The 67570-nt window shown below is 33.6% G+C and overlaps 5 protein-coding genes and 2 pseudogenes across 5 annotated transcripts in view; 3 read left to right on the top strand and 4 right to left on the bottom strand.

Moving 5' to 3' along the window:
• Nucleotides 1–20321: 20321 nt before the first annotated feature.
• Nucleotides 20322–21087, bottom strand: LOC114076394 (annotated as a pseudogene).
• Nucleotides 21088–21512: 425 nt separating this feature from the next.
• Nucleotides 21513–22972, bottom strand: LOC114076391. The gene is made up of 3 exons (XM_027915329.1): nucleotides 22657–22972; nucleotides 22181–22488; nucleotides 21513–22085 (listed from the first exon to the last, which is right to left on the bottom strand). The coding sequence occupies exons 1-3, from the start codon at nucleotides 22970–22972 to the stop codon at nucleotides 21513–21515; spliced, it is 1197 nt and encodes a 398-aa protein (XP_027771130.1).
• Nucleotides 22973–25942: 2970 nt separating this feature from the next.
• On the top strand, nucleotides 25943–34979 carry LOC107012625. Its single transcript, XM_015212508.2, has 5 exons — nucleotides 25943–27129; nucleotides 28567–29031; nucleotides 29119–30198; nucleotides 32784–32880; nucleotides 33428–34979. The coding sequence occupies exons 1-5, from the start codon at nucleotides 26074–26076 to the stop codon at nucleotides 34399–34401; spliced, it is 3672 nt and encodes a 1223-aa protein (XP_015067994.1). The 5' UTR covers nucleotides 25943–26073; the 3' UTR covers nucleotides 34402–34979.
• A 1149-nt stretch (nucleotides 34980–36128) lies between these two features.
• Nucleotides 36129–40025, top strand: LOC107012300 (mitochondrial outer membrane protein porin 2-like). Its single transcript, XM_015212100.2, has 6 exons — nucleotides 36129–36338; nucleotides 36430–36497; nucleotides 38709–38819; nucleotides 38897–38983; nucleotides 39092–39300; nucleotides 39388–40025. The coding sequence occupies exons 1-6, from the start codon at nucleotides 36296–36298 to the stop codon at nucleotides 39692–39694; spliced, it is 825 nt and encodes a 274-aa protein (XP_015067586.1). The 5' UTR covers nucleotides 36129–36295; the 3' UTR covers nucleotides 39695–40025.
• A 3625-nt stretch (nucleotides 40026–43650) lies between these two features.
• Nucleotides 43651–44362, bottom strand: LOC107015465 (60S ribosomal protein L26-1-like). Its single transcript, XM_015215740.2, has one exon. The coding sequence runs from the start codon at nucleotides 44285–44287 to the stop codon at nucleotides 43847–43849; it is 441 nt and encodes a 146-aa protein (XP_015071226.1). The 5' UTR covers nucleotides 44288–44362; the 3' UTR covers nucleotides 43651–43846.
• Nucleotides 44363–47991: 3629 nt separating this feature from the next.
• On the bottom strand, nucleotides 47992–51373 carry LOC107013151 (annotated as a pseudogene).
• Nucleotides 51374–59978: 8605 nt separating this feature from the next.
• Nucleotides 59979–67570, top strand: part of LOC107015512 (ADP-ribosylation factor-like protein 8b) — an 8102-nt gene continuing 510 nt past the window's right edge. The window contains exons 1-5 of the mRNA XM_015215823.2: nucleotides 59979–60232; nucleotides 66563–66644; nucleotides 66751–66783; nucleotides 66883–67004; nucleotides 67381–67542. Coding sequence (XP_015071309.1) covers nucleotides 60195–60232; nucleotides 66563–66644; nucleotides 66751–66783; nucleotides 66883–67004; nucleotides 67381–67542 — 437 coding nt within the window. The 5' untranslated portion in view covers nucleotides 59979–60194. The remainder of the gene's footprint in view (nucleotides 60233–66562; nucleotides 66645–66750; nucleotides 66784–66882; nucleotides 67005–67380; nucleotides 67543–67570) is intronic.

Here is a 67570-nt window from a genome sequence, read left to right as displayed (position 1 = left end):
GTTTCTCAATTAGGACCAATGTTTGAACTGTGCAGATTCTCCTCTAGTTCATAATTTTTCTCCGTGTGACTTGTGAGAATGCAAAATATTTGAGTTGCGTCTCAATGTTTGTACATTAACATTGAGAAATGCTAATTGAATACAACTCGACTAAATCGATAATGCAAATGAATCAACAGATTCTAATCGATCAAGCATTAGTTAAATAATAAGCCGAGAATATGTAGCAGACAGAAGATAATGAATCAGAAAAGTGAAAAATATTATCTAATTTCTCATAAACTTATCAACGGGATAAAATTGTAGAGAAAGAAAGGGGCAGGAAAATCACCAAAAGTGATTTTGCGCATAGACCCTTTCTGTATTCTCATTGAATTCTTCCTAATATCATATACGCCTATGAAATTGAGACAAAATAGTGAACTAGTACATTCATGTGTAAATTCAGTTGAACGCCAAAAGCTCACAAGGTTTTTACTTCATTCTCTTTCTTTCTTTGTTGCACCCATTTTGTTAACTTTTTCCAATTCCACATTAAAACACACAGAAAAACTAAAAGACAAAAAATAAAATAATTAAACCCAAAAATTGGAAGGGAAACCCAAAATTTATGATCGGAATGAAAAATTACCTCCAATTTTGATAGCCAAATGTAAAATTTCATCACTAAATTGATGCACCTGCTCGAAATTCGAATCACTGTGCTCTAATTTTTCATCAATTTGCTCTTCTCCTTTTCAAAGTCTCTTCTTCTCCTTCTCCACCAAGAGTGAGAATGGGAAAAAAAAAGAAGAAAAAAAAAAGAAAATGACAAAGAATTAAAATAAAATATCGTAGAATGCAGAAGGACACGTGTAGTAAACGTGTTTGTTTATTAGGGAATAAGAGCTCAATGGATTAGCACAATTTTCAATTCTCTTGGTACAAATTTCTAGAGCTGTGTTAGTCCTTTACAACTCCCTCTTCTAAATAAGGAAATATATATATATATATATATATATATATAATATTAATTTTTATAATTTTAAATTTGTATTGGTATATTACTATTTAGAGGGAGATTAAATTCATGCCATTATTAAATCGTTTGTTACTTCATATTAAGACAAGGATATTTATCTATATTAGATAGGAAAAAGGAATAAATTCAAGAAATGTTTTGACAAATTAAAATAGTGTAAACGTATTTGTTCGAGATGTTTTTTTTTTATTCTTAATATAATTAAAAATATAATCTTTAAAATTTGATAAATAATATATATGCAACAATTTTTTACTCGCTATTTTACCTATCTTTTAATAGATTTTTTTTGCAATAACAATTTAATGTTGTAGGATTGTTTTTTTATATATATCCTTATTTGTTTAATGTGTTATTCGAAATTAATTTGAAAATAATTTATGCCAATATTATTCGACTGTAAAGATTATATTGTATTAAAATATTATTTTCCTTAAAATTAAATGAAAAAAAATCAATTTCATGTATAAATTATCAAATTTGTGATGACAATATATGTCTACACTCTTTTACATCATAGTATGTCTACACTCTAATCTATAATCAGAAAAAATTGACAAGATCAATAAAAACACACAAATGCCCAACTCAACCCCTCGTACTATCAACCCTCCCCTTACCAGTCCATCTCCACCTACCCCCTTAACTCATGGTTTGTTCCTGAGTCGGGGTTGGAGTCACGATCGAGTCCTATATTAAGGTTGAATCAAGAACTAAAATTGAAGCTCAAGTCGAGATCGTGGTCGTGGTTAGAGTTCCATAGGAATCATATCTTGAGTCAGAATTAGGTTAGGGTTAGGGTTGAGGCTAGATCTCATATTGAGGTAGGGTTCCGAATTGAAATCAAGATTGAAATCGAGGTTAGATCCCAGATTGAGGTCGAGGTCAGGATTGATCAAGTCAAGTCTTAGGTCGATTAACATGGATTAGAACGATTCATCCAATTCATAATTTATCCATATTCATAAGGCGCATTGCATTTCATTTATCATCCATTTTCAATCTGCACAAATTTGATTCAATCCATTCATTTGTCGCGCCACTTGTGATATTTGATATGTTATCATATTTATTTTAAGGAAGATTGTTTGCTCGGTTAGGTATTAAAAGGAGTAAATGTTATCATATTTATCTAATTACAATATAAGTGATCTAACTCATTAAAATATGAATTAATTTTTAATCATGAACTAAAATTTCAACTCTAAATATCATAGACTATTAAAAAAACACCAAAATTTTAAAAGAGCAAGAAATAATACAACCTCAAAATCTAACGCTCTTTTAGCATAAGCATAAAAAATAATCAAAATATTTTCAAATCAGCAATTTCTTGACCTGAAAAAAAAAACCAACAAGAAAATCCTATATTCTAGAAGAAGAAAAAGAAAATTGAGAACCCTTAAAATCTAACAGATGATTTTCTAACAATTATCCTAAAATCACGCTAGCCATAAATATTCAAATGTGGTTGAAATTATACGTAGACATATATTATATATAACCCTCTTCTTAACCACATTTAATTCACCAAAGCAAAAAAAAGCAAACACAAATTTCAAATAGATAGTTATTATTTTATTTTTCTTTTTTTAAAAAAAATATATGGAGATGAAGAAGATTGTTTGTGTCACCCTCATTGTTGCTGCCTCAATTAGTTCAGTGATGGCTCAAATATTGCCCCCAACCTCTGCCCCGATCTCCGCCCCAGCCTCTGCCCCATTTAGTGTTGCCGCTGTGTCATTGCCCCACGTGGCCACTTTGGCTGGGACTACTTTATTATCCTTCTTCGTATATTACATGCATTAAATTATATCGTCAAAAGACGATTTAATTGATATTGTTATAATGAGATTTGATTGTAATTGAAATTAAAAAAAAGATAAAAGAAAAGAGGAGGAAGAATTGAAGGAGATTACAGGTCTTGGTGGGGGAGAGGGAAAGATTTTTTAGATACATCTTTGTGTAGTATATATCATCACCAACAAAATAAAATCATTATTTTGTTGTTTATAATTGTTGTTTCCTCCAGTTGACTGCATTTCATTATTGATCAAGGTGGATTGTCGCCTTCAAATCCACAAAAACAATATACATAATCTTACTCGATCGAATATAACAGTAATAGTGTATTAAAAAAGTGAACAAAGACCAAACCTGATAAGTTAAAGGACTAAAATCAACAAGTTTATAGTTAATGGATTAAAACCGGTAAGTGTATAGTTAAGAAACCAAAACTGATAAATTTTTGAAGACAGAATAAATATCTCATAAATGATACATTTAGGTCAGAATAAAGAAGATAATGAACAAATGACCACTATAGGACTTGTTGGGGTAAGGCTTGGTAATTGTTAGAAAACTTGCATTAGTTAGGTCTACTATTTGCCACAAGTCCTCTTGATTTGGGCTAAAGACTTTTATATCACTGAAGGGATATTGTGAGATTTAGAGAAACCTAAATTCACCTTAAAAGACAAGTAATTTTTTTTCAATATTGGACTACATGGACCAGAATATAAGGGAATATGTATATAGAGGATTCTTACAACCCACTAGTATGAGATTAAGTATAATTGACTGATTTGATTGATATAATATACCAAATCCATGATAGTTCGTACACCGAGCAGTTAAAAATGGTAGTTACTTAAGCTAAATGCTACATTATGAGCCCTTCTAAAATTTCCTGTCATAAAACATGAGTAGCTTTAACAGTAGGTTTCCTAGTGACCCAGTTTAATCAGAAGCAAGGTTGTCATCTTCCAAAGTTAATTATATGCCATGTTGGATGATACACATTGTAAAGTAATTATTTTATGGGAAAAGGGTCTGATATACCCCTCAACTTTGTCATTTAGAGCTGATATACCCCTCGTTATAAAAGTGGCTCACATATGCCCTTACCGTTATAAAAACGGCTCACATATACCCCTGCCGTTACAAAATGGTTCACATATACCTTTCATTTAACGGAAGTTATAAAATTAGTTTTAAATTTATATTTATTACTTCTAATTTTTTAAAAAAAATTATTTAGGGGTATATATGATTCTTCTATCAAAGTTCAAGGTATATTTTAATTTTTTTCATACATAAATTATTTTTTGACTTCTTTTATTATAATTATTTGAATTTCTTATTCTTATTTTATTTTTTTCTTTCATTCCTTAGTTTAAAGAAAAAAAAATTAAACTATTTTTTTTGTGTGTATTGTAATTTAATTTCGTATTCGAAGAAAAAATTTGGTCATCTACAATAAGTTTTACAAGAATATTAGTGAAACATAAGTAAATTTGATCATCAAAATAATAATAATAAATTAGTCATTGAAACAAAAAAAGTCAAAAAAATATGTTTGACGAGAATTAAATTTACTCATATGGGATTATACTTTTTAGAAAAAAATAATAAAAATTTAGATTAAAATTATATATTTTTTTTCATTTCCGTTAAAGGAAAAGGGTATATGTGAGTCATTTGTTTACAAGTAGAGGTATATATAAGACACTTTCATAACAAGGGTATATCAGCTCTAAATGACAAAGTTGAGGGGTATATCAAACCCATTTCCCTTATTTTATCCTGATTAAGTTGGTATCAGATTATTACTCTTCTTACACAATCCTTCCTATTAGAATCCATCAAGTACCAAAATAATTTCCCTCCTCCGCCTTCTTTTATGCCGCACGTACACTTCAATACTTTTTCGGATAAACTATGCCACAAGTACTCTTTGGCCTTAATTCTTTGTGAGAATACGATTGAGCTCTTTAATTTACTGATCTCAAGGACATCAAAGATGGCTAACTTAATGATCAACTGAGCATTTCTTTACCTGGCTGTAGCTTGCAGATACACTCCTCTTCACACGGAGCATCTCGCGGAAGGTATCCTCATCACCATGCTGCACCTCAAACTCATGCCACTTGTTCCAGAAATCAGGGTCAGATCTAGGGTCTGCGAATTATGATGATGAGTGCTTGTATAGAGCACGAGGACGATCAATCTCTCCTAGGCGCTTCTGAAGTTCAGCATACTTTAAGCACATAACTTTCACGTCCTTGTCTGGAAGCCCAGACTCGATTGCTTGTTCATATATCTCCCGTGTTCTTGGAACACCAAATATCTCAGCTGCACGAGCTATATAGATCTTGTACGTGCTCAATTTCTCATTTGCTGGAACAGCTTTTGTAGCTTGATCATAAACCCTCATAGCCCGCTTCGCAAGACCATAGTCTTCCTCTAATTTAGCATATTGAAGATACTGTGGCTTCACAGCATCACCAGGGGTCTGGTGAGAATGGAAACAGTATAAGATGAGTATCCAAACATAGTTTGACAAACAGAATTTACAGTGCGTGCTTTAAGAGGGAACTATGCAGACAAGAAGCAGTTAGACATTAAATGAGAGCCTCTGCTAACAGCATTAAGCAAAATTTCTCCTAAAATTTGGAAGTGCAACAAAGGTGAAGCTGCGTATATATTCATTGTGCATTAAAAATAAATATAAAATGCATACAGGTAGACATGACAAGACCTCAAACTAAACCCTAAGGGAAAAAATCAAGATGCGCAGCACAATGCATAAAATGATTCAATGAGTTGTTTAACCACTTTTGCATTGTTATCCAGGTAGAATACTATCATATAAAAAGTAGAGGATGATGAAAGACCAAAAGGATGAGTTGGAAAGTAACTGAAGAATAAGATACACAGTGGCTGAAGGAAGATAGATTTCCGGACACTTCTTAAGCAGAAACAGGTGTCTCCCATAACATCAAGGCAACCAACGGTTTCTACTATCAGTTTAAACATGTTCCTGTCGTAGATCCGCCAATTCTTTCTTTACTAACAATATTAAGTTACGCCCGAGGGGATGCTGATTGACTGACACTAAATTGCACCCAAAAAAGGGGATGTTCCTGTTGTACAAAGGGTACACAAGTCCAAGAAATTCTAATGAATGTCAGATCTGTACAGAAGGTCAATTAAGTGGCTGGTGCCCTTACATACGTTCAACATGCACAAGGATATGATATTGCTAATGAGAAGCAAATGTGCCAATATCAGAGAGATGACAAAATTTCCACATATTCATTAAGGTAGTAGGAGAAAAACAAGGAAAAACTCATGAGATTTTCAAACATCAGTTGAGAACCTAACATCCAATTAAAACAGTGAATCATTGAATTCCAAAAATCATCATCGATGAACTTACCATATTGGAGCAAAAAAGAACGATTTACAATTCAGAATTATATCATAGAAAACTAATGTTATATTTGTTGACTGAACAAATAAAACATATTGTCATATACATACCTGTTCAACAGCATGCTCAAATAACTTTCTAGCTGGTTCCAACTTTGACTTCCCATATCTCTTCACAAATTTGGGAAGATAGGTAACACATATATCCTTAACATGTGGGTACTTGAAGATCTTCAACCTTGAATGCATCCTCAAATACTTGTGATCCTAGACAAAATGAATACCAGATATTATAGGTTAAATCCAATTGCACCATAGAGAAAAGATATTCAAAATTCTTTTCTCGAATTTTTGCATTTTGACCTAAAATGTATGCATTTTTTTTACCTATACTTTATCCTCTTGCTTTTTAAATCATTTACATCCCGATCTTTCAATGTCTATGTGAAATCATAGAAATCTCATTTTCTGATGGATAAAAATAGTAATTACATAATCAGAAGAACAGGCAGAGTAAAAGGAGAGACTATTCACACATGGAAAATCAATAGAAGGGCTAACCCAGCAGCAATAGTGAAGCCATCCAGTAGATCGTTACTAACTATACAAAAGGCTCCTTCTTAATGGAAAATCAATAACAGTAAAGATTTCTGAGTCATAAGAGTAAGAGTTGAAGGATTTCATGTAGTAAGCATAGCATCACACAACATCAGGCCACTGATGGGATTTCTGTAAAAGTCTAAAAGGTACTATTAAGAAATAAACCAAGTAGCTAGTAGTTCTTTAATAAATTCATATACTTTGTTGTTTAGTTTCCTAGTGAGGAGAAATGACAAATGGGATACTCCACATTCTAGTGGGGAAGAGGATCTTGAATAGTTGTTTGATTGCAGAAGCTCTATGTTACCTACACAATGAAACTTCTCAGCCAATTATTCACAGCTTCTATCAAGAATCCTTCTTAGTGACAATTTATTATCCCAAGAATATTCTCAAATCAACAAGTATGCAGATTGGAGATCTTTTTCAATCTGGAGATTACTAAGCTTACTAATGTTGCCTTCCATCTTCCCTTATTCCTTTTCCTTGTCAATTTTTTCCTTACAATCCCACTTATTTTGCCCCTAACAGAATTAGATCTTCTAAAGTTCTGCAAAATAACTTAATACTAGAGGGTAAATCGTGGAAAATAACTGGCGAAGATACAACCAGGAAACGATTCATACATTAGATATGCAAAATGCAAAAAACTCCCCATTCTTTTAAGAGCACGTAAAAAAGTAGGATGATATGTAAGTAATGATAAGAATGAAATCCATACATCTAAGCTAGATAATAACAGTAGACAGCCTCGAAATCATGAGGGCCTACCAAGTCCTGATGAAAGCTCCACGCCCGAATAGCTGCAACGTCGTACCGTAAGATCTAAAGTCCACATGTGCCTGCACCTAAAAGTAGATATTTGTATGGAATTAGTACACACTTGTACTAAGTATGGGTATATGCAAGCACACACTAAGGACATGCATGAGAAAGAATAGCTCTTTCCAAACAACATGATTATGGAAAGTCAAGTCAGTGGACTTGCCAAATTGAGATTAGGAAAGTTAGTGAACTTTCCAAATTTGGATTAGAAAAGCCAATGGACCTACCAAATTTGGATTTGGAAAGTCATGCCATGAGTGTAACATGCATCATACTTATCATTTTGCAAACAGCATATAACATATTTCACATATCATATCACATATAGAACATAACATCTTTCATATCATTCATTCATATGCCATGAGACCTTAGAATCATGGACTTAACATTAAGACCTTCCAGAAATTAGGGCTCAACATATGGGACCTCAACTAGGGATTTTGCTTTAGCAAACACAGAGTCTGCTTCGTTCATTCATACGTACTCCATTTCATTTCATTCATGGGCCAGTGTAAACACCAGATATACGTAGGATGTAGTTTAAGACTTTCAACGGGTTCGTTGTGCAATGACCAAGAATAACCTAATGTCATTACTTGAATCTAACTCACCGTTTGATTATCCTATCCTAACACCTTTGGTATCATTCATTTCATTCTGTGCATCATTTGAGGCTGACCTCCTTCATTCATTGGGAACTTTAACTTTAACCGACATAAATCATGTGAGCATTATGAAATCCAGTGTCTCCCCCACACCGAAAAGAGGTGGAATCACCGGCCAAAGTGACTCAATAACATGCTAGCGTATATGGGAATTTAACCCCGCCAGATTCCTATATTGGCAGTATAGGTTCAAAGACTAGGAGATGTATGGAGAACCATACCCGGCAAGCCGGACAGTCTCATCTCATGAGAGTTATGTGAACCTTCGCCCTTCCCGAAAGAAGGCATCACCGCTCATCGCTAGCCTATCGGTGCTCAGTATAAAGTTCCATTACATTCAAACTCATACATCATGGAAGCTGGCTTCTAGTATGAGGACATCATAGCTCAATAGATGATTTCTCATCTCATCATTAGTATTAAGTGTGTTAATCTCAATACTTTCATTAGGTTCACTTATTTTTAACCGTATGCTAGACTTATGGGTCTATACATACAATCCATGAGGCTTCATTCATAGTTTATTAAGTGACTCATATCTTCCTAATATTATGTAGTAAAAGACTTATATATCTTGTGTTTATGCCAAGATATTGATTTTGATCTTTAGAGTCAGCATTCATTAAATATTTGTTTACGTATGACTTATGTGTCAATACGGAATTGGGCAAGGGAACCCGATTTCGAATCCCTTGAACAATACTTAATCTTATTTTAAACTTGATAATTGCATTTTTTAAATTTGGGAGACCCTAGTTCGATTCCCATCAATCCCATAATATTTCTTTCTTGTTCTCCTCCCCTTTTTCGTTTTAAGGCAAGGAGGTTGTGGGTTCAATCCCCCACAAGCTCATTATTTTTCTTTTAATTTATCTCTTAACTTTCTAACCTATCCAAGAGATTGTGGGTTCAGTCCCCACTCTCCACATTTATTTTCTCCTTTATTTTTCTCCAAACTCTCTCATCCATTCAAGAGGTTGTGGGTTCGAATCCCCACAGCCTCACCTTAATTTAATTTACATTTTATCCTTACCTTCTCATTCTGCCAAGAGGTGGTGGGTTCGAATCCCGCTCCTCTCATTATTTTTATTATTTTTTAAAATTTCTCTTTACTCTCTTGTTTGGCCGAGAGGTTATGGGTTCGAATCCCACACCTCTCATTTATTTATCTTTTTCAGCTTTCTTGTGGTTCAATCCCCACTAACCACACATGTTTTAAATATATTTTTAAACCTCTCAACCTCAAGTATTCTGGCCAAAAATTCCATCACCAAGTGCTGGAAATTTTATTAAATTTTCTAGCCTTTATTTAACAACATTCATACGTTCGTTTTAAGGTACTTTTACAATTCGTTTAACACATTCTTAGGTGTAGATTCATTGGTTTTTTAGCTTAGAATTTTCCACTTAAGATCAACCACCTTACACTTCATTTAACACCACAATTTACACACCTTATGCACAATAATTTCAATCATCAAACAAGCCATTTTAAGACTTCAAATGGAGAACAACAACAAACATTTTACACATTGCACCACATCATTTTCGGTTGACATCATTAAACATGCTTACTATTCCCAAACATAAAATCATAAGGAACATCATATTTCGCACTTAGCTACCAGCAACCATACCAACAATATATTTGCTCTGCGAAAGAAGACTTTGCAACTTACACTCCTGCTGAGTACGATGAAGATTTGTTCATAGGAAACACAGCAACAACAAGGATTGCAGGAACTGGGAAAGTAATGTTGAAAATGACATATGGCAAGGTGTTGACTTTGAACGTGTTCTGCATGTCCCTACTATTAGGAAGAATTTAGTTTCTGCTGCACTACTCGTTAAGAACGGGTTTATGTGTGTCAAGTTAGTGATAAAGTTGTAATAAGTAAGAATGAGATGTTCATAGGAAAGGGATACCTCAATGAGGGTTTTTTCAAACTGAATGTAATGGTTGATGACAGTATTAATAAGAAGTTCTGCTTCTGTTTACTTATTAGAGTCAAATGATTTATGGCATGCCCGTTTCGGACATGTAAATTACAAAGCCTTGCGAAAATTGATTATTTTAGAGTATTGCCTGATTTTAAATGCGATAAATCAAAATGTGAAATTTGTGTGGAAATTAAGTTTGATAAACATCCTTATAAGTCTGTTGAAAGAAATTCCAAAATTTTAGACTTAATTCACACAGATATATGCGATAAGAAGTCTACACCATCTCGTGGTGAAAAAAAGTATTTTATTGACGAGTGCACTCTATTTTGTTATGTATATTTGCTTAATAGTAAGGATGAAGCAATTGATTCATTTAAGCAATACAAAAATGAAGTGGAGAACCACTGAATCTAAAGATAAAAATTATTTGGAGTGATAGGGGTGGAGAATATGAATCTCCTTTTGCAGAGATATGTTTGGAATATGGTATTATTCATCAAACTACTACAGCCTATACACCACAGTCAAATGGTTTGTTGGAACGGAAGAACAGAACATTAAAGGAAATGATGAATGTCTTGATGATCAATTATGATTCACCGCGAAACCTTTGTGGGGAAGCCATCCTTACGGCTAATAATATACTCAATATGGTATCCCATTGAAAAACATAATCAATTCCATATTAGTTGTGGAAAGAAAGGAAACCCAACTTGAAATATTTCAAAGTGTGGGGTGTTTAGCCAAGGTAAAGGTTCCTTTACCGAAGAGGCTTAAAATTGGACCAAAAATAGTAGACTGTGCATTTATTGGATATGATCTGAACAGTAAGGCCTGTCGATTTTTGGTTCACAAATCTGATAATCCTGAGATTCATGTTAATACGATAATTGAGTCAGCTAACGCAGAGTTTTTTGAAAATATTTATCCGTATAAAATTGAATGTGAGTCGACAAGTGAAAGACCTAAACGACCACGAGAAGAATCAACGGAAAATACACTAACTAGTGAGGATCCTAGGCGTAGTACTCCCCAACGGAAACCTGCTTCTTTCGGACCAGGTTTTGTTTCACTATTGCTTGAAAAAGAGCCTCAAACATTTAAAGCAGCTATGTCTTCGTCTGAGTCAATTTATTGGAAAAAAGCACTCAATAGTGAGATTGTATCAATTTTAAGTAATCAAACTTGGAAATTGGTTGATCTTCCTCCAGGAAATAAACCTTTAGAATCAAAGTGGATCTTTAAAAGGAAAATGAAACCTGATAGGACTATTGACAAATATAAGGTTAAACTGGTAGTCAAAGGGTACAGACAAAAGGAAGGTCTGGACTACTTTGACACATACTCTCTAGTTACAAGGATAACATCAGTTAGGATGTTAATAGGACTAGCAGCAATGCATGATCTTAAAATCCATCAAATGGATGTAAAGACAACCTTCTTAAATCGAGAGTTGGAGGAAGAAATTTACATGGAACAACCTGAAGGGTTTGTAATTTCTGGTAAAGAAAAGAAAGTGTGCAAACTTGTAAAGTCACTTTATTGACTCAAGCAAGCACCCAAACAATGGTATGCTAAATTTGACCAAACAATGTTGGCAAATGGATTCAAGATTAACGAATGTAATAAATGTGTTACATTAAAAACATTATGAATCATGACGTCATTGTTTGTTTGTATGTTGATGACATGTTAATAATGAGTAAATACATTGACGATATAAATGCTACTAAGCGCATGTTGTCCAGCAAGTTCGATATGAAGGACTTAGGAGTTGCTGATTTGATCTCGGGGGTCAGGATTATCAAAACACCCTAGGGACAATCATTTTCTCAATCTCATTATATTGAAAGAGTATTGGATAAGTTCAAGTACTTGAATTTCAATGTTGTCAAAACTCCAATTGATTTAAGCTATACATTTCAAAAGAATGAAGGTCGAAGTGACTCTCAATTGGAATATACCAGAGTATTGAGAAGTTTGATGTATATTATGAATTGTATGCGACCAGATATAACATGTGCTATTAGCAAACTGAATCGATTCACTAGTAATCCGAATCAAACCAATTGGATCGCAATGAAACGTGTGTTAGGGTATCTGAAATATACACAACACTATGCTTTGCATTATAATAAATATCCTTATGTGATTGAAGGATATAGTGATGCAAATTGGATCACCGGGTCAAATGAAATAAAATCCACGAGCGGTTATGTGTTCATACTTGGTGGAGGAGCAGTCTCTTGGAAATCGTCCAAACAGACATGTATTGCTCGCTCCACAATGGAATCTGAATTCATTGCTTTGAATAAGACTGGTGAAGAAGCTGAATGACTTCGGAATTTCTTAGAGGATATTCCATTCTGGCCCAAACCTGGTGGACCTATTTGCATACATTGCGATATTCAAGCAGCTATATGTAGGGCAGGGAGTGTCCTGTACAATGAGAAGTCTCGTCATATACGACGGAGACATAACACCGTAAAACAACTGCTCTCTAGTGGAATTATCACAATTGACTATGTAAAGTCAAGCGATAATGTGTCATATCCACTAACAAAAGGCCTGGTGAGAGAGGCAGTTGAAAGATCATCTAAGGGAATGAGTTTATGGCTTAGGACAAGTCAGCATGACGGTAACTCTATCTAGCAGACTGGAGATCCCAAAAGCTAGATTCAAGGAGAAAAATAAAGTTGTGGCTGACGGTTCGACATTGTCAATTAACTCAATCCATTCTTATGATGAAGACAATGTTCAGGAACAAGGATAAGACTTTAAGGCTTGTTAATGAGGTAATAAAGCTTAAATTTTTTAATGATTTGCTAAGTTTGGTAGATTTGACCAAATAGTGTATCCATGAGATGACACGGTTAGAAATCACCTATGTGAGTGTGAAGTGGAAGCTGCTTCAAAGAGAATTTTATGTCAAAAGCCTATTCTCTATACACACATGAAATCAGGAGGTGTTCATAGCTGAAACGAACACAACCGTAAGAACCTTATACAGTAAAGGGTTAATTGTGTGACATATGGTTGTCTAGGTATACACCAAAGCTCGACGGTTCAAAGATATTGCATCTACTGATTGACCGAGTATATCCGACATATGTTCACTACGGAAAGTCCAAGGGGAAACCTACTTATCCAGATGCAATTAATCCTTGCTTGTAAAGTACACACTTGTCCGTGCATTCCTATGTTATAAACATTCCACATCAATGTGGGGGATTGTTGGGTATGTAGCAAGAATTGATGCGAAATAGAGGGAAAGAGAGGAACTTGAAAAGTTCTCTTATGCTTTAATGAAAAGGCATTTGTCCCTCATCGGTGGTGAAAAGAAACATAGGAGAGATTAAATATAGAAACACTCCTATTAATTGTTAAAAAGGTTGGAAAGTGGGACACCCCTCACGCCGTCGTCGTCGCTCGCTCCGTTGTCGCTCGATTCGCGCTTTGGCGTTGGAAAATGATCGAGAGATTATTTTTTGGACAAAGTTTGTTTTAATTATTTAATTAATTATTTATTTAACTAATTAATTAAATTAAATGGCCAAAATATTTTCAATTAATTGGTTGATAACAGAAACGTTTTTATCTTTTTAGTTGATTAACCCGACCCGACATGGATCTGCGCGCAACCTGTTTGATTTAAAAAACTTTCCCATTTTATTTAAATTTTCCGCCATTTGGAAATGATTGTTCTGAAAGGTTGCAACTTTCAGGAACAGTCAATACTATTTGAAAGGTTACAAACTTTCATTAATGATCGTGTGGATTCAGAAAGGGTTGCAACCTTTCGGAACTTGTTCCTCTTGCTTATAAATGTCATTAACTCTTCAGAATTTTTTCTTATGAATTTTTCTGATCTCTTCTTCTTCTTCTGCATAAAAAAATTACTTCGTGTACTTTACTGTTGTTGAATGGTTCATTGACACCAGAGTTTTCGGTATCCATATGCTGGTGATTGAGATCATTTTACCCTGGGAGGACATATTCCAAATAAAACCTCGGATACTAGAGGGGAATAATTTTCTTAAGGGGACACTGTGAGTTCAGTGGACTTGATCTTTTTCCTTTTCAAATTTTTTCCAGATTCTGGTACGTTACAGATTTTAGTTTTTCTTAATTAATTTTTGTTCATCTTCTTACTGATTCAGTAAATTTTGATTACTTCGTGTTTCTGCAAAATTTATTGGAATCAGTAATTCTGATTCTTTTTAACACAGATTGACAACAGTTTCGACAGAACAAATTTCCTCGCGAGACATTTTTAAATTCAGGGTTGGCCATCTTCAAAGAATTCACAAGCTTTGGTATAGAATTCTAGTAATCTACCACCACAACTAAATCTACATTTACAGAAGACCAAATTCTGGAAGCCAAGAGCATAGAACAATGAAGAGGTCCAAGATAAAATCTTCAGACAGGTCAAACAGAAGAGTGAGCAAGCTAAGTACTTGTATGGTCATGTTAAAAATGCATGGTCAGATCTCAACAGGTTGAAGGGAAACTTTGCAGATTAATAGGACACATCAAAAGGAAATTGGGACTAAGAAGAACAACAAATCTATAATTATACTTATAGACAAATCATTCAGTAACCAAAAAAACAGATCAAACCCATAAAGGTGTTCATATTTTGCAAATTTAAACAAACACATCAAGAAAAAAAATCGATGAGAAAATACTAACCCTAGAAGCGAACAGGAGAAAGTCTAGGAGGAGCCGAAGAAGAAACTGGAGAAAAGAAAAGAAATTTATTAATGTTATATACCTTCTTATTGCATGATCACGATACTTCCCGAAAATCGAAATTCTTCATCACTGTTTTTGTTCAATAACATATCAAAGTGAATAATTAACTCATTTCATACTAGAAAGCATGAAATTGTTTAATAAGTTGAATTTCTATTTCTCAATGATAGAAAGTTTTTATGTGTTCATGCATGTTGGTTTTCGATTTTGTTTAGTGGACTAATTTTTATTTAGGCCAAATACATAAACAGATTTTTAAACTTGTTGATTTTTTTCCACAAGTAGCTCATTCTACTTTTCTATTGCATCATTGAACCACTCATAATTTGTTTTTTTTAAACACGGTTGGTTGATGTGGAACCAGATTTTGTGAGGATATTGATAGAGATGATATATATGTTATTCCATAACTCGTTAGTTCAAATGATAATGAAAATGTTCGAGAATAATTGTGTTTTACTTCAAGTTATTTGAACACATTAGAAAACAAATGAGACTAACACACAGTTTGTCTTCATTTCTTCAATCAAAATCATTACAATACGAACACAATTGAATGCATTTACAATAGAAAAGTCTATCAAAATCGGCCAACAATGTTTAAAAGGAACAAATTATGTGTGGTTCAATGATTTAATAGAAAAATGGCATAGTTGAGGTACCTGAGGAGAAAAATCCAATAAGTTTAGGGATCTGTTTATGAGTTCGATCTTTTTTTTTATAATTTGAAAGGGACTAATCAAGTTATGTGATGTTTATCCGCTTTTAACCGACTAAAAGTCGAAATGGATCGACTAGATAAAAATATTTAGTCGATTCAACCTATAATCATTTCAGTAACAATGTTTTGTGTTAAAATTGTCGCAATTTTTTAGTAGATTTGAGTTGTTAATATAATTTTTAGCTTATAAGTTAAATTAATATAATGTCAAGTTTTTAGAGAAGATGTATATTAAATCAAATTTATTGAATTGATTCTTGATTTAAATCTAAAAAATTCATGTTTAGAAATAATCTTTAAACATGTTGGTGGATTTGTTTTCTTAGATTAGTTTCCATTAAATTGAAAGACAATAATTCTCTCAAATATGGTATTAGCAATATTTATAATTTAACTTGAAAAAAATATGTGAAAAAGATTCAGAAAAAAGAAAGTTAAATAATGAACACAGTATTATATTTAAGATTCATGAATACATATAACAAAAAAACATCATAAAAATAGGATTTTCAGAATATTTTCATATTTGTGTCTAAATGTCATTTTTTATTAAACATGTTCAATTATTTATTGAACTGAAAAAATATACTTTTTCATTCATTACAAATCGTGTGGCTTGAAAGACTGCAATGAAAATGATTTCAATAATCATAGTTTTTTCGGTGAATATATAAATTCAGTGAATATGTGTGATATTTACATCATAATAATATGAGTTTCAAAACATTTTCACAATTATGACAAAGATTATTTCAATAATCATGAAACTTTTGACGATATGTTATACAATTTAGTAACACACTGATTTTTCTTCAGGTAACTTCATATTTTAATTTATATTTTAAAAAAAGATGCATACTAAAATTATTGGTATTTCAATTCATGAAATATATGACTATTTTGATAAACTAATTCAATAAAATTAACATATGGACTCTTCAAATTTGTTGAGTTGTTTATTCTCATAAACTGTCGTTTTAATTTTTTATAGACTTATTTTTTTTAAAAATCATTTTGTATCCAATTGAAAGAGAATGACATTTTATAATATCATAGACCAATATTTACAATTCTAACTTTAAAAAAATATATTAGTAAGATTTTTGAAAATATAAGTTATAACTTACTTTATTTGAAATTCTTGAAAATGTAAAATAATTATATCATAGAAGTATAAGCCTCAAAATATCTTTACAATTAGAGCTAACAATATTATTTTTTAATAAGTATTCTAACACGTCTTTTTAATTAGAAAAGAAAAATTAAAAAAACTATCCACTTTAAATTGTGTGCCTTTACACAATATGGTGAATATGTTTCCAACAATCACATCTTTTTTAGACAAATTATATAATTATGAAATATTCTTTCAATTTTATTCATCATTATAGTTTAATAATTTTTTGACTGGTGATTTCATATTTTTACCTATACTAATAACCAAATTACATGACAAAATTATTAGTGCTTTAATTTATGATTTATTTGCTATTTCTAATAAATTAATTCAACATGATAAATATACGAATTCTTCATATTTATTGTACTTAAAAATGATGTCCTATTAAATAAGCATTGCTTATCTTTTAAAGAAAAGATTTGAACGTAAATTTTCACAATTTGACCAAAAATATCTTATAAAAACAATTTACTATTTTTTCTATATATACAAAAATAATTACTACTATTCACTATGTCATAAATCGATCTTTAAAAAATTGAAAAATAATCAATTTCATAAATATTTTTTAACAAAATTCATCTTCAAAAATTGATACCAGCCACCACAAGCTGATTTCTCAAAATAATTTTCTATATAAGCTATCAATGATCTGTTATATTTTAAGATTCATTAATGCGTAAGAACAATTTAAATTATTTTTAATTTTAAAAATATATTAACATGCTTACTAACAAATGACAGTCAAACACAAAAGTAGTATAAAATGTGAAAATATTTTAACCTTACTTTTATGACGTAAATATTATACATATTCGTGATCATTTATTATAGTAATATAAAGATATTTAATTTTTTATTCATATGCGATATCAACATGATAGTCATTTTGGCAAATAACGTTTAAATTTAATAAGTTTCTTTGAGACTTACTACAATACAATACATTATCGATTATCAATAATGTCTCTCCGAATAGTAATAACGATGCTTTTTTAGAGCCCTGAATCAATTTTGTACTACCGGATATTGTATTAATATACGTTTTTTTCATAATTAAATGAGAGAAATATTTCTTTTCTCTTAGAATCGTACGAGTTGTGGCACTGTCCAAATGACACATATTTTCATTACCCATCTTGGATCCAACTGAAGACTGAATTTTTTATTTATCTTAGTAAAAATAAAATACATAATAAGAAGTACAAAATTTAACAGAAAAAATTTAAGTACAAAGAACTTTAAGCAAGACATTTAAATCACATAACAACATTATACATTTTTCAGTTCAATTATCAATCTTCAATTGCGGCCCCCAAAGAAGTCTTCATCTTCTAGATGAGTAATATTATCGAGCCCATCAAAAGCATCATCTTTCAATGCTAAATTTTACTCAACATTTCCATTATACTTTTTAGAAGACCCCGCCTTAACATTATCTTTGAGAGTCAAATGTGACTCCACTCGGATATTAGAAGAGGAAGCGCCGTCTTTACTTTTTTTTTCCTTTGAAGGAATTTTGATAAGCCTGACAAAATCAGGTGCCCGATATTTATTTTTAATGACCTTTAAGGTCACAACGATAACAGTAGTCGCCCTTTCTTTAGAAAGAAGATTTTTAGAATCCATATTATTTTGCCTTTTGTTATGACTATCACCTCAATGATTACCATTCTTCTACCTCGTGTGCTTTCGGTGAAAATGCACTTTCAGTGGGACGAGTTTCATGATTTCACATTGAAAGGTCATTATGATGCTCAACCACTAGAAGACATGCGGTCAATTCAGAGTATTGTTGCGATAGTATCATATTGGAGGCATGAAAAGTAGTTAGTGTCTTTTCCAACATGTTCTCATCTTTTATAGTTTCCCCATATAATTTCAATTGGAAAGTGTTCAATTACGATTTTATAATCTTGAAACCGTAAGTACATCCACTCATGACAAGTCCTGCAATACTGTTACCTTAAAGTCTTCTTACCTCCATTTCAAGGCTATCCACAATTCAAGTTGGTCTTTTATTGTCAAGTATTCAACCTTTTGGTTTTCATCAAGATAATGATGAAGGAAAATCATAGCCCCGCTGATGCTTTATTTCCTTCGATTATACTATCAACAAGATCCAAGCAGTAAGGTGAATTTCATCATCAAATATCCATGATAAATAGTTCTTTTCAGAAATATCAAGTGCCATAAATTCAAATTTTGACAAATTTGACCTGATGAAAACTATCATAAAATAATTGAATTAATATTATGATGTTTATTTCTTTATAATAAATGGTAAATTAATGTTCAAATAATAAAGTATAACATGATTATAAAGTATATTATATGTTAAATTCATGCATATTGAATGTCTCAAAAACATGTAAACTCATGAAGTATTGAAACAGTAGCTATAATATGTAGGCCAAAAATCATATGTAGGTCCCTAAAGTTGTTCGCGCTTTTCCCCCAGGTACCTCAACTAACCCAGATTCCTATTGAATCCTTTAACCCCCTATAATTTGATTCTTTTAAATATTCTTGGCTGATGTGGAGCCAAACGTGATGTCACGTCCTTTAAGCACGTGCAGACACTTTAAAAGCGCTGATGTGGATCTTGAACCACCCACCAACGATCTTCTTCCCCCTTTTAACCCTAATTTCTCCCATTCTTCCCTTATTTCTCCTCTTTTGTTTCTCTTCATCATTATTTCTCCTCTTTAGCTCATTATATTATATCTCTTTTTCATTGATTTCTTCTTAATCATCAAGTTCCAATGTCGAATTTATCTTCTTCAGCGATTTCTTCTTCTTCAACTGCGAAGGTACTATGTCAATGTGGAAACGTTGTGGAAATGAAGACCTCATGGACGCAATCCAATCTTGGACGTAGGTTCCTTTGTTGCAAAACTTCAAAGGTAAATCAAATTCATTTTTTTGTCCAATATAGTAAAGAATCACCTTATTTATAATTCAAATTTTTTCTTTAATTTTGTAGGCACGAGGTGAATGTGAATATTTTTGATGGTATGATGATGAAATGCCTGCTCAAGCTAGGAGGGTGATATGGGGCTTGTTGAAAAGAGTCAAAACATACGAATTGGAGAGGAATTGATCAAGAAAAGTATAAATGATATGCATTATCGTAGGGGTGATATTGGCTACTTGGATTTGTGTAACAAAATGATCTTAGTTGGTTCATTTGTCTTCTATTAGATTCCTTCATAAAAGTATGTATAGTAGATTGTGCAATTTTGATCGGTTTTTCTATTGTAAATGCCTTGTGTTTTTATTGTAATGATTTAATTGAAGGAATGAAGATATGTGCCTCAAAAGCAATAAAAATTGATCATTCATGCCATTAATTTGCTCTAGTGAGCTCTAAATTTCAAAGCAGTCAATACAAATTTCTGCTGCTAATTACACAACCAAAAAGTGACTTTTCTACATAAATTAGGCATTCTTTGGTGCACTAGATGTTCCACGCTTGTTTTTCCTTGACTGGGTGATTCGTTGCAACTGTGAACCAGTGACAGCATCTCCACCATTCCACTCGAGTCCTCGAGGCTTATAACCAATATCAATATTTGTTGGAGATATATCCTTATAAACTCTCGGATTGATAGCTTTTTCTCCTGAAGTACCAGGTTGCATAGAAATATCTTAAAATGAGACTTTATATAGTAGAGTAAGAAGTGAACAAAATTGTGTATACACTTACATTAAAGGTTTGACTACCACTTGCATTTGTATAGATGCCAAATCCTATAGTCTTGGTCCTCTTTTGTCTTCCTGTTGATATTGAAGCTTCCACAACCCTTGGTTGATCAGGTTGCTGACTTGATACACCTCCAATGTCTCTACCAGTGCCTCTTTCAATTTCTCTGCCAGTGCCAGTACCTCTCCTAGTGCCTCTCTCAGTGCCTCTGCTTTTAGCAGGTTGTTGCTCTCTTCTAACAGCTGAAGAATCAAAACACATAGAACTGCCTTGATGATTGAATACTAGTGGCTGACTTGAGCTTGATGGTCTATAAAAAGTGGTGGCTGGCTTGAGCTTGATGGTTGGCTAAACAATGGTGGCTGGCTTGAGCTTGATGATTGGCTAGACATTGGTGGTTGGCTTGAGCTTGGTTGCCTGTTTGGGTAGCCTCTAGGTTGTCCCATTCTAGCCTATTAATACAGTAACAATAATTGATTATTGTAAATAATTGAAGCTTATTGTAGATGTATTAGAAGAGAATAATAACTTACCAATGTTGGACAAGATTTTTTGTTGTGGCCTACTTGATGACACAGGGAATAGGTCATTTTTACTCCTCTTTTGATCAACTTTCCATACTCTTTCCTAGGCTCATTCTTTGCCTTTCTTCTACACTTTGGTGGCCTACCAGGCATGACTTTTGGTTCAGGAGGTTCAATCACTACACCACTTGTGTGAGGCCACATTTTCATGTTTGGTATTGGCTGTAGAAAATGGTTATCAGCCTTCAAAAAAGTCTCTTTCCTATACCAATGTACCACTTCATGTTCAGGTTCTATGCCTTTGTGCTGATATGCAAGCACAACATGTTGACATGGTATGCCCCTCAATTGTCATGTTCTACATGTACATGTCTTCTTCCTTATATAAACAATATGTTTGTACTGACCATCTAAGATTTCATACCCAATATCACCATTGAATCTAACTTCACAAAATCTAGCAAGATCTATGTTCTCTTCAAGTACTAGTCTAGCCATAGGAGATATATTTGAGATCCAAGTTTCAGCAAATTGCCTCATTGCAATATTTCTGTTCATTATCTTGTGCCTAATCTCCTCCAACATAGTTATGATAGCCTTATGTCTAGCAACTAGTATCCAAGAATTAAAAGTTTCACATATATTGTTTTCAACAATGTCACACTTAGAATGCTCTTTAAAATATGCTTTGCACCAAGTAGTTTTTTCATAATGCAACAAGTCCTCACAAATTTTATTACCTAATTTGTTGAGTTTATCCATCTCATCTTCAAACTTCACTTCAAAACTTGATTTAGCACTTCTCCAGAACTGTTTCCTTCTTTCTTCACCACTCCATAATTGATGCCAGTTGGACCAGATATGTCTAATATACCTTCTCTTCTCACTATCTGGTAGCAACGCACATAAAGTTGGTACAAGGCCCTATGTAAACAGTTGTAGCACAAACATTAAAAAGTATTAGCAACACAAGAAAATAAAAAATAAAAGAACATGATACAATACAAAAACCATCTAACCTTCTGCATATCTGACATAACAGTCAGTCCATGTCCTGTGCCTAAGTTCAGATCTTTTATCAAGTACTTGAGAAAAAAACTCCAACTATGTTTTGTCTCTGTGTCAACAGCAGCCCATGTGATTGGAAACATCTGTTGATTTCCATTTCTACCAACAGCAACCAACAATTCTCCCTTGCAAGAACCCTTAAGAAAACATCCATCAAAACCAATAATTTTTCTGCATCCTTCCAACCAACCCCTCTTCAATGTATCAAAGCAAACATAGAAGTAAACAAACAAAGTTTTTCCTGGCTGAGACTCTCTATCTGTCCTCACCAACAGGAAGTACCAGGATTAGTATGTTTAATCATGTCTGCATAATCACACAATCTTGAAAATTTCATCTTCCAATCACCTAAGAACTCCTTGATAATCCTCTTTTTTGCCCTATGACAAACAGTTCTTCCAACATACAACCCAAATTTTTTTCTCACCAATTCCTGAATTTCCCATAATCTTATATATGGTTGACAGGTAAATTTCATCCTTGAACTTTTCTGCAACAAACTTAGATGTACACAATTTGTTCTTGGCTGACTGAGGACATACATGCACAAGATAATAATTTTTGACAACAAAATCACCAGAATCTTTATCTATACTAGCAAACAGCAACCATTTACATTTCTTGTCCTCACATTTAACTCTAACTCTTTTTTTGTCATTAGGCTTCAATTTTAACCTAGTTTTATATTCACAAGAATAGTCTGCAACAGCTTTTCTAAATTGTTCAGCACTTTCAAATACCATACCAAGCTCAAAAATTGTTACAACACAATCAGGATCAAAATTTTACCTTTTTACTTTTTCTTCTTTTTGGTAAATCAACACCCTTCACAAATTCTGGATCCAATTCATCCCTACTGTCTTCACTGTCCAATTCTGAGCTATCTATATATTTCTCATCACCCCCTAGTCTTCCAATGTATCTAGCAGCCTTATTCCTTCCTATGTTTTCAAAGCCTCTATCAATACCAGTTTCCAAGCTTTATTTCCTCAGTTTGAGTAAATTTTTTCTTTTTCACTTTGTTTCTCCTTTATTTCTAAGAGATCTTAATTCTTCATCAACCTAAGAGTCATCCTCATCAGGAATAGCATCCTCTTGAGAGTCATCACTTCTTTCTTTATTTGATTCAGTCCATTCCACGTCTAGATCTGATATATCCCATGGCTCAACTTCCACATTAACATTTTCAGATTCAGCCTCATGATTCAACCCTTCACTTGCAGTCACATTTATATCTTCTGAGTCTTCTTCAATGACATACCCACAAAGCAAACCCGTTATAACCACTTCTACATCATCCACCACATGCTTCACATAAAGGTCTAAAAAGTCACCATCTTTTAGGTCTTTGATGAGATTTACTAAAGTGAAATCAGTGTCCACATCAATAAAACCATTTTTTGTGAATCTTTAACACAAAACCCACCAACAGTAATATACCCCAATTGTTTAGTGTAAAAAAGTAACTCGACTATTGAGAAGTGGTCCTTGTCGATATTAACATATTCCACCTCGGCTTCCCCTTTATAAGTAATTCCAGTTTTGTCCTGAATAAACTTACCACCATGATGAAAACGAGTTATAATAATGGCGTCCATAAGATTCCCTGAAACAAGGCCCCAAAATTTTTTCTGACACGTTATGAACAATAAAAACCAAAAAATCCTAACTTTATCCAGATATTCACAACAACAACCACATTGATACTAAAACTCAGTATATATCAATAAAAAACACAGGCTAAACACATATATTAAAAACACACAACCACTACAACAATAAAAATTACATAGAAATTAGGGAATGAACTTACCTCACACTCGTCAACTCGAAAATCGCAAATGAACTCCAAAATCGCCTGTAATCTTCGATGATTCCTTCAACAAAACACTCGAAATCACTTTAAAATCTAAAAATTTCAGCTGTAAAAGTCATTGAAAGGGATAGATTCTTAGGGTTTTCTCGTTTAGAAACGGGTTATAAGTGTTTTGGGGGGAAATTGGTTTTTAGGTTTGATGATTTAATATGTAGCACTGACGTGTAATTGGGTTGGAGTGTATTGGTCAAAATTTCCACGTGGGGAAGGTTAATCTCACGCGCTCAATTACCAAAAATAATTTATTGAAATTTGGCTCCACATCAGCCAAGAATAGTTAAAATGATCAAATTATAGGGGGTTAAAGGATTCAATAGGAATTTGGGTTAGTTGAGGTACCTGGGAGAAAAGCGCGAACAACTTTAGGGACCTGCGTATGTATTTGGCCTAATATGTAATTTTATTTGTTCTACAATATTTATTATTTGTTTCAGTTGATATTAACATCATTTTTTGTAAGAGTTTCAAGTCATATTTAATACAATAATGTTTTTCTATATGACAGCAATATTTATCATAAATTTATGACAAGAAAATTATTCTAACTAGCATGTTTTCACATGTTTTAGTATTTAATTTAGAGTTATAAAGTAGTAGCATATAAACAACATAAAAATATAAACCTGAAACATGTTGATTATTATGCCTAGTAAAGTATCATACTAAAACCAAAAGCATGTTATGTATGCAGTAATTAAATCATTGATCAAAGACTTATGTACGTCCTATTAGATATGTTATAAATATATAAATGTATATCTGACTTAGAAAGAAAATTGATCAACTTTTAAGAAAATAAACAATTTCGAATTAAGTAGGTCTTAATTGGTTAAAGATTCGTGCAGATAATGTGTTGTAAAATGAGACCAAACACAATAATACTAAACAAGGAGGTAAGACAAATGGTAATGAAAAATATTAAGTAGAAATATTCTTTGATATCATCAAGATGTGTATTTCACAAGGGTAAAGGACACATTTTTATAGGATTTAAAAAACACATGTTTACATTCATTTGTTGTACGTTAGTTTAACATTAAGACTACATTAAATAGGCTTATTACGTTAGGTTGTTGATGGAAAGAATTGAAACATCCGAAATTAAATGATTTTGTAACAATTATTTATTTTTAGTTGAATATACATGCATTATTTGAGAAATAATTTAGAATAAATAATTAGAGTGAAATATAATTACAAAAAAATAAATTATCCTTTTCTTGATGTGGTAAAATAAACAACTAAAAATGAAAATAACTAGGTTAACGTTTGATCCCAAGTTGTCAAATATTCTTGGCAAATCGTATTTGCATTAAGATTTTGTTGAAGTTCTACCATGTGTTTGGCCCCAATTTTTTTCAAAAAAATGATTTATACGCCATAAATTCTAAAAAATATTAAAAATTCCTCTAAATAAGAAAAATTGACTATTTCAAAAAAATGATTTATACGCCATAAGTTCTAAAAATTATTTAAAATTCTATAAATTTATTTTATTATTTTATAATGAATGTATTTCTTTAAAAATAGCCTCATAATATAATTGATAACAATCAACAAAAACAAAATAACAATATAGACAAGACAATACATTAATTACATACTCAAACTTGTCACTGATTCAATTATAATTATAATCCATTAAACACAAATTATTCTTTTTTTTCCCTCAAGTTTATTACTCAATTAAGTTATCAAACTATTTCTAAAGAGATAGTAATAAATATTAGTTGAAATTAATATATAATGAGTTATTTTCATAAAATATAAAAATTTAAAATAATTTTTAATTTTTTAATATTCCCAAATATTTGTATTTGGGAACTTGATACTTTGGCAAATATACACTTGAAGCGCCAATGCCCGTTTTCTTCAAATTCAAAATTCACTGTTAATTCTTCTCCCTCTCCTCTCTCGCAAAATCAAGAAAAGGCCACTGGTAAAATTCCGAGCTTTTTCATCGCTTCAATGGAGAAGCGGCTTCGTTCTTCTCTGCAAACTTCAGCCGAAGAATTCCTTTCTTCAACAGCAAAACTAGGGTTTAAATCCATTAAACCCTCTCTCAAAACCCTAATTCACACCCTCAGTCCTTCTTCAGATCTCACCACTACGCTTCCTCTCGCTCTCCACCACTCCATTTCTCAATCCATCAGGAGATACAAAACCCTAACTGATTCCAACTCAACCGATGTCGTTTTATCTCCTCAAACGCCGCCGACGAAGAGGGTCCGTAGGTCTGCCCGGAACAAGAAGAATGAACAAGAAAAGGATGATGCAAAGCAATTAATCGTTGAGGGTATTCGTATATATGTTTATATCTCGTTTCTCTGTGTTTCTCATCCGAGAAAGGCTTTTAGGGATTCTGAATTATTGCCGGCGGTTAGGGCGTTACATGACTGTTTGATTTTATTTGAGTCTGATTCTGTTTTGTTATCTGAAATTGCTAATTTATGTGAGGAGTGGTGGAAGGACGGTTTGTATGGGAAAGAAACTCTAATTTCTCAGGCATTGCCGTTTCTGTTGTCGAGAGCTTTGACATTGAAGAAGAAGGTGGATGTGCATAGGGTTTATATGTTAAGAGAGGCGTTTACGTTGTTGGATTTTGAGGATGAGAGTATTGAGGATTTGAAGCATTTGATTATGCGTTGTGTGATTTCGCCTCTGTTTCTGAAGACCGAGGATGGGAGGAAATTTATTGCATTTACATTTGGTTTGAGCGTTCAGCTTCTGAAAGAGGCATTGGCTATGCTTAAATCACAGATTCCATTCGGGCGTAAGTCTATCTTGGAGGCATTTGGGGAGATTGTTTTTCGGGCATGGAAGGTATCCGAAGGGCTGGCTAAGGATGAGATTGAGAATAGCTTCTTGCAGGGGATGATAGATAGCTGTGTACATGCAAGTTCAGCGGTACTTGCTGTGTCCATTAGAAGGGTTTTAGGGGGGTTTATTAATCAGAGAACCACAGAGGGAGTTGAGAAGCTCATTTTTCGTCTTGCTGAGCCTGTTGTTTTCCGCTCCTTGCAGGTAACTGGACATAGTTTTACTCCTTATTTTCAAGTTTCAGGAACTGTTGGAACTGTCTTACCTTTGGTCTCATGTTCTATGATACCCTTCCACTTCTTGTATATCATACTCAACTGTTAACTTATTTTCCTCCCCTAGATTTCTACTAGAAAAGTTTTCTCCATTCAGATATAAGGTGTCTTGCATCATTGATTCACTTAGTTTCATTGGGGTTGAGTTCAATAACCAGAAAACTTTGCTGAAAGCACGGAACTTTCTGCATTTCTAATTCTTATAATGAGATATATGAGCTCAATCTACAGTTTCCGTCTTGATTTTCCAAAGAACTGTCATTTCAAGGATTTCAAACTGCACTCTTAGTTTTTCTGCATGCTTCCATCTTCAACTATCCCTTTTTATTTCATTCATACTCCCTTTCAAACTCTGATTTCTCAGTCAAAGTGCTTTAGGAGTTTTGGGACCAAACATAATTTCAATTAGAAACAAGGGATTAACCTTCAGATGTGGCTACCAACAAAATAGGATAAAAGCTCAACAAGGTTAATTAGGAATATCACATCTGGGTAGGTAAGTAGAAGTACAAAAGTATGGTTAATCTAAGAGACGACTATTAAAGTCTCTTAAAATCAACGTTCACCATTCTGCTTTGCAAACACGCGGGGAAAGTTCTAGATATCAATGTGCAAACACGAAATATCACAAAATTTCTAATACACACATGACACATGTTTGACTTAAGCAGATCCATATCAAACCTCGATTAAGCAATCAACAATAAGAGTTCAATACTAAGCCAATATAATCACACAAGAGTCAAGAAAATGAGCCTAGGTATCTCAATAGAAGTCATTCACTTTTTTACAGCATGTTTTTGAATTAAAAACAAAACTTGCACCATTAAGTTGATTTGGCTCCTAAACCTTGCACCTCGAATTCAAATGGGCCTAAGTCTAAGGTTCCCTACCTAATTCCTAAGGGCTATCTTCATCCATTATTGGGCAGAGTCTTTTTCTTTAAAAAATAAAAACTACTACTGAAAATGAAAAAATTATCTAGTTCAAAGGTGTCCCCCTCAAAAACGAACCGAGGCCATAAGATAATCAAGGGGTAATTTAGATATTCTGTTTAAGACAACTAAAAATAAAAGAATACAACATGCTAATTCTTTTTTTCAGATTGCCCTCTAGGATTGTGGAAGTCACTTCGAATTTATTTGTGTAATCTTAAATGAAGCTATTGGCAATGCATCTCTTTATTAGGTTCTTCTCCATACATGCTAATTCTTTGATGCTTACTACATTACCAAATGGGGTTGGTTAAAGAATGCATAATATCTTTAGCATTAGTATTTTTTTTCCCTTTTGGCATCCCTACTTTTTTATCCAGTCTTATGCCTACAAATAATTGTGACTTATAACACCTCTGCTTTTCTGGTAGGTTGCAAACTCAAATGTGCGACAAAATTCATTGCACTTATTTCTAGATCTATTCCCTCTTGAAGATCCTGATGCAACAAAAGAGGTGAAAGACACACTCCTTGATAAGCAGTTCTTTCTTCTGGATAAATTACTTGTGGATGAATGTCCTGATGTGCGGGTTGTAGCAGTTGAAGGTTGTTGCCGCATTCTTCGTTTGTTTTGGGAAGTTATCCCTTCACCAACAATCACAAAATCTCTAACCAAAATCTTTGAACATATGATACATGACTCATGCCCTGAGGTCAGGTTGTCAACAGTAAATGCTGTGATATACCTTCTTGGAAACCCCCATTCTCACGAGATCCTCAAAGTACTATTACCAAGAATGGGTCATTTGATTCATGATATTTCTCCTCCAGTTCGTGCTGCAGTTGTAGATCTCCTTCTCACTTTAACAGAGTTAAGAAAATTTCAGTTTCACAAGGTATGGTCTGAACTGTATAACCTAAAACATACACAAGCCTGGATAATTGAGTTTCTGCTCATGTCAATTTAACATTTTCTTATGCAGGTTGTGCATATAGACCTGTTGTTGTCTACACTTGCAAATGATCAACCAATGATTGGTCAGAAAATCACTAAGCTTCTCCTTCCGTCATACTTCCCCTCAAAAGTAAACCTGAAAGAAGCATGCAATCGCTGTGTCACACTTATAAAAAGGTCTCCTTTGGCTGGTGCAAGGTTCTGTGAATTTGCCGTATCAGAAGGAACCTCGATGCAGTCATGGATGGAACTCTTGAAAAACCTCATCAGTTTGATTATATCATCTGGCAAATTGGAGGCGGAGCAGATTGATGGTTCAATCATTGCAGCTTCCCATCTCTGTATCTATCTTGTACATGACGGGTCTTATCAGACTAAACTTAAAGAGGAATTGTCTGGTGAAAGACTGAAGCACTTGTTTGCTGCTGCAACCTCAGCATGTGCCCAGGTCTCTGTCTGTAACATTATTTCAAGTGTCTGTCCAGATGCAGTGGATGGCCTTTTCAATGACTGCTTGACCTTGGTAACTAATTGTGGAGATTTATCCAATTCTTTAGAAAAGCAGGCTGAGGTGAGGTCTGTTCACAAAATGATGCTATCTTGCAATTGGTTGGATGAGATGTTTGAAAATCTAGCTAGGCATCTGCAAAGAACAGCATCTCAGTGCCACGAGATATTTGGGACGGAACTGGTAAACTTTAGTGTTCCATCAACTAAAGGGGTAAAGAATAAGTCCTCCGTCAAGCTCTCCTCTAAATCAAAGAATCTGAGGGAGAAAAAGATGTCCAATAAGGTTAAATGTAGCTTCAAGGAGGAGTACGAAATTGCTATAGGAGTGGCTTGGCAGATTAAGGACCTCCTTTTGTCTGAAAATACAAGGACTGCTCTTCTACAGAGTGGAAACTTAGAAACTATACTCCTTTCTTTGAAGGCCATCTCTGAAGTTAGCATTTTACAATGTACACAATGTGAATATATGAGTGTGTCCCCAATTTTGGCATACACAGCTCTTGCTCTTCACAGATCTTTGCAGGAGAACAACTTCGGTGGAGGCAAAAATGTCAACAAGAGGAAGCGTAGAATGGAATCTGCAAATGAAACATCAGAGGTGAGTGGTGTTTTTCTATTGCTCGCTGCTTCAACTTCCAATACTATGTTCAAAAGATCAAAACCAGTTTTACTCTTTTTTTGTTAATCTTTTATTTAAAACAGAGTTCCGTCTTCTGTGCATCCTCGGTATCGAAGGGGTTCATATAATTGTACTAGGCTTAAGGGATAAGGAGGCACCAAACTTTTGCAGCGAAATAATTGAGATATTATTTGTTGGCGGCTGGCGCAACAGATCTCATATTTATGTTTCCTTTAGGATTTCAATGACCTGTTTCTGGATGCAGAAATATTCTGTTTTCTGTTACAGTTAGGTTCTATAGATGCAAAAGTAATTGTCTTAAATTGATTGGTTTCAACCTTTCAAGGCTTCCAATTATGTTATCTATGCAGCATATATTAATATTCTTAGAGATATTATTGATTTAAATTATTGAACCAAAATAATATCAATGTGTAACTTTATTTATGAATTGCTGTTCATGTTTATGGAGATTATTTTGTGGTAGCACTGTTTGGAGTTTTCTTCTTGGTGAAAATCTTCCTGCTATAGGTTAAATTTTCTTGTTAGTTTGTTAGTTCAATACTAATAGCCTGTTTGGATTGACTTTTGACTTATGACTTATAAGGCAAAAGACATAAGTTAGAAATTTCTACTAATGGCTTTTGGCTTATTTATGTTAAAAAAATTCTTACAAGAAAAGCCCGCAGTTGCTACCCTTTGGGTGCACATAGGGTAAAACCCCTGCTCCTATGCAATAGTTCATTAACTTCATAATTAAGGAAACCTCATTAGGCAAGCTTGGTGGAATGAACTTGACCCAGAGGCAAACCCCTTGCTTTTGTTGGCAAGGGGTTTCGAACTTGAGACCTTCAATATGAAAGTCACAAGCCTTAACCACTAGGCCATCCTGAAGAGTTATTTATGTTATTTTGGGTTTAAAACACGTGCTTATAAACACTTTTTTTACCTAATTACTACAAAACTACTTAAAAAGCTATTTGGGCTTAAAAGTACCTAAAATAAACCAATCCAAAGAGGCTCTAAGTTGTGCGGACTCTTCACTTCCAGTGGGTCGACACAACGTGGGTGTGGGTGTGGATGTGAGATTCATACCGGCTATAGTCAAAAGATTTTGGGTACTTTGACCAAAATCGATAGAGAAATTTGAATAGATACAATGATTTCTGATTCTAACTTAATAATAAACAATAGGGAGATGCATTTGTACTTAAGAGTTAATATCTCGGACGGTCACTCAATTTTGATGGTGCACTTAGAAAGTCACTCAACTTTGTTTTATAACCCAAAAGGCATTCAACTTAGAGTAGTTCACTTAGAAAGTCGCTCAACTTTACTTGGGACTTCCATGTTGGAGGTCTCAAGTTCAAAACCCCTTGCCAGTGAAAGCAAGGGGTTTGCCTTCTAGGTCGAGCTCGTCGCTCCAGGCTTGCCTAGTGCGGGTTACCTCTCCTATGTGGTTTGCGAGTTATTGCATAAGAGCGGGGGTTTTACCCTGTGCGCACCCAAAAGGGTAGCGGCTACGGGTTTCCCTTGTCATCAAACAAAAAAGTCTCTCAACTTTATTTTATAACTCAAAAGTAACTCAACTAATAGTATTTCACTTAGAAAGTCACCTAACCAATTTAATGATTTTTTCAATTAAATTTTGTTGCAAAGTAATTTTTATATTAAAATTTTTAAAGAAATAATAAGATGCCAATATAAATTATTTTATCTGACTTGTTTCACTTCACCAATCAAATTTGTAACATACTAGAAAAATGTGTTGTATTAAAATTTTAAATTCATAAAAAGAATAAGAATTTTTCGATGTAAAGAAACAAAAAAAGATAAAGACACTAGAAAGTAAAGGAAAAAGGAATTTTGTCGACATAAGAGGAAAGTAAATGAAGAAAATACTAGAACAAAAAAGGAAAGAATTTTTGCCAATTGTTGTTGTGCGTTTTTCAAGGAATTTATGATTAAATAATTGGAGTGGGTTCTCGATAAAATAATTGAAATGGATATTTTGTTGTTTCTTAAAAATCTGGTTTGAAATAAATTACATTTCAACATAATTTAAAGAAAAAAATTATTTTTATTGGTTGAGTGACTTTCTAAGTGAAATACCAATAAGTTGAGTTATAAAACGAAGTTGAGTGACTTTTGAGTCATAAAATAGAGTTGAGTGGCATTCTAAGTGAAATATTCAAAGTTGAGTGACCATTTGAGATATTATTACTTGTACTTAATCATGATTACAAATTCAAATGTGCTCTCAAATATATGTGCATTCCCTTACTTCCAAATAGTGCTTCATAATTTAGGCATATTTTTACGACTAATTTTTATATTTGAATTATTTATAGCTGAATCCCCGCACCCATATCCGTATCTAAATTCGTTCCCCCGAATCTTAAAAGTTAGATCATGAAGGATCTGATCTCTAGATATGCACCCGTATCGGACGCCCAATCCGAGCAACTTAGGTTCATTTCACAACTGCTTTTACCTTTACGTATTGGAGATTTGGTTTTGGCACTTATTTATCTTTTGGTAATTTGCTCCATCTTATCTTCCAGGGAACTGCATTGGAAATGACAATTCATCATCTTCTTCGCTGCACAAATAAGCTACTCAGAGCACCATCTTGTGAAATATCTGACCTCACCAGTAATGGTTAGCTTTTCCTTTCCATCTGGTTTTCCTTTTGAGATGCATTTTAAAGTAGAGCTTTCTTTTCATGTGTGGGGATTATAATGTGATGAGTATTTAATTCTTTTTGATCTATCAATAATGGTGCTTCTTAGTTGTCAATGCTGCCCATTGCCTTGATTATTATGATATATCTGGTGAATGTTATTGAAGAAAAGACTAGGCTCAGTTTGTGATAAGGAGTTTGAGTTGTCCTGTTTGCTTTAGGTAACCTCTATGGTATGGAAGTTTCAATAGTGCAAAATGTTCATAGTGTTTCTTCTTTCCACTGTTATGTTCTTAGTGGGCCAACATTTGAACTCTTAGGTTGTTAAAAATCTTAGCTGCTCCATTAGATCAGGATGTGGCCCTGCTTGAACTTTTTAGTTTGTTGAACCACCTTGTCTGCGGAATTGCTGTATAACATCAAGATTTATGTCTTAACTTACAACCCTTTTGGCAGTTTAGTTCTTTCTCCTCTTTTTGGCCTATGCATGATCTGAATTGATCTATGTATACAACATGTATCCAGGATCTGATTTTACTAAACAACAGAGGATATTAAATGTGGTCAAGATGCTAACCGCAGTGCTGAAGTTCATTGCTGATGCTCATACAATGGATCTTTTCCATAAAAGCCAGGAGGAATGCCTATCCTTTGCTCTGCAAAACATGAAATTTATTATCTCAAATTTGAGGAGAAGTTCTGATGAGGAGCTGCAATTTACAGAAGACATGTTGAAAGAGATATATCTCTGTCTGAAGAGTTCCTTCACATATGTAGCCAAGTTGATGAATGCAGCGCTCAAGAGTTTCTCTGAGGCATCACAACCTCTATGGGGAGCTTTTGACATTGCCAATGAATTGTTAAACCTTTATGTTTCCATTGAAGAGCACTTGGGCTATGGATATGCAGTTCGTCTTTTTCCTGCAGTCAAACCATGGGTTCCTGATTTAATTCTGGCATTAGGATCTGTAGACCTGATGAAGAAGATTCCAGGAGGCAGAACTAGTTCCTTTAATCCAGAAGATGATCTTCCATTGTGGGTATCCACATTAGCCAGGACTGAGCTGGCTGAACAGCAAGATACAAATTCTGATGAGGAGCCTGGTAGAATTTCTAAGACGGGGGACTTCAAAACATTCAAGAAACTTGTGAATTTAATGGTTCAGCTGTTGAGAGCTAACTATAATGTGCTGGATGCAGTTGGGCTGACTATATTGAATAATGTGCTGGTTGGGCTTAAAAGAAAGAGTTTTGATCTTGTGTTTGGGCTCCTGCATTTTGTGTGTGTTAAGCTAGTCAGACATGATGAAAGAGAGTGGAAGGAACTTACGTTAATGTTGACATCCCTCCAGAAGATCTACCCTCAACTGGAGTTCGAAGAAGACTCATGTAATGATGAGGATGCAAGACAGGAGTTGCATCGTGCAAGAGCATTGGTTGAACCTGTTTGGAAATGTTATTTATGTGACGATGCGAGGAATTCTTTTGAAGAAGAGTAGGTTGTTGCTTTCTCATCTTAAACGGATTTGTGGAAATTTCTAGCAAAACCCTAGAACATGAGGTCATGGATAAATGGGCATTGCACAATGGATAGTAGTGCTGGATATTAGTGTAGATTAACCAAATATATGTATTTTATATGGATGTATTTATTCAGATTGCGACAATGGTAAAGATATCAGACTCCTCGTCTCTTGTCAAGGCGAACATACCAACACTGCACCTCTTAAAGATTGCAGAAGCAGGATTCATGTTGTACAGAAAGGAAAGAAAAGTGTGCAGACCAATTATCATGTTGCAAATGGGGCAGTCATAAACCAGATGGATTGTTATTCCTTTCAAGATCCAGTGGTGCCAATAAGCCATTTAATATTTGCTGATAATGTAGAGTTTGCTCAAAATTTTAATTTTTAGTTTTACTTTTCCAGAGTATGAAAGGGCAAAAAGAGTGTTGAATGTATTTGTTTGGGGAGAAGTCCAACTTTGCCTATCAACTATGTGAAACTGTTTAACTACATATCCTTTGGAGTTTGCAACAAAAGGTCCTCATACATTTGCCTTTTTTTTTCACAATCAATCACGGTATTCAGCTGACTTGTACTGATATAGCAAGCAAAGCTAACAGGATTCAAATAAAGTGTGTTTTGTGGGGAATACAACTAGGATTTTAATCTTCATCGTTGTTACTCCTGTGTCTTATCTCGAGATTTAGGTTGCTTAATCATCTACTCAGGAGGATAAGCAACCAAATTCCCAGATCAGACTGGTAACGGACAAGAACAACGTTGATGATGATTTTGGTTGTTTTTTTTTTCTACACATAACATGCCTTGTGTGGATTCATTTGTTGAATTGAAAAATAAGAGCAAAAGTGAGATGTTTGCGTAACGGTAAGAGTTGTTCTTATGTTGGCCATAGCAGAACAAATTCATTCACTAAGTTCAAGATCAACTTTGAACTCTTTTCTTTTACATTTATGTAGACCCTAATCTCTTTGCATTCAAGGGTATAGGGAAATATCACTTTTTGGGTCATTAAGCTAGATCTTGTCAATTTGAGGTGACAAAATTAACTAATAAAATCATAATTTGCTCAACTTGTTTGAGTTTGGGTTAATTATTAACCCACTCATTTATCAGCTCAATTCATTTTAACTCGTCTAAATTCAACCCAATTCACCCATTTGACACCTATATATTAGGCTAAATAATTTTGGCTCATCGAACTCTAAGAGCTCATTTGGTATGAGGGATTTAAAATAATAGTATTGGAATAAAAATTCCTTATGTTGTTTGGTAGCTATGTTTGAGATAACTTACCCATCATTTCTATCATAGTGATCGAATAAGTTGTCCCATATACGTAATGATGGATAAATTATCCCAGAATAGTTAATCTTATAATAGGGAGCCAACCACGATCCGATCCCTAACTATCTTAGTTGCAAATTAAAGAACTCATTGAAACTCTTCTTTATAAAGCAAAAGGGCATTTATGTCTATTATCATGCTTAGCTCCTTAATTTGTATAACACCGGTTAGGGTCTGAGGTCGGGATTCAAGTTTTGGAGTCGGGGTCAAGGTTAAGGTTGTAAGTGGAATCACTATGTGGATCGCGGGTTGAAGTGAAGATCTTATTTCATAATAATAAAAGTGAGAGAAATTTAAAAAATATTTTCGAAAAATAGAGTCTAATAAAATAGAAAAATGGGAATAGGAGTGATGGACGGTCAGTAGTTGACGATGGCGAGCATAACGGGTCACGGTTCTTGTGTTAAATTAAAATAAGCCTCCATTCTCTCTCCTTTTTTCTTCGCATTTCCACAACGCTAACACCAATTCTCTCTCTCTCTCTCGATCGAATTGGAATTGGATTTTCACTTTGCTCACGATTATGGGACCTGGATTGTTCTCTGATATCGGCAAGAAGGCCAAAGGTAATTTTTCTCGATTTTTAATTGATGTTCTACAACTAGGAATGTTTTTGAATAATCAAAAGATGAAATGTTGTGCTGTTTAAATTGATAGATCTGCTGACGAAGGATTATATCTCCGATCAGAAATTGTCCATCTCTACCTACAGTGACACAGGAGTGGTATGATTTGTTCTGTTTTATCTCTATTTGTTGCATATTAGTTTTCATATATTTTTTTGAGAGTTTTTATGTGCACTTTGAGTTGCTATTAGAGGTCTATCTGTCCAGATTTCGAAATTCCAAGTGTTTTTTCCTTATTTTTTTTTTCAAATTTGGTGAAGGGAATGGCTACTTTCGAATGTATATATCAGTATATGGCATTTTCTTTGTCTAATTTATGTGTGGAATCTTATGAGATTGACGAGAAAAAATCTCGAGATGTTATGGTGCGTTAATTGATGTGAATAATTTTTGTTTATTATATCAAGCATATTTGTGTTGGTTTCATTGTGTTACTTCTTCTCCATTTTGGTAATGATAGTATTTGCCAAATGAAAATTAATTGTGCCATATTGCTATTGAAATAATGCATAGAAAATTGTATTCGGCTGGTAAGCTCAATAAAGAGAACACTATGAGGATATATAGGAAGTGTCGTTTAGTAATAGTGTAATACTAGATAATCGATCTTCATAACCAGGAAACTGATTATGTCAAAATGAATTGAATTCTAGTTTCCTGTTTGGAGGATACGAGTGATTCTTTTAAGGAGTATTCTCAATTTGACTATGGACAGAGTAATTAGATACATTACTTTTCAATCTTTATCATATATAAGTTTCGGTTGTTCTCTTTGACTTACCTTGAGAAATAATTGCACTTTTCCTCAAAAGTCAGGTCCAATCACTCTATTCCTGTGTTTTTGTTGTATTAAACATAGATGTCATGTAGAGCATATTTTTCCTTACTGTTAGTGCATCAATCGGTTCCTTTTTTATGAGGAAAAACAGCTAATACTGACTGCATACTTAAAACCTGTTGGAGCCTGGGACGTAGACCATTAGTTGAACCTCCATTTGTTTGAATAGTAACTTGGCAGTAGTTTTCAACTTTTCATTCACTAAATTTTATTTGGAAGAAGCATTGGTTACAGTTATCACCTTCTAAATTTAAAACAGAGACAAAGAACTCTGATGTGTTCTGCGAGATGTTTTAGTAGTAATCCTTGTTTGATGAGACACAGAATATCTTCCATTGTCTCTTCATTGTTTATCTGCCAAATCTTTGCTGGGCATATTTGTGTTTAAGGTTGCTTCTCCCATCTTGAAAACTCAACTCATTCCATTTTGTTCAATGAAACCAGCATTATTTTAGAGTTTGTACAAGTCGTCCAATTTGAATTAGAGACATACATGGAAGAAAATGTGCATTCATATAAGATCTTTTTTTTTCATAAGTAATGAAGTTTGCATTTATAGTAATTCTTAAGATGCCCATCCATAGTTGGTCCACATGTTTGAAACCCAGGGAATATTGGCCCTCCTCTCTACCCTGCTTTCACTTAAATACCATGTTTCAGTCAGCAGAAAGGTTGTCATGATGTGTACCCTACTCACATTGGTATTTGATCTTATAATCCCATTGATATAGTTTCTTGAAAAATATGATCTTGATGGGCAAATTCATGCTTAAAAAGTTAACAAGTAATTATTGCTAGAAACCATGAAGAAGCTTCTCAATTCAAATCCTTTTGCGCAACACATTGAAGAACTCCACTATAATCGCTTTCTTCAAGACATGATTCTGGAATTGCAAAAACCTTGCTAGTGTTTTGTCCTTAGGGTGATGCCTTATGTTTGATTGATTATTTATGTCTTTTCCAAAGCATTTGTGGCATCTCTTGGGTGATGTCAAAAGATTTAAGGTATAGAAAACTGGCAAGTTCAAAAGGTTCCTAGTAGGCTGAAACAGAGATGGAGGACTATCCCACTCTACAACTTCCGGACAATCTGGTTGGAAAGGAACAACGCTTGTTTTGAAGGGCATAGAGCACATTCCTAGAGTTAAATATAGATGTGTACAGAACCTGTACTTCTGGTGTAATAGCAATATGTAGTTAATCCAGATCAGTACATGGATTTTCTGGAGTTAAGTAAAGAACAATAGCAGATTTTCTGGCTGGGTCTTGTTTCATGTCATGTATCCTTCTGTACCTTCTAGGTACTGTTTCAATAATACTTCACGTTATCAAAAAAAAAATACATAGTTTCAGATCTTTTCGGTCAATCATTTATTTCTTCTGTGCAGTAGTTATCTTCTTATTAAATTATTTTAGCAATAGATCTATGGAGACCAAATTTCATGTTCTCTAATCACGATTTTTTAGTGCAGGCCCTTACATCAACCGCAGTGAAGAAAGGAGGGCTTTCAACTGGAGATGTAGGAGCGCTGTACAAATATAAGAACACTTTGATTGATGTCAAAGTTGATACAGGATCAAATGTGTGTTGCTCACGCCTTGATGTTCTTAATGATGTTTGTTTTTGCTGGATATCCTTCACATTTCTATCTTCCTGCAGATTTTAACAACTCTTACTTTGACTGACATCGTCCCATCCACAAAAACCATTGCCTCTCTGAAATTCCCTGACTACAGTTCTGGCAGGGTAAGATCTTTCCATCTCTTTTGGGCTCATTTCTTGGGTCCATTGCTAGAAATGATAAAAGAGTTCTCCCTTCTCAAAACTTGTCTTGCGCTTTCTTTTTTTTTTCAGCTAGAGACTCAGTATTTTCACCATCACGCAACCTTCACCACTGCTGTTGCTCTGAAACAATGCCCTGCAGTAGATCTTTCAATCACACTTGGTACTCCAACTTTTGCTCTTGGTGCAGAGGCAAGTTATGAGACTGCAACAAGTAAACTAACAAAGTATACTGCTGGCATTAGCGTGACAAAACCAGATTCCTGTGCTGCTATAATCTTGTAAGTTTAAGCATAAATGTCCATAACTTGTGCCGTTAGAAAAAGATTTGAGTTTGTGATATTTGTTGCTCTTTTTTTGGCCTTAAGAGGAGACAAAGGGGACACCATAAAGGCATCGTATATACATCATATGGATGCACTGAAGACGACAGCTGCTACAGGTGAAATCACTAGACGATTCTCCACAAATGAGAATACATTTACAGTTGGAGGGTCCTATGCTGTGGATTGCTTGACAATTGTGAAACTCAAGCTCAACAATCATGGAAGTTTGGGGGCTGTGTTGCAGCATGAGGTGATTCCAAAGTCATTGTTGACTATTTCTAGTGAATTCGACACCAAAGCCTTGGATAAGACTCCCAAGTTTGGCGTGGCACTAGCTCTTAAGCCTTGATAGGACAGCAGCCTGCCATTCGTGAACTCACACAAAGGAAATTCTTTGGGGTGGCACGTGAAAGGAGGCGCTCAATAAGTAAGTTCATAGACACTTCTTTCTTTTTTTTTCAGGAATGGATCTGTTCCTATAGGTGGTTCCCAAAATAGACCAGCTTGTGGCATTTCACAGTTTTCTATTTGTCTTTACCCTGTTTTGAGAGAGCAATTTTTTTTTAACGTAAGAAGTCCAGAGTTACCTGAGTAAGTGTTTTTGTTTTCGTCAGGATAGTCATATCCATCTAATTACATTGATTGGTTAAATGAAAGATTATTTAGAGACCTTCAGGCAATAGTTTTCTTTTGTGTGAAATTGAGAATAGGTTATAATGCAAATAAACAGCCTCCTAGCGGAGAAAAACGTAGTAGTGTTTGATATGAAAGAAAATATTTGTTACTTGTCTTCAAAAGTAAACAAGTGCGATTAGCTAATATCTTTTAAAGAGAAGTATTTTGCTGAAATTGAGCACAAATATCAAATCATATCCAAACAAATATGGTGGTGGACGTATTTTGTTCAAGTTTTGAGTACGTGTTTGTTTTATTTATACTTGAAAATGAAAATCAAATTGAACTCCTCTCCGCTGAACCTAGCTCTGCTCCTGGTAGGAAACCGTTTAGTTTTAAGAATGTGGAAACCAAAAGTGTCATATTTTTTGCACATGTTACACATTATTTTGTATACATTCAGAGATCAAAAAATCTTTAGGAGGGTGGGTATGTATGTCATCAATACAGAAATTGTCCTCGAATATGGCACATCCTTTTTAAATCAGGTGATTACCAATTTGACACATACTTATGGACTCTTTTTTTATCGTTCAAATATAACTATACAATACAAAACATGTGGTTTTTGTATATGATACAACCGAAAAAATACCACATCAAAACAATAAACAAATCAAAAAGAGAAAAAAACAACCTTATTTTGGTTCAAATTAGATGACATTTTATCAAAACCAAACAGCCTTATTTTCCGGAGCCAAATCAACAATTTTTTTCCTCAAAAAACATAACCTGTATATAAAAACAAAAGGGATATCTTTCTAACAAAATTAACACCTTTGCGCAAAAGTTCTATTAAAATCGCTGTTGGAGCAGCAATTTGTTATGTCTTTCCGAAGAAACTGAAATCGCTACATAAGCAGAGCATTTTGCCTCCAAATATTTTTTTCTTTGGAAAACTGAAATCGCTCACTCTTTACATTTGACATTTTTCTCTGCTTTTTATAATTATTGCTACTTTTTTTTAAAGAAAACTTTGGACGAAGGAGAAAAGGGGATGGAAGTGTGAGGGTTCTATTCATTATATCATCAAATTTGAGGGAAATTGCTGTCCATGCAGCGATTTAAGTTTATCAAAAAAAAATTGAGGAAAAAGGGTAGCAATTTCAGTTTTTTCAAAAAAAAAAAGCAGTGATTTTAATCGAATATCTTAACGATCTTAATGTTGTTCAAAGACATGGCTAGCAATTTCACTCTATCGATTTTAATTTTTTGATATGCCGTTTGTGATTTTGTGTTTTGACTCCGGACCCACAAAAATTAAGGACTAGTCTCATCATTTTGTCAGACACATAATGCGCGATATTTGATACATCAGTGGGATGATAAATAGGTAACCTAAATTTTAAAGGGCACACTCAGCTAAGCTAATCAACAATCATCACAAACATTCCCCAGCTCCATGGATTCACAACCCAAATACTCATATTGGATCAGAGACCTGATACCCCAAGGGCTTTAGCATCACTGCCGGCTCATCGCATTAACCTTTTGCTCTTCTGCTTCCAAATCTCACCCTAAACTCACTTTTTCAGTTAACCAGATAATTCAAACAATGATCAAGTTGTCATCGACTTAAAGCTCGCTCCATTTTTCTATTGAAAAACAGATCTAACATGAACAAAAAAACTAAACTTACCAATATCCTTTGGAACAAAATGGTTGGGTGCAGGCAGAAAAGATTAAATACAACATGGAACATTGTTATTCCAAACATATGGTGCGTCTAAACATTCACACATATTTTCCATCTGTTTTCCCTTCTTCTCTTCCCAACTATAGTGTTTGACTTGCTCTATTCACTTCCTGCCTCGTTTAAGAAGAATCCTATGAGCCCAAGATATAAACCTCCTAATAGATTCAAAACACTAACTAGTTAGAGTCAACGATATGAATCCTATTTAGACATCTCCTCTACTAGAACAAATGCAAAACTTGCTCATTGGACTTCCAGCCAGTTCTTCAGAAAAAGAATCTCATGAGCACAAGATATAAACCTATTACTAGATTCAAAAGACACTACAACTCAATCTCATTTATCCTTTCACCTCTATTTGGCTGATCCTATTGATAGAACACATACAAACCTAAGATCACAATATAGTAAACAAAAATAACTACAATGCTTGCACAATCAGCCACATGGACTAGAGCTAAATCTACATATTCCCCTGAACCAAAACATGTAGGCTGAACTTAACTTTCGTTACTTACAAGAACTTAACTTTCGTTACTTACAAGCCAAGGATACACTACAAACAACTCTAATGCTATTTCTTAATTACCTCAGAACTACATATCTATTAACTAATAAGAAGGCATTCTTAACAATTTTAATCACTAAACATTTCACAGATATATATATTCAAAGCACAAACTGGTTAAAGCAATCATTCCTGCCGAAAGAAACATAAATAAAGTGAAACAGATACAGAAGTTTAAATCTTTAAATTTTATATTGATCACAACCAAAATTAGCAACTTTTAGCATCATTTAATTAACAGAAGAAAAAAACCAAAAGATTCAAAGATCAAGAACCCTAATAAACCAACTATGTACTGATACAGCCTCTCTTCAGCTGAGATAGAACAAAGAAGGCTTTAAATCTAATCAACAGTCTGCATGACATCCTCAGCAGTGAAATCTGTGTACCATTATCCTTGTTAGTCGCCTGGTACTTCAGCAGTGTTACATCAACAACCACCTCCGGTTCCAAATCCAGACCTAGACCTTCAACTTTAAGACAGACTAAACAACGCTGTAGTTCTCAGACTCATAGCTCTATTTTCTATTAAAAAGTCAAATTTCAAAGCAACCTAAACCATCTTTTCCACTAACTCCATTGGAACAAAATGCTTAGGTCGGATGCGGGCGAAAAAAGATCAGATATGATGTGCACTCTCATTTACACATCTTTTCCATCAGTTTTCCTTTCTCTTCCCAACAATTGTTTCACTTGCTCTAATTGCTTCCTGCCATCTCTTGAGAAGAACATAATGAGCCTGAGATATAACCTCCTAATATATTCAGGACACTAGGACTCAATCCCAAACTAGTTAGGATCAGCACTCTGAATCCTATTTATCCCTCCCCTCTATTTGGATGACCCTATTAATGGAACAACTACAAAACCTACTTTATTCACTTCCTGTCATTTCTTCAGAGGAAGAATCCCACAACCCTGAGATATCAAGCTATTAATGGATTCAAGACACCAGGACTGAATCCCAAACTAGCAAGCATTGCCGCACTATATATCCTATTTATCCCTCCCACTCTTTTTGGGTTATCCTATTAATAGAATAGGATGCAGAATTTCAATCACAATATAGTGAACAACAAAGAATTTACAACGCTTGCAATGAACCACACAGGACTATAGATAAATCTACATATCTTGAACAAAACTGAACATGCAAGCTTAACATAATTTTCATAAAGTACAAACTAAGAATACACTACGAACAACTCTTTAAGTTTAGAAGCTATGTAGTTCATTAATTACCTCGGAAACTACATATCTATAACTTCCAAATAAACAATTATCATGTCAGTCACCAAACATTGCACAAATTATATTCAAAGCACAAACTGGTTGAAGCAATCATTCTGGCAGAAAGAACCATAAATAAAGTGAAGTAGGCACACAAGTTAAAATCTTTAACTTGAGTTATATTGATCAACCCAAAATTAACAACTTTCAGCAACATTCAATTATAACATCAAATAAACCCAAAAATTCAGAGATGTCAAAAACCCTAATAAACCAAAAACGTACTGATATAACCTCTCTTCAGCAGAGATAGAAGAAAGACGACTTTAAATCTAATCAATAGTCTGCATGACCTCCTCAGCAGTGAACTTTGTACCCTTATCCTTGTCAGCAGCAGCACGACCCTTAGCCTTACGATCCAACAAAGACTTACGATCCTTATCGAGTCTGAGTTTGGTAACAACAACCTTAGATGGATTAATACCAACATTAACAGTAGATCCGTTAACCTTCTCTCTAGTTATACGTTCAATGTGAATAACCCATTTCTTACGGTACACTTGCATAACTTTTCCTTCACGGCCCTTGTAGGTTCCTCTTACTACTTGAACTTCATCGTCTTTCCTTACCGGGATAGATCTGACGTTGTACTTGGCACGTAACTCAGATGAAAGCGGTGCGCTCATCAACACCCTGCGAACGCTTGATGGAGCAGTGAAATGGGCCTTTCTGCTCTTGCGGCGAGATGAGGAAACCCTTGGATTGTACTTCATTGTTGCAGAATTGGATTCTCACACTACAGCTTTTTCTCTGTAAATGCGGCTGATGAAGAAGATGAATTTAGGGTTTTTTTTGGTTCTTATAGGGAGAAGATTGGGGATAGTGAAACTAGGGTTATGTATTGGGCCTTTGTTTTGATTTACCCATTATTGGACTCGGCCCATTTAAAAGATTGGGGTTTGAAAACTCTGGGAATTTGAAAGAAATGTCACGAGTGAAATAATAACTTTTATTATTTCACTCGTGATATTTCTTTAGGAAAAATGTATATAATTGCAAACTAATAACCTTAAATAAATGGAGTAGTTAGGATTTGATTTAATTGTGCTCCATAGCAAACGTTTGCAAAAAATTGTCAGGCGCCTCTCTCCCAAATATCTCGCTCGCCACTCTCCTCCAATCTCTCGCTTGCTTCCTCACTTTTTATACAAACACAAGTGTATAAAAATTGTTTCTAATTGTATAAAGCAGAGAAAATTGTATAAATACATATATTTTTGTTCCCCTCTCTCCCCTCTTCCAGATCTCACTCGTCACTCTCCCAAATCTCGCTCGCCACCCTCGCCTTTCTCACTTATACAAACAGAAGCGAAATGTATAAATTGCATTTCTATTTGTATAAAGCGTGAGAAAATTGTATATACACATGCAAGTACATATATTTTCGTCCTATACACTTATAATTATACAATAAAAATACTCCCCTGCCCAATTTCTTTTGTCTTTCTCTCTTTCTCGTTTTATACAATTTTTAAATTGTATCTAATTTCTCTCTTTCTCGTTTTATACAATTCGATTCAATTGTATATTCCTTGTCAAGTCCCTTTTTTCTTTCTCTCTTTCTCATTTTATACAAATTCAAATTGTATATAATCGTTATACACTTATAATAATACAATTCGTTTTTATATAGTTCTCTGTCTAAGTATCTTTCTCTTTCTTGTTTTATACACTTCGTTTTATACAATTTGCTTCAACTGTATATGTATAGCGAATTATACAGTTTCTATGTTTGCTATGGAGCGCAATTATGCAAACTTTGCTATAGTATACAAATATGAATTTTTCATTTGCTATATGTGAAAGTTGCCCTATTTCTTTTAAGTTCAAAATAATGTCATGAGTTCTAACCTTTTATGTTTATTAATTTCTGGAGTTTAAGTAGAAAATTTATTTTAAAATCAAGTTGAAACTTCGATATACGGTGATAGGGTATAGTATGGTGGAGTTCACTTGTAAAAAATTCAAACTTCGACATATTATTTGTACATAAGGATTTTCATGATTTAGATAAGAAAATTTTTCTTAAAAAAATTACGTTAAAAAGTGTCTAAATTTGAATAGTGAGATGATACTCCCTCCGTCCAGAATTATTTGTCATGTTAAGATTATCGAAAGTCAATTTGACTAAATTTTAAAGGAAAATTAGATCATATTAATTCGATAATTAAACAAAAAAAATAGATATTCTAAAATTATATAAAAAGTACTATAAATTACAATTTTTTGCATATTAATATGATGAAAAAGTACATCTTAAAATATTAGTCAAAGTTTTTATATTTTGACTCTAAAAATAGAAACCATGACAAACAATACCAGACGGGGGAGTACTAAAGTTTGGCTCGCGGTTCAAAAGTTGAGTAATTTCCCTAGATAGTCACCCATGTTTGGGAAATTACCTAGGAATATCACTTATGTTTGTTTTAGGACTACAACATCACTCAATTTTGCCTATTTTCCTCAAAATATACTTGACACAAGAAAATACATTATTTCTCTCCTACTAGGTGTCATGTCACATTTTTTAACTTATTATTAATATTTTTCTAATTCTTTTAAAGAATAGGAAGAACCCACATATTTTCTTGAAGAAGCGAAGGAGCTCATATTACAATTCTTGATGTAATTTTTTTTACTGGGTATAATATGTGGATTTGTCTATTTTTTTTAAAAAATATCTATCTATATATAATAGGAGAAGTAAAAAGTGTTACATGTCAGCACCACAAATATTCAAGAATTTTAATTTTTCGAAAAGTATTTTAAATATGCTCTAAAAATATAATTAAAAAAATAGAAATTTTAATACAACTATTTTAAATAGAAAATAAAAGTTCTTTTGTTAAAAAAAACTGTAACGACAAAAAAATGGATGATTTTTAAATGCCTCTAATTTCAATTTTAAAAGAAAAAAATTGAAATTGAACTTTTTTTTATAAAAACAATAATGACTATTACAGGGGAAAAAATGAAAGATCTTCAAATGCTTCAAATTTCAATTTTTAAGGTTAAAAAATGAAAACTAACGTCTATTTATATTTATCACACTTTCAGTGATTTTAGGGAATGCTCCAACAAAATGGAATGTAGAAATATCTATCTAAATAGAAGAAAAAAAAAGTGCACATAAAAAAACTATAATTATTATTTAAAAAATTAATTTAAAAACTTATATTAAAAAATAATAATTATCATTAAAAAACTTTTTTTAAAAAAATAGTTAAAACAGTCCACTATAGTTAGTTATAGAAATGGGGTAATTCTTTTTTATTCATTTTTAAAATTTATCTTTATATAACTAAAAAACAAAACATTTTCAAAAAACATAAATAGAAAAAATATTTTTTTTAAAAAAAAACATATTGCATCTAATGTTTAAATAGGTTTAGAGCATATCTTTTTAATAATAAAAAAATAAATAATGTGACATGACATCCTAATAGGAGAGAGATAATATATTTTTTGTGTCAAGTATAGTTTGAGAAAAATAGGTAAAGTTGGATGATATTGTAGTCAACATAAGTGATATTCTTAGGTAATTTCTCAAACATGGGTGACTATCTAGGGAAATTACTCTTAAAAAGTGGCTATTTTGGGATTTTATTTGTTTATTAATGTAATCCATTGGTTTACTACTTAACAAGTAGGGACCAACTTCAACTGTCCTAATATTATGGATGTAAGATTTACTCATTCATTAAAAATTGTGAATAATATGACAAAATAAATAAAATAAAATAGTATAGAATTTGTGGTTGAACCCCCACATAAAATCTGTCCATTTGAAGAAAAAATTAATAATAATTACAAAAAAAGTAAAATATATATATATATATACATACATACATATATATATATATATATATATAATTTGACAAGATAGTTAGAATGAATATATTAACAAAATCACTCCTCCCCGCAACAAAACCTCTTTATTCTTCAAGTCATGTAAACATTAAAGATTACGTTTGCAAAACTTCATTGAAGATGTCATTCGCTTTAAAATTGACAAGAAAAAGGAAAAGTCACATGAATTGAAATTGAAAGAAGTAATTTTTTCCGCTTTTTTTACGAGACATTGCTAAGTTAGATCGTGTATATGTAATAACTAGTTCGAGTGTCTAAAAGAATTAGTTGTTGTAACTATTTATACTTGTGGTTGTGGGACTATATCGTATATTATGTTGTTATCAGAAACAAATCCCAACACTAAGAAAAAAGAAGTGATTCTAGCTCAAGAATTGCAGTGTGTATATTTCATAGAAAAAAATTTGGGTCCATCAGCTCAAACTCTACAAATTTACACCTATAATGATCCTTTTTTTAAATCAACAGTAGTAACTCCAACACATGTTGTGGATGAATACAGAACATGTTTTACAAAAAAATAATAATTAGAGTTTAATACCTCTATTTACATTTTTCGTTGTTACCTATAAGGAAGTCTCCATTTCTTATGCCAATATATAGATACTCTAGACCACAAAGGGAGCCCGAAACTATACTCGGGATGATGGTCTAAAGGTCTGCCCACTGTTAACAGTAGCCACACATACCTCGAATCCTTCAAGTCAACCGGATTCCACCTATCCGCCATAAAAATAAAAAGACCAGGTACCCCAGATAAAGGAACCACAAATGTACCCTGAGCAAAGAAAGTAGTTAGTCGAAAAATCTAGTTCCCGCCAATGCATGGGTTTCCAATGGTCTCCCAAGGCCCCATAATTGATTCGGATGCATGATCAAGGGCCTCATTTGGAGACCAACTAGTGCAGCCAGATGTGATCATGTAATATGTTCCCTGGTGCTTAAATAGAGCAGTTGCTTCCCTGTGTTGTCCGATAAGAATCTTTCTCGTGTTGTCCGTCACATCTGTATATTCTTCGTTCAGTGGACCAATATGAAGGTCCTTGTTGTGTTCCGATGAGTAAATCAGATATGCTACACCGTCATCGTCTTTGAACAGTGTCATGTCCCTGCTATCATATCCTTGAGGCCGTTTGCTATACAAATAATTAAAAGGGCCAGTAGGCAAATTACTAGTAGCAACACCTACCGAAGCTTTGGTATAGTTCGCATCATCAATATGTATCCACATTACATATTTATCTGTCTTCTCATTGTGAATTACTTTTGGCCTCTCTAGCACATTCAATTTGTATAAATCATGTGTCTCGTTTTTTTCTTCAGCTGCTAAAACAATGCCTTCATTTTTCCAAGTCCACAAATCTTTAGATGAATAGCAACCGACACCAATGACATCAACCTACAAGGACAAAAGAATGGAGATGAAAAGCTGAATACCTTACAGAGTGCCAGGCAAGAAAAAATATTTGGCCTTCGTCAAACAGCTTATAAGAGCACCAATGTTGAGTAATCAATAAGAGATGAGCTGTGAAGGAACTAACAAAATTCCCAGTACCTACCTGATTTAAACAGTATTTGAGGAAAATGATATGAAGAATTTGTTTTCTGGGCTACGAACATGAGATACATTCTCATAATTTCACCAAAGCACTTAATGCCATGCAAAACTTCCGTCATCATTAGAACAGCAAAATCTAGTCTAGTAATAATCAAAATTAGCAACACCTAGGCCACATTTTATGTACGCGATATTTGCCTATAAACCTTATCTCTACAATGTTTGAGATTCCCAAACTCAGCTACCAATGTTCGCATCCTGCCTGCCAACGATTCCTAAAGTTCCAACTGGCACAACAAGATATACCTACTCTTGGATTAGAAAATAATCTCATTTTAGCAGGAAATGAGATAATATTTTATACCATTATAAAACAAAGCATAAAAAATGACCCAGCAAGCAAAAAACTAGTACGAGCTTTCTTTCTTATTGACTATAAAGTGCTAGCCTTTATTTTCATACACAAGCTCCCATAATTTTTTGCCTCAATATTACCACACTATAATTGTAGACATAGACACAACAGCAATTAGAAGGGGAATTTTCAGAAGATGTGCAAGCCTTACATAATCACGTTACAACATAAGATTCATAGGATAAATATATCAACGAGGAGAAGAGGCAATAGAATTTTTCTTCCAAATTTAAATGTCACATCTCTTAAATTTCATTAGTTAAACAGGAATGGGACAGTATTTTAAAATTTCAGAGATCAAGACAGCAAATGATCTCCTTACCTCTGATGAATTATTAGATCAAGATACTGAAATCGTAGATCATGTGATCCTAGACGCACCAATATCACTGCCTACTCACTCCATTGTCAATTTTTTCCTCGTCTTATCATCCTCGCACCATCTATCATTTGATCAGAACAGTAAAATCGTAGACCACGGATCCTAGATGCATCAATGTCTCTTCATACTTGCTCCGTCTATCATTACTTTCTTCTTCTCCTTTTTTTTTCTCGTTATTTTTCCTTCCTATTTAGTTTATCCTCAATTTTGGTGGGCAAATGGATCTTTCTTTTCCACACAGCACTATCATTATTTATAACAGCCCCATATTGAGAATATAAGGCCACGTTGGTGTGTCAATTGAACAACTTTCATTATGTAAGTTCATCATTGATGGAAGCAGGAGCTGCTGCTTGTATTGGAAATGTTTCAAGTTCCTCAATAATGTTGCGAGAAATTAGTCTTTGGCAAAACCATTTGAGACCAAAGAACACCAGGGAAAAGACCACAAAGATGGGGATAAAGAGTAAGGATTGAAGCCTCCTTAGCTCTGCCAGGAACTGGACAGGGGTTAGCTCTAGCTTTGTAAATGTGTAAAGCCAAGTGAAGAAATGCAGAATTGAGAGAACCTATAGATGGTGATTTTATCTCACACGCACAAAAAAATAATAGTATTCTCTGCTGCATAATTGTCTTAATTTCACTATGGACACAAATGGATGATTAACATATAGAATGATGGAAAAGTAGTCAGGAAGGATGCAGATGCATAAGCAATGAATGGAGAAAAGGACCGCAAGTGTTCTAGCACAGACGAGGCCTCACAGGTGACTAAAATTATGTTCTTCACTATCTAAAGAAGAACACAGGCAAGACGTCATGCAGATATTTTGTTAAAGAGTGTAGAGGGGCTGAAGATCTCTTTACATTTTCCCATTCTAAAGTATCCTTTATTCAAGCACATTGTATATAACAAACAAGAAGTGAGGAGAATCACCTAGACTACAAGATGTAGAGAAGCAGTTATAGGAAACACAATGATGGTGTTACAGAAAAAAAAATGAACTTGTAACCGATGCATCAAGTCCAAAACTTACCCTTGCTGCTCCTCTTTTGTGAGCATGATAAATGGGGCCATCTTTATACTCTCCATACCAATAATACATTTCTGTCCTTGAATCATAAAGAATGCCTCCCCCATGAGCCTGTATCGGGTTCCCCTCTGTATCCAACCATATTCTTCCTGGGTGGTAATAGTAAGTATCATTCGCATAATCCTTCCTAGGATCCACAGCAGTCCTCTGATCAGGGATAAACACATGCCTTAGCTGGGAAGACTCGTCAAGGAATTCATCAATGAAGGTGGTTGGCCGTTTAGGCTTCCGTTTGGCAGCACGCGTGGATCGCTTCCTGGGATGTGGAAGCTGTATATTTTCCTCCTCGACCTTTTCAAGTATGTTAAACTGTGTGCGCTGGTTTGTACTTAAGTGAGTCTCCTCACTTTGCGCATTTCTTTGATGAGCAAAGGAGAAAAGGTGAAGGAAAAGAAGGCACCCTACTACAACTGGAAATAATCTGCCCCCTGCATTGCAATGTAAAATGAGTGATTCCTTGAATTTTTTCTTGACCCTCATTTTGAATCTTTGCTATCTTGAAAAGGTACGGAAATTCAAACTAAAGTCACAACTACAAGAAGGCATATGTGGAGCATAATTGAGACAAGAAGCACATGCTCACGAACGTATGGACACATCTACATACAAACATATATCTCGTGACTAGTTTATCAATATTTGAAATTGCAACTTATATGAACAAGAATGATAACAGGAAAAAAAAATGTGTGAAGTGATTCGAGAGTTCTAAAGTCTAAGAAGTCATTTGATGAGACATTTGTAACACAATTTTCAAGTTTAACCGTCCGATTTTAACCAACATGGTCCATTTAAATTTATGAGAAATGGTCTATCCGATATTGAAGCATAAATAGCCTCCAAGTTTATACATTTCAATTAGCTTTGGTCCAAGCAAACTATAACCAGATGAGAAACATCACCAAAATCAAACCCAAATTCTACGGATTGGACTAAATTTATCTCTCCAACATTACACTTACCAATTTTCTTTTCTTCCTTTTTCATTTCAGTAAAGATTACACTAACGATGACTATCACCCACAGTATGCACTTTTGATCCCTTCAGGAACAACCTATGTTGCTTGGATTCTTCAAAAATGTCAGCGGATGCAAAAATAGTGTGTCCGACCTGGCTGCGGCTACATTTTAGGAGAGTTGAGCAACATAGGGAACAACTACAACAACAACGTACCCCGTGTAATCCTACAGGCTACAAGTGGAGTCGGGATAAGGTTACGCATATCTTATCTCTACCTCTACAAGAGATGCAAATTTAACTAGACGCTCAGCATAAGGAATAACTATAACAAAACCCATAACAACGACATACCCAATGTAATCACACAAATGAAATTTCTAGAGTATAGATTGTACGAAGACCTTACTCTACCTTGAAGAGATAGAGAGATATTTATAACACAATATGTGAAGTGATTCGAGAGTCCTAGAGTCTGAGAAGTCATTTGATGAGACATTTATAACACAATGTTCAAGTTAAACCATCCAGTTTTTGACCAAAATGGTCTCTTTAAATTCAGGAGAATTGATCTATCTAACTCTGAAGCATAAATAGCCTCCAAGTATACACATTTCAATAAGCTTTGGTCCAAGCAAACGATAACCAGATGAGAAACATCACCAAAATCAACCCCAAATTCTATGGGTTGGACTAAATTTATCTCTTGATACCAATTTTTCTTTCTTCCTTTTTCATTTCGGTAAAGATAAACTAACCAAGAATATCATCTACAGTATGCACTTTTCATCCCTATAGGAATAACCTATGTAGCTCGGGTTCTTCAAAAATGTAATAGTTTGGAGGATCAGACATGGATGCGGCAACATTTTAGGAGAGTCAAGCAACATAGGAAATAACTACAACAACTTACCCCGTGTAATCCTACAAGTGAAGTCGGGATAAGGTAGGTAGATTGTATGCATACCTTATCCCTACCTCGTAGAGATAAGAGATGCAATTTTAGCTAGACCCTCAGCATAGGTAATAACTATAACAACAACAACTACATACCCAATGTAATCACACAAATGAAATCTGGAGAGTATAGATTGTACGAAGACCTTACCCTACGTCGAAGAGATAAAGAGACTGTTATCAATAGACCCTCAACATAGGGAACAATTATACCAACTATCCTTAATCTGAAAACAAAATCTTTTAGCAGAGACCAACCCAAAATACAAACGGGTCAGCTCAAGATCCGCAATAAACACCATTGGGAAACCAACCTCTAAAAATATGAGCCAAACAAACTCCAACAAAATGAGTAGGGTCCAGCAAATTATTTGGTCTCTCAATAAAAGGGGTGAAGGAAAAAAGTAAAATTCTACAATCAAATCAACAACAACAACAAAAAAGTTTATCAGAACACAACCTTGAAGTGGATTGAACAAAATCTCTCGACATATGTTTTGTTCGTGTCAGCTCAAAAAGAAAAGCCAAGCAATAGTTAAACAACTAATCATCAAATTTTCATACATAATCAGCCACACTACAATACAAGTTCTCAACAACCCTTTTCATTTCTGTATATGAATTTCAGTAAATCAGCTATTTGAAAAGAAGCCATTTTTCAGAAAAGGGAATAAGAGAAAAGGAGATTTGAGTAAAAGTTTGTTGTTGGATATTGAATTAATAATGATGATGAACAAGAAACTTCAGAACAAAGTTCCTCTTGTCGGTCCCTTTTCTGCAGTCGCAACAAAATTTTACCGTCACCGAAAAATAGCTTCCCTAAATGAACAATGTTTAATGACAGATTGATTTTCGGGAATATCTTTGTAGCTTTCACTAGTCAACTTCAAATTCACTCCTCCGTGTTCTTAATTACTTACTTATCCACTTTTGTTTTTTTAGTTATGTTAATTACTTGTTCATTTTAACTCAATCAAGAAATGCAGTTATTTTTATTTAATCATATCCTTAATTATTTTTAAAAAGCTATAACATCTTAAATGTCTTAAGTTTCTAGTTCATCAACTTCTTAATTAATAGAAATAAAATAGTAAACTCAATATGTCAATAATTATTTTCATAATAGATGTGTCAATTCAAAAGCAAACAAGTAATTAGGACCAGAATGAGTACTTTAATATAAATATTTTATGATATTATTATTGTAAATCAAAATATTTTTTAAAACTTTTTTTTAGAAAAATAAGTAATAATTAGTATTTTTAAAAGATAAGAAAAAAAAATGAGATTATAATTGAATCCAAATTGAGCTTTTTACCATAATGATTTGTTGTGTCTTTATTCAAAGACACCTTGTGTGGAATTTTAGGAATTTTTGAATTATACCACAAATTTCAAATTGGGGTGATACAACACGGATTTTGAAATTGACATGGGCTGACTTCATCTGGCTATAAAGAGAATATTTTTTCTATGGTGGTGGCGCTATAGTGGCGTGTCATCCAATATTGCGGAGTCAATCGAGCAGAGACTTGAACCTCCTCTTTCGTGATAAAAATAAGAAAAAGGGTCTGAAAAATGCTTCAACTTTGATTGAAATTTCGCTATTGCAATACTAAAATTTTTGGAGGACCTTTTACATCCCTGCACTATTTAATAGTGTATTTTAAAGATATATATGTGTTCACGTGGACACATAACTATTTATAATTATGCAATTTTTTTAATGTCCACGTGGGCGTATATATACATTTCAAATATACTATTAAATAGTGCAGGGAGTAAAAGGTCCTTTCAAAGTTTCATATCGTTACAATAATTTTGATCAAATTTCAGACCTTTTTTCAGACAAACAAATGAGGGTTACTCAAAAAATCCTCCAACGGGTGCTTCAAACTTTGGGACAAGGTAGAGGAGGTATTCTAACACAAGGAGGGTTAAATCCATGAATTTTTTATCTATATCAATCATAATTCGACCCCATGGAGCCAGAATTTTGGGTTCAGAGTTCTTCAACAGTTGTTTGGCGTCCTAGTAGGTTAGGCTTAACTAAGTAGTTAAATTTGTCTTTACCTGCTTAAATACTTTTTGAATTATTAGGAGATTGCACGTATAGACCTTTGGGTACAAAGTTTGGACGACAGAATGTATGGATCACAATTGTTTAGGTTGTTTAGGTACTTAATTTGCTGATGTTGACCTTGCAAATATTGTTATTTGTTATTATATGAGTGTAACTAGTGGGTTATGAGTTATAAGATGGAAGAACTGTCCAGAAGAATTGATCGTCTGAGAGTAGTTGATGGTTATTGTTTTTCAAGTTATGTTATGTATGCATGCGTCTGAATAGTGAAACATGTGCAATGAATGTTGGGGAAAACATAAAGGTTGAACGTGAAATCATGATTGTTGACAATCTCTTGCAATGAAAGTACTTTTGTTTACTTGTACTACAAGTGTGATTGTATTCCATTATGATTATGATTGTATTTGTGTGACTCTTGGTTGGCTTGGGTATCACAGCTAGTACAAGATATTATTTGGTTGGCTCTGGTACCATACATTGTACATATTATCAATTAACTCGAGTACTACACCCAACACGGGATAACTTTTGGTTGACTCAGGTACCATGTCTGGTACATACTATCAGTTGGCTCAGATATCACACCTGGAACATGATACTGTTAGTTGGCTTGGGTGATAACGACACAGATATCATAGCTCATATCAAGCTTTAGAGGAGCTTGATGGACACCAAATATAGATATATAATGTGTTGAAGGTCCACCAAAATGAAGAGAAAGAAAAAAGTGACCATGTGTGCAAATGATCATCTCATAAATGCAAGAATTCCAACCATTATTGCTTTCAAAGTAACTTGCGATAACATGATATTTTTTATAATTTTATCGAAAAAGGGCCTAATACCCTCGAAGTATTGGAAATGGTACACAATTACCCCCCATCCACCTATTGGCCCCCAAATACCCTTTTAATCCACCTTTGGGTCCAAATTTACCCCTTTCAGCAGAAAATCATTTTAAATATTTAAATATATTTTTAATTACCTGGCGCTCAACCATTGATTGTAATTTAATTATTTAATATAATTTTAAATCCACCCATTACCCACCCATTTTTTAACTAAACCCGCTCCACTAACCCAATACAAAAGAATCCATCTAATTAAACAACCCTAAAACCTTGTTCCCAAATAAACACTTCATTTTGATTCTCAATGTATCAGCCTCAACAGTTGCTTCATTAAGTTAGCTACCACATCCACTTTTTCTCAAGAGTATTAACTGGTAACTTAAAAATTGCAAGAAGAATATCCTACACTACCACTTGTCCAATAAGTTAAGTTGTTGATGATAATTTTAAGTGAAGCTGTTGATGGTAATATTACTTAATTGGTATGCAATAACAAGATCAATAAAAAGAGTAAGAGCCTGTTTGGCTCAGCTTAAAAGCTGGTCAAACTGACTTAAAAGCTGATTTTTGACTTATTTAGCTGTTTGGCAATACTCAAAATAGCTTATTTTAAGTTAAAAAAAACTTATTTTAAGCCAAAAGTTAAAAGCTGGGGTAGGGGTGCTTTTTTTTTTTAGCTTATAAGCTGTTTTAAGTTGACCACATTTTTATCTTTTTGCCCTTAATATTTTTATACAATCTCCAAATTACAACATAACCCTAACATCTCTTTCTTCCATTTTTCCCTTTTCACGTTTGGCATAGCAACTTCAGCACTTTTATCCAAACACATAACTGCTTATTTTAAAAATAAGTTTCAGCACTTTCAAAAGTACTTTTTTAAAGCTGCTTTTATTAAGCCCATCCAAACGGGCCCTAAGCTCTTGATGATAATTTTATCAGCTAGACTATGGTATTTGCAAGTGTAAATACTGCGATTACGTCCCTAAATAGATGCATAAGCCTGATATTTAAATCACATCTTTTTCATCTTCTTCAAGTTCAAGAATGGTGCGTAAATGTATATTTCTTGCTTATTTGATCTTTTTGTCCTTCTTTGTAATGACTTCAATTCCCAATTCAACGAAAAGATATGATCAAGAAGATCATCTTCAATCAGCTTCTGTAATGTGCTATCAATTCCAAAGAATTCACCACAGTCCACCATTTCCTCCACCGCTTTCATCACTATCATTGTCACCGTCTTCATCACTGGATGAAATTGACCCAAGATTTGGTGCGGAGAAAAGATTAATCCATTTTGGTCCTAATCCTCTGCACAAATGAAAAAAAAAACAGAGCTACTAGATGGGTTCTTTTATATTGGGTTAGTGGGTTTGACTTAGTTAAAAATGGGTGGGTAACGGATGGATTTAAAATTATATTAAATAATTAAATTACAATCAATGGTTGAGTGCCATGTAGTTAAAAGTATTATGTAAATATTTAAAATGGTTTTTAGTTAATGAAAGGGGTAAATTTGGACACAAAGTTTTATTTAAATATTTAAAATGGTTTACTTATAAGAGCAACTTTCACATATGACAAACACAAAATTCTATTTGTATGCTATAACAAAGTTTACATACTTGCGCTCCATAGCAAACATAAATATGTATATACATATACAAAGAAACCAATCGTATAATTCACTATACATGTACAAAAGAAGGCAGTTATATACAAATCAATTGTATAATTTGTGTGAGTAAAACAAGAAAGAGAGGAAGACAAAAAAAAAATTGCGCAGTGAAATATTTGTATTGTATAATCATAAGTGTATATGATGAAGATATATGTATTTGCAAGTGTATGTACAATTTTCTCTCGCTTTATACAAACAGAAACACAATTTATACATTTCGTTTCTGTTTGTTTAAGCGATAAATGTGAGAGTAGAGAGCAAGATCTGGGAAAGGGGAGAGAGGGGAACGAAAATATATGTATATATACGATTTTTTCTCACTTTATACAAACAAAAACACATTTTATACACTTGTGTTTGTATAAAAGTGAGAGGGAGCGAGCGAGAGAGGGAGAGTGGCAAGCGAGAGTTTGAGGAAGAGAGGTGACTGACAAACAGTTTGATATAGAGTATAACTAAATCAAAGTGTGGTTATAACATTTGATTTGATTTATTAGTTGGTCATTATATATAATTTTCCCAACCTATTTTATAAATAATTTTCTACTCTTTTTCGGCCTACGTGACACTATCAGTCAAATAACTTGAAAAAATTGTCAAGACGCGCTGAGCCCAAAAAATAGTGCCACATAAATTGAAAAGGGATAAAAAATTATTTATGAAATATATTCAACGATAATAAAACCTTATATATTATAAATATGTCTCTAAAATTTCGAATATAAATTGAGGATACTTATATATTTTCCCTAAAATAAATAAACCCAAGCAATGTTGGGAATTTTTCTATTTAAGGGACCAATGAGAATATTGGAACAAATGTCCAACTAAAAACAGACCATAGTGGGACACTCCAATTATTGGAGTATTTCTTTTTATTTTTCACCAATAATTGAGGCTAATTCACCTATTCGATGATTAAATACTTTGCAGTAATATTAAATTATTATATTAAAACAAAATGATTAATATTATGATATATTTATTTAATAGAATATTTCTAAAAATATTTAATGTTATTGAATATCGTATCAATATATTAATTGTATACAAATATATAAATTAGCTTTAATATAAAACTAGCATCGTATATAATTCATTTTGGATCTAATATTGTCTTCCAAGCACCATCTACTGATCACATCATTTTTTGTAGGGATGTGCATCGGTCGGTTTGGTTTTATATATTATCAGTTTGGTTTATTAATTTTTAATTTTTAAATATGATAATCCAATAACAAATCAATAAGATACTCTGTATCGGTTTTCAATTTATTGGTTTTTGATCGTTATCAGTTCGGTTTTCGATTTATGCAATAAGAAAATGTCCGTAAAATATTATATGACTTCTCACTTCTCTAGATTCTTTGATATAGTGAGGACAAGAAAAATGATGAAAAATTGCATAAATAAGAAAAAATATAGTTCGAAGGCGATAATTAAATGTTACCGCCAAAACCTAGTATGAAATTGTTTATATGTTAATTAAATTACGGACCTTTACAAACTTGCAAATGCTACAACCTACAATTACAAACTAAAATCAAAATCAAATGAAATAGTCCAACAAGACTAAAACTAAAACTAAAATAACTACAATTGTGAACCCTTACTAAATTAAGTCTTTAGGTTTTGAGTAAACTGTAAAGAAAAGTAAAACGACCTAGTGGGAGAAGTGGGTACAGTACTAATAATTTGATATAGTTATAGTGTTTAGTTATATATTAAATTATTAATATTCAATAATTAGGAAATGTAAAATAGTAAATTATTACCGTCTTATTGAGTTTGGTTTACCCAATAACCCAATAGTAAAAATCGATATCGAACCAATAACCGAATAACTTTTTTTTATAAACCCATTAAAAACCTAATAACCCAACAACCCAATAACAATAACCCAATAATATTTTTTCGATTCGATTTTTGTACGTCCCTAATTTTTTTTTTTTTTAAATATGATTATACAGTACGATTGCCCTTCATTTTGGATAATGTTGTTTAGACTTCAAAATTTTGAATGATTAAAATATTTTTTTTTGTAATCGATTAAATGAAGGAAATTATTTGAACCTTTAAGGTGTTAAGTCTAACATAACTGAGACTTATTTTCAAAGGTCAAAAGTTATAATTTTTTAATAATATAATATAAATATAAGTAAAATAAATTATGGTTAAATATCAAAATTAAACTTAAAAATTAATTTGACATGATATTATTTTAATATTTTCAAAAATTGAAACTGTAATTTTCTATTATCTTATCTTACTATGTCCGCTTTAATTAGAAGTGTCAGAATTGAGTCTGAGATATAATTTTTTTTATTGTAACCGCTATTTTTGAATAAATTTTACAGTGCATAGTTCGTATTTATTTAAGGCTCGGACACAGAAAATATCTTACCAATGTGCCGCACCTAAATTCACCAATAGAGTCCAATTAGCCAATAGCCCCTTGTATTATCCGACACTATCCCAATGGCTATTCAGTAAATGCATATAATTCGAACGGCAAATCCGTCATTTTTTCTTTTCATCTTCTATAATAAATAATCATGTGATTCCATTGGTTTTGTACGATTCTCATACTTTTCGCAAATGCGATAAATAGCTGCGACGCAACGAAATTTCTCAAAAAGGTTCAAATTTGAACCGAACACAAACACATTTTTTCATTTGTGAGTGAGAGCGAGAGAGATTTACATACATATATACAAAAATCTGCGACAAACTCACATTTTACAGATCTCTCGCTCTCGTTAGCTATGGGTCTTTGGGATGCTTTGCTCAATTGGCTTCGAAGGTATATTTTTCCGATCTAATTCACTTTTTTTTTCCAATTGTACTATGTTAATCTCGATTAGATTGGGATTCAACATTATTAATTGATGTGATGTGATGTGATGTAAACACTTTAGCACTTAACGATGTGGCCTAGCTAGGATGGATTGAAAATTATAAGGTGTTAGGTTTAAATTCTAGCGGGATCAAAAAGAATTTAGGCTGTTTCTTTGTTTGGTATTTGTATTGGTAGGAGGTAGTAGGTTTCAGGTGGAATTTGCGAGGTGTGTGCAAACGGACTGTGACACCATGGTGTTAAAATGAAAAACCTTTGCAGGTATCAGGTGGAGTTAGTGAGGTACTTGTTTATTTCCATTTGTTTTGGGAATGTAAATGAGATGATATATATTAACTCAACGAGATTACATTTAAAGTTTATTGACTCTCTTGAGACGTCAATATTTAAACATGTGTTCGCTATGGTAGCTTAAGCTATAATTTATTGACCTTTCTGGGATGTAAATAGTCAAACATGTGTTCTTTTGAAGGCTAGAAGCATCCTTCGGTAATTGAGGATGGTCAAACCAATGGAGTTTTCCCTGGGGAGCAGATAAAGAAAACGTATATGAAAGAACCATAAAACGAAACTCTTTTTATGGTCTTTATGTGCACACAATTCAATAACAAACAACAAATCGAAATAATAGATTCATCTCAGACGGCAAACCATTCCACTCATTGTTTAAGATTGATCACACTTAAAAGAGACCTCATTTGGTATCTATGTTCAGAATTATGAGGTATTAGGTACAAATTTTAGTGGAGGCGAACAAATTAGGTCATTTCTTTGTTTGGTGTCTGTGCTGGCAGGAGGACGTACCCTGTGGAATTAGTATGGTGTTAGCAAATCAGCTCTTATACCATGGTATCTCTAGGGTTAATTTTTATCATTATGCAAAAAATCTTTCGAAGAAATTCTTTCGCGTTTTGGATTTTTGTGAGTTGAATATCAATTTATGAATTGTTGGTACTTGTATTTTCCCATTTGTTTCGGAAATGTAAATGAGAGGATATATGTAACTCAACGCACATTAATAGTTTAATTGATTCTAATGTGACCTAAATAATTTAACATGTGTTCTTTCCTAAGTTGCTCGGACTCTTCACTGTCGGTATCGCACCCATATCGGCACGACATGGGTGTGGGTGTGAGATCCGTACCTGCTCTGGTCAATCAGTTTTGGGTACTTTGACCAGATTTGAGGGAGAAATTCTAGATAGTTTAATTATTTTTGTAGTCAAAACAAAAACCAAGGTGAAGTTGAAGAAAATGAAATCACTTGTATATATGAATTTCTGTTTTCACTCCCTTTCCTTTTATCTCCTTCTAGGAGTCTTCTCAATCTTCCCATAGTATCTCATAATTTAGGTTTTATAACTCTATTTTTAGATATTTTAATTATTTTTAGCCAAATCCTCGCACCTGTATCCATACATGGATCCGTATCATAAAATTAGATCATAGAAGTTTCGACCTCTAGATCCGCACCCGTATTGAACACCCGCACCCGAGTTTGAGCAACTTAGGTTCTCTATTAGCTTAAGCTTTTACGTGAGATTGATCAGTTTTAAAGAGACTCATTTGCTATCTATGTTCAGAATTATGAGGTATTAGGTGCAAATTTTAGCGGAGGCGAACAAATTAGGTCAATTCTTTGTTTGGTATCTGTGCTGGTAGGAGGACGTACCCTCTGGAATTAGTATGGTGTTTGCAAATCAGCTCTTATACCATGGTATCTCCAGGGTTAATTTTTATCATTATGAAAAAAATCTTTCGAAGGAATTCTTTCGCGTTTTGGATTTTTGTGAGTTGAATGTTAATTTATGAATTGTTGGTACTTGTATTTTCCCTATTTGTTTCGGAAATGTAAATGAGATGATACATGTAACTCAACACACATTAATAGTTTATTGATTTTTCTGTGACCTAAATAATTAAACGTGTGTTCTCTCATAAGTTGCTCGGACTCTTCACTTTCGGTGCTGCACCCATATTGGCATGACATGATTGTGAGATCCGTACCCTATCTGGTCAATCGATTTTGGATACTTTGACCAGATTCGAGGGAGAAAATCTAGATAGATTTAATGGTTTCTGTAATCAAAACAAAAATTAAGTTGAAGTTGAAGAAAATGGAATAACTTGTGTATATAACTTTCTATGGTCACTCCCTTTATTTTTTTCCCTTCTAGGAATGTTCTCCTGATCTATAATTTCTCCTCAATCTTCCACATAATATCTCATAATTTAGGTTTTACAACTCTATTTTTAGATATTTGAATTATTTTTAGCCGAGTCCCCGCACGTGTATCCATACATGGATCTGTATCTTAAAATTTAGATCAAAGAAGATCCAACCTCTAGATCCGCACCCGTATCGAACACTAACACCCGAGTCTGCAACTTAGGTTCTCTCTATCATCTTAAGTTTTTACATGAGATTGATCACCCTTAAAAGACTCATTTGGTATCTATGTTGAGAATTATGAGGTCTTAGATTCAAATTTTAGCGGAGGCAAAAAAGTTAATTCCATAGGTACCTAATTCCATAGGTACCACTGGTACCTATGGAATTAGTAAGGTGCTCGCAGATTGGCCCTTATACCATGGTATCTCTAGTGTTAATTTTTATCATTATGAACAAATCCTTTGAAGGAATTCTTACGCGTTTTGTATTTTTATGAGTTGAATATCGATTTATGATTTGTTGGTACTTGTATTTTCCCATTTGTTTCGGGAATGTAATGAGATGATATATGTAACTCAACGCAATTACATAATAGTTTATTGACTCTATTGAGACCTAAATAATAAAATGTGTGTTCTCTTTATCAGCTTAAGCTTTTAGGTGAGATCAATCACACTTGTAGAGAATTCTGAGGAGTTAGTTTCAAATTTTAGCGGAGGCAAAATAATTAGGGGATTTCCTTATTTGGTACCTGTGGGTTGTGAAATTAGTAAGGTGCTCATGCCCCCAAGGCCTAGTTCTAGTGGCAAAAGGTAGAGGGTTTGTGGTTTAGGTCACATGTTCAAGTCCCACACCATGCAAAGCGAAGCCTGATATTTAAGTGGAGAAGGGTAAATGGGTTGGCCCATTATCCATCGAGTTTAGAAGGTTGTGATTGGTCCAAAGGGCGGGTCACAGACGGATTTCTCGGTTATCAAAATAAATTAATTAGTAAAGTGATAATAAATTGGCTCTTATACTATGATGTATCTAGTGTTAATTTTTATCATTATGAAAAAATTCTTTCGAAGGAATCCTTTCACGTTTTGGAATTTTTGAGTTGAATATTGATTTATGATATGGTGTCACTTGTATAGTTGTATTTTCCCATTTTGTTTCAGGAATGTAAATGAGATAATATCTATAATTTGCGGTTACCATTAATAGTTTATTGACTCTACTGAGACCAAAATAATTAGACGTTTGTTTTGTTTACCAGTTTAAACTTTTACATGAGATTGATCACACTTAAAGAGACTCATTTGGTACTATTGAGAATTATGAGATCGTTAGGTTCAAATTTTAGTGGAGGCAAAAACTTAGGGGATTTCCTTATTTGGTACCTTGGGAATTAGTAAGGTGCTCACAAATTGACCCTTATACTATGGTATCTCTAGTGTTAAATTTCTACATTATAAAAATTTCCTTTGAAGGAATTCGTCCGCGTTTTGGATTTTGTAAGTTGAATAATAATGTTATGATTTGCTGTTACTTGTGTTTTCCCATTGTTTTGGGAGTGTATATGAGATGATAGATGTAACTCAGCACGGATACCATTAGTAGTTTGTTGACTCTACTGAGATCTAAATAATTAAATGTGTGTTCACTCTACCAACTTAAGCTTTTAACGTGAGATTGACCAAACTTAAAGAAACTCATTTGGTACCTATGTTGAGTATTATGAGAACTTAGGCTTAGATTTTAGCGAAGGCAAAAAAAATAAAAATAGGGGGTTTCCTTATTTGGTACCTGTGGAATTAGTAAGGTGTTTGCAAATTGGCCCTTATACCATGGTATCTCTAGTTTTAATTTTTATCATTATAAGAAAATTCAGGAATGCTTTTGTGTTTTGAATTTTTGTGAGTTGAATAATGATTTATGATTTGCTGCTACTTGTATTTTCCCATTTGTTTTTGGAATGTAAATGAGATGATAGATGTAACTCAACGAGACTACCATTAATAGTTTGTTGACTCTACTGAGACTTACATAATTGAATGTGTGTTCTCTCTACCAACTTAAGCTTTTAATGTGAAATTGACCACACTTAAAAGAGACTACAAAATGTGAACGAAGCCTACCCAAGCAGTAATACATGGAGTTCTGATATGTGCATCAAGAAAGTTTGGGTTATGATCCCTGAGTTATTTTTTGGTGTCTTTGGATTGAAAGGAACCAAAGATGTTTTGTTGGGATCTCAACTCCAAGAAACTCTCTTAAAAGCTAGATGTTTTCTTATGTTGTTCAGTGGGGTTAATTTAACACTGAACAATTTCTTGTCTTTGTTAGCTCTCTAGTACTAGTTTGAAGATTGTAAAGGAGCTAACAACTTTTGCTTATGCTCTCTGTAAGCCCTTTTGTCTATTCTGTAATTCTGCTTCTGCTTGATGCTTTTAAATGAAATACCTTCTTAAAAAAAAAGAGACTAAGTTTTAGGTGGCAAGAGTGGCAGATTATGAATTTATCATGAAACTTGGATTACAATGGTGATCACGTGGCCTCATTTTTTAAAATTTTATTTTGCTGAGTTTAATGATCTTCAATCCATTGAGATAGAGCCAAGCCTGTGGAAAAGGAGACCAAGAGCAATATGCTTGGTTGACTTCCCTAGTGCACTTCATGGTGGCAAAACTAGGGAGGTTCAAGGGGGTCTGCTGAAAATGTAAACTGTATATAGAAGGTCGATATTATTTTGTATGTATACAATAACTGTTGAATCTTATTGGATTTTTCATGTCTTCACATTTTATATTATGAATTTCCTTAGTGACTTCGTTAGCTTTCTAGTACTAGTTTGAAGATTGCAAAGGAGCTAACAACTTCTGCTGATGCTCTCTGTGAGGCAGATTATGACTTTTATCATGAAACTTGGATTAAAATGGTGATCACATCGCCTCATTTTTTAATATTTTATTTTGCTGAGTTTAATGATATTCAATCCATTGAGATAGAGCCAAGCCTGTGGAAAAGGAAACCAAGAGCAACATTCTTGGTTGATTTCCCCGGTGCACTAAACGGTATCAAAACTAGGGGTGTGTGTGTGCAGGGGGGGGTTTGCTGAAAATGTTAACTATATATACAAGGTCGATATTATTTTGTATGTATACAATAAATGTTGAATCCTATTGGCTTTTTCATGTGTTCACATTTTATATTTTGAATCTCCTTAGTGAAAATCCTTGCTCCGCCATCAACTTCACTCATTATCTAGTCTCCTCCCTTACATGCAAAGAATAAAGAATATAGAAGAAGTGTCATTTAATTCTATTGACAAGAAAATTTTGATTTGTGGTTCAACTTCGTGGGATTTCACTGAGTATGTCGGGACAAAAGCAGACATGTACAGTAGTTGCAATATTCATTCCGATTTCTCATAGTGGACTATTGAGAATTTGTTAATTTGTTTCTTCTAATCAATCTTGGAACTTTTACGTCTTCCACACACCAAAGATTTTGCATAAGTTGCTAGTAGCATTTCTTCTGCCTAAGTTCTCGTCTTCTTGTAACTTTAGGCTTTCTTTACAAAATTCATGTGTCTTTTTGGAGGTTTATTTCTAGACAGATTGATTGCCTTGTCTCAAAGGCTTCTTCTCTTCACAAGAATCATAATTTATCTGTGTGTGATGAATGATCTTTAGTGTAACTGATCCCTATGATTGGACAACTATCCTAGTATTCCAAAGGACTAGATGATGAAAGGTGAAAATGTGAAATCAAATCTCTCCTTTGTACATTTTTGGCTGTTGAGGGTGTGATATGATATGTGCTTCCATCTTATGCCTGAACTTCCATTGGAGCTCATGAGGGTTTTTTCAGGAGATGAACGACTAATTATTGGCAGATCTATGATTATTTTATTCATCCAGTTTAGTAGTTTCATGCCATGTTGTGCAACTTGGACCTCTTGCTAATTGTTACTCATGCTTAGTGGCTTAAAATAGAACTGGAAGTTATTTGTATCTTTGTTTTTAAAGGGCTTATGACACACATTGAACTTTGACTGCTTTGGCTCCTCTTATGAAAAGATTCCTCATATCAGCTCATTAAGTTTGTTTTCCCTTCAGCCTCTTCTTTCAGCAGGAAATGGAGCTTTCTTTGATAGGACTGCAGAATGCAGGAAAAACATCACTTGTAAATGTGATTGCTGTAAGTAGATAATTCCTCTATGCTATTTTTTTCGTATCCTTTTGCTTCTATGTAGTCTGATTGTCTCTGATGACCTAATAATATTTGTTCAATCTGTCATTCTTAGACTGGTGGATACAGTGAAGATATGATACCGACAGTAAGTTTTCATCTTCCTAGCTCTTAGTCGTAAGCTAATTCCTGTTTTCACTACATCGTTTTGATCTGTGATAATAATACGAATCTATTGGATGCTCAGGTGGGATTTAACATGCGGAAAGTGACTAAAGGAAATGTGACTATAAAGTTGTGGGACCTTGGAGGTCAACCCAGATTCCGCAGTATGTGGGAAAGATACTGTCGTGCAGTTTCTGCAATAGTGTATGCTCCTTCTTCAGCTTACTTGATTACATTGTGCGGATGCTACTATTCCTTCCTCATTGTTTTTTGAGTGCTTCATCATTATGTTTAGTCATAATAATTTCAGAAGTGATGGAAGAGAGCACATAGTAGATCAGTGGTCTTCTTGTTGTTTGGTTGCATTTAGTTTTCACCAACCATGAGATATTAAAGAGTAGATGCTAGTTCAAATTACCTGATCTGGCTTTTGACTGACTCATTTCTAAAACACCTTAGGGGTGGTAGAATTCCTTTCTTTTAGCCGTTCTTTTTGTTCAAATCATAAAGGAGTTTTTACTAATGATCCTGGTAGCCAAGCCATAGTAGTATCTTGTTTTTGAGTTCTCTTTCCTTGCAGTTATGTTGTTGATGCTGCTGATCATGACAATGTTAGCATTTCAAGAAGTGAAATCCATGACCTGCTGAGCAAGCCATCATTGAATGGTATTCCATTGTTGGTATTGGGTAACAAGATTGACAAGCCTGGAGCCCTTTCCAAGCAAGCTTTGACAGATCAGATGTAAGCAGATAAAATTGAACTTCACTGC

Source organism: Solanum pennellii, chromosome 3 (genome assembly GCF_001406875.1).
Source record: "Solanum pennellii chromosome 3, SPENNV200".
NCBI lineage: Eukaryota > Viridiplantae > Streptophyta > Magnoliopsida > Solanales > Solanaceae > Solanum > Solanum pennellii.
The sequence above is the reverse complement of the archived record's forward strand: the minus strand, read 5'-3'. Positions and strand labels throughout refer to the sequence as shown.

Bases quoted from the DNA above. Each gene is read 5' to 3' on its own strand.
- LOC114076391 (XM_027915329.1), bottom strand. From the start codon at position 22,972: ATGGTATTTGAAAGTGCTGAACAATTTAGAAAAGCTGTTGCAGACTAT. The intron at 22,489-22,656 runs GTGAGAAAAAAA...TGGTGAGGACAG, and splicing joins TATGGGAAATTCAGGAATTG to ATAGAGAGTCTCAGCCAGGA. The intron at 22,086-22,180 runs GTTAGATGGTTT...CTGTTTACATAG, and splicing joins TTATGTCAGATATGCAGAAG to GGCCTTGTACCAACTTTATG.
- LOC107012625 (XM_015212508.2), top strand. From the start codon at position 26,074: ATGGAGAAGCGGCTTCGTTCTTCTCTGCAAACTTCAGCCGAAGAATTC. The intron at 27,130-28,566 runs GTAACTGGACAT...CTTTTCTGGTAG, and splicing joins TTGTTTTCCGCTCCTTGCAG to GTTGCAAACTCAAATGTGCG. The intron at 32,881-33,427 runs GTTAGCTTTTCC...ACATGTATCCAG, and splicing joins ATCTGACCTCACCAGTAATG to GATCTGATTTTACTAAACAA.
- LOC107012300 (XM_015212100.2), top strand. From the start codon at position 36,296: ATGGGACCTGGATTGTTCTCTGATATCGGCAAGAAGGCCAAAG. The intron at 36,339-36,429 runs GTAATTTTTCTC...TTAAATTGATAG, and splicing joins TATCGGCAAGAAGGCCAAAG to ATCTGCTGACGAAGGATTAT. The intron at 39,301-39,387 runs GTAAGTTTAAGC...TTTGGCCTTAAG, and splicing joins TCCTGTGCTGCTATAATCTT to AGGAGACAAAGGGGACACCA.
- LOC107015465 (XM_015215740.2), bottom strand. From the start codon at position 44,287: ATGAAGTACAATCCAAGGGTTTCCTCATCTCGCCGCAAGAGCAGAAAG.